The sequence below is a fragment of the Dioscorea cayenensis genome, unplaced genomic scaffold (assembly GCF_009730915.1).
Source record: "Dioscorea cayenensis subsp. rotundata cultivar TDr96_F1 unplaced genomic scaffold, TDr96_F1_v2_PseudoChromosome.rev07_lg8_w22 25.fasta BLBR01000375.1, whole genome shotgun sequence".
In the NCBI taxonomy this organism is placed as follows: Eukaryota; Viridiplantae; Streptophyta; class Magnoliopsida; order Dioscoreales; family Dioscoreaceae; genus Dioscorea; species Dioscorea cayenensis.
Genome location: NW_024086766.1, coordinates 113,785 through 185,218, shown reverse-complemented (window position 1 = coordinate 185,218; position 71,434 = coordinate 113,785). Strand labels below are relative to the sequence as shown.

General features: G+C 36.3%; 8 protein-coding genes, 1 long non-coding RNA gene and 1 pseudogene across 9 annotated transcripts in view; 2 read left to right on the top strand and 8 right to left on the bottom strand.

Moving 5' to 3' along the window:
• The window catches only part of LOC120254190 (elongation factor 1-delta 2-like), a 7,599-nt gene extending 1,307 nt beyond the window's left edge, over nt 1-6,292 (bottom strand). Inside the window, exon 1 of the mRNA XM_039262337.1 lies at nt 6,007-6,292. Within this exon, the coding sequence (XP_039118271.1) occupies nt 6,007-6,292 (286 nt within the window). The remainder of the gene's footprint in view (nt 1-6,006) is intronic.
• Nucleotides 6,293-20,576: 14,284 nt separating this feature from the next.
• On the bottom strand, nt 20,577-21,028 carry LOC120254180. The gene is made up of 3 exons (XR_005534543.1): nt 20,958-21,028; nt 20,806-20,871; nt 20,577-20,626 (listed from the first exon to the last, which is right to left on the bottom strand). It is a non-coding gene; the product is annotated as an uncharacterized LOC120254180 (long non-coding RNA).
• Nucleotides 21,029-26,476: 5,448 nt separating this feature from the next.
• LOC120254189 lies at nt 26,477-27,939 on the bottom strand. Its single transcript, XM_039262336.1, has 2 exons — nt 26,912-27,939; nt 26,477-26,759 (listed from the first exon to the last, which is right to left on the bottom strand). The coding sequence occupies exons 1-2, from the start codon at nt 27,937-27,939 to the stop codon at nt 26,477-26,479; spliced, it is 1,311 nt and encodes a 436-aa protein (XP_039118270.1).
• Nucleotides 27,940-37,957: 10,018 nt separating this feature from the next.
• On the top strand, nt 37,958-41,032 carry LOC120254188. Its single transcript, XM_039262335.1, has 9 exons — nt 37,958-38,094; nt 38,154-38,272; nt 38,611-38,640; nt 38,811-38,906; nt 39,079-39,226; nt 39,506-39,546; nt 39,947-40,260; nt 40,374-40,428; nt 40,733-41,032. Exons 1-9 carry the CDS (start codon nt 38,073-38,075, stop codon nt 40,805-40,807), a joined length of 900 nt encoding a protein of 299 aa, XP_039118269.1. The 5' UTR covers nt 37,958-38,072; the 3' UTR covers nt 40,808-41,032.
• A 167-nt stretch (nt 41,033-41,199) lies between these two features.
• On the bottom strand, nt 41,200-42,334 carry LOC120254181. Its single transcript, XM_039262330.1, has one exon. It carries the CDS (start codon nt 42,087-42,089, stop codon nt 41,505-41,507), a length of 585 nt encoding a protein of 194 aa, XP_039118264.1. The 5' UTR covers nt 42,090-42,334; the 3' UTR covers nt 41,200-41,504.
• Nucleotides 42,335-43,246: 912 nt separating this feature from the next.
• LOC120254194 lies at nt 43,247-45,668 on the bottom strand (annotated as a pseudogene).
• Nucleotides 45,669-53,753: 8,085 nt separating this feature from the next.
• LOC120254187 lies at nt 53,754-54,631 on the bottom strand. Its single transcript, XM_039262334.1, has 2 exons — nt 54,371-54,631; nt 53,754-54,251 (listed from the first exon to the last, which is right to left on the bottom strand). The coding sequence occupies exons 1-2, from the start codon at nt 54,629-54,631 to the stop codon at nt 53,754-53,756; spliced, it is 759 nt and encodes a 252-aa protein (XP_039118268.1).
• A 512-nt stretch (nt 54,632-55,143) lies between these two features.
• LOC120254186 lies at nt 55,144-56,187 on the bottom strand. The gene has a single exon (XM_039262333.1). It carries the CDS (start codon nt 56,185-56,187, stop codon nt 55,144-55,146), a length of 1,044 nt encoding a protein of 347 aa, XP_039118267.1.
• Nucleotides 56,188-58,332: 2,145 nt separating this feature from the next.
• On the top strand, nt 58,333-59,834 carry LOC120254192 (soluble inorganic pyrophosphatase). The gene is made up of 8 exons (XM_039262340.1): nt 58,333-58,537; nt 58,633-58,661; nt 58,742-58,807; nt 58,877-58,984; nt 59,079-59,144; nt 59,231-59,351; nt 59,453-59,534; nt 59,619-59,834. The coding sequence occupies exons 1-8, from the start codon at nt 58,414-58,416 to the stop codon at nt 59,659-59,661; spliced, it is 639 nt and encodes a 212-aa protein (XP_039118274.1). The 5' UTR covers nt 58,333-58,413; the 3' UTR covers nt 59,662-59,834.
• Nucleotides 59,835-59,915: 81 nt separating this feature from the next.
• LOC120254191 (fructose-1,6-bisphosphatase, cytosolic) lies at nt 59,916-63,046 on the bottom strand. The gene is made up of 12 exons (XM_039262338.1): nt 62,581-63,046; nt 62,221-62,268; nt 62,048-62,122; nt 61,859-61,920; nt 61,707-61,773; nt 61,478-61,591; nt 61,279-61,365; nt 61,012-61,082; nt 60,878-60,943; nt 60,478-60,564; nt 60,302-60,377; nt 59,916-60,181 (listed from the first exon to the last, which is right to left on the bottom strand). Exons 1-12 carry the CDS (start codon nt 62,737-62,739, stop codon nt 60,071-60,073), a joined length of 1,023 nt encoding a protein of 340 aa, XP_039118272.1. The 5' UTR covers nt 62,740-63,046; the 3' UTR covers nt 59,916-60,070.
• Nucleotides 63,047-71,434: the final 8,388 nt, after the last annotated feature.

The window sequence follows — 71,434 nt, the reverse complement described above, 5'->3', positions numbered from 1 at the left end:
AAGGAGAAGGTAAGGCAATCGATATAAATGGGGTACCCGGATATTGTTCCGCCTAGGGCAATCGTTTCAAGTGCAAGAACCCTCTATTATACTTTCTAACTGATGCAATAATGAGCCGTGGAGATCCTTAAATACATGGTCCCAAATTTAAGGTCAACCATGCCTAACTCTATACATGTCCCGGAGAAGAAATTGAATAACCTCTCAACCTTGCACTCGTATAGAATTGCAATGAGTTCTAGGGATTCCAAGTGATAAATCCTCTTCCTAGATGTAGACCTAACCCTTTGGTCCAGGTGGAAGGTCCCTAGCCACAATTAAGCCCTAGGTGCTAAAATCACTTTAACGCTTCACTCCGTTGTACCCGCAACTAAGCCCCAGCGGAAGGTCATCCTTTAGCCCATTCACTCTACTATGACCGCAAAGAACTTGAGTAAATAGAGGTAGAATAAATCACACCGGAGTGGAAAGGGAATGCTCGGCTACCTCTCGACTCACTCACAAGGGCTACCAACAAGAACTCTCAACCCTAGTGTCACTCTAAGTGAGTATTCATACAATCAAGCATTCAATATTGGAACTCAAATAAAACATTAATTAATTGAAAGCATAATAAAGAGGTTCAATAAAACGAATACATCATAGGGTTCACAAATACCCAAGTACCCACTAGGGGGTTTAGCTCTCCATGGAGCTAATTACAATCAATGAAATCAAATGTAAAAGCAAAGAATCCATAGAAAACCCCCTCGATAGTCGTGGCGATGGTCTTGTGGAGAGTCCTCTACTCGTCCAAGGGTCCCTTTGTCCGGCCTAGGATACACCTCACCGGATTGGTGCTGACGAAAGCTCTCCCACTAACCTTCTTCCAAATAGAGCGCGATGTCGGAGCCGTAGAACCTCTCCAAATCCCTAGCCAATACCTCTCAAAACCCTAGCCGAAGCCCTCTCTCAAGTTGGGGGATGGAGATCAGCATTATGAAATTGGGGCTGAAATCGGCCTTAAATAGGGCTAGAATCGGGAATCCACACGCCCATGTGGGCGCCCCTGTGGATTTTTATCACGGGCGTGTGGAATTTCCACACGCCCGTGTGAATTCTCTGTTTTACTTCTTCTTCGGCCGGCTGTGAACAGCACCTGCTTCAGTGTTTACTACAGTATCGGCCCGAGACAATCCCGAATCCATGTTTTCATCCTGGTAATGTAAACGGGCACACGTTTACGCCGTAGATCGCTTTGCTTCTTCAATAACGGACATGTTGGTGGAGACCTTGCTTCTTCAATAATGGAATGCTTGAATATGACTGTCCTTGTGTCCCTCCAAATCGTTGTGCTAACTTGAATACGAGGAGGTTGGCACACATTCCCACATTTCAAACCCGACTTATGTCTTCGTGTTTGAACCTTCTCAAGATTTCCTCCAAATGGTGCATTTACGATCCATATTGGCTTCTTTCTCTAATATTCGGCCTCACAACTCTATCTGCATGAAAGTAACATAAATACACACATATTAGCGTTAAAACCCGATAAAAATAATACTCATCATAAGGAAAGAACGCTTCGCATTCTTATCGCACAAGAACTTATCAATATATATATATATATATATATATATATATATATATATTATATCTATTATATTTTTTTATTTTTTTCAATTAATTTTTTTATAAATATTTATATTTTTTTAAAAAAATTATTATTATTTTAAATTATTATTATTAGTTATTTATATTATATTAATTTCTTTAATATTACTATCATATTTTATTTATTTCTTTATTTATTTTTTGATTTTATCTTTATTCGATTTGATTTTGATTTTTATTTTTATTATATTATATTATTTTATATTTATATATACATATATATATGATTTTATTATGTATATATATTGTCTAATTTGATTTTTTTTTTTACTTTATTTTATTTTATTATTATTATGAGATTTGATGATTTTTTTTATTTTTTATTTATTATTTTATTTTATTATCTTATTTTATTTTGTTTTATTTTAATACAATTATTTTATTTGATTTGATTTTATCTTAGTATTATTATATTTTATCTTATTTGATTTGATTGTATTATTTATAATATTTTTTTATCTGATTTGATTTTTTTTATTTTATTATATTATATATATATTTGCCTCGTAATTTGTATTGACAGTTGATCTTGGGATTGAAATCGCCTCGAGATATGTGCTCTCGGATGATCTTCAAATTTAAATATTTAAGATCGCCTCGAGATGTGTGCTCTTGGTTGATCTAGAGATTTTGAATATTTTAGACAGCCTCGAGATTTGTGCTTTCAGTTGATCTTGAGATTTTGATATTTTAGACCGCTAATAACGCCCTTTTGCCTGTGTACCGCAAGTGCACAGGTTTGTCAGTGCAGACTTTTCAAACTGATCCAGCACACTATCTAACTCACAACTCTGCTCTTGAATTCTATCAATGTAATCAACAACCGATCTTTCCACTGGTTGGTTGATGGTGAATTGCTCTTGTAAGGAACAACATGAAGTGGACTGTATTGCAAACAACTAAACTTTATGTTCTATATCTTCAACCATTCCCGTGATTGTGCCAAATAATTCGGGTATGTTGATCATTTTTCCAAAAATCAAAGAAAAAGAAACAAATTAGAACGATGAAAGAATAAGATAGTGTGAAATAGAATAAATGGTGAATAGCTAAAATAGCATAGTACAAAGTGTTTCTAAAACGCCTATTCCCCGGCAACGGGGCCAAAAACTTGACAACGCTCTTTTGTGTGTGTACCGCAAGTGCACAGGTTTGTCGAAGTAATAATACCCTGGTCAGTGGGTAGTCGTATCCACAGGGAATAGTGATCAGAAACACAAGGATTGCTATTTAAGTAAAGTGAAGATGGATCGATAGTGGTGCAAACAATATCAATGAAAATAGAAATAAGAAAAGAAGGAAGCGTAAATAAAAGATAGGAGAGGCAATCGACAGAAAGTGGGGCACCCGAACATTGCTTCCCTTAGGACTATTGCTTCGAGTGCAAAACCAACTATTATGTCTCCTAACTGATGCTTAATGAATCGTAGAAATCCTAAAGCACACGGTCCCAAACCTAAGGTCTACCGTGACTAACCCTATACTATACCCCGGCGGAGAAATCGCTCAGTCTCGATGCCACACACTGCGTAAGGTTGCTTAAAACTCTAGGGACTCCAAGTGATAAATCCTATTCCCTAATATAGATCTAACCCTTTGGTCCGGGCGAAAGACCCCTAGTCACAATTAAGCCCCACCACCAAGTATTACTTCAATGCTTCACTCTATTGCTTTGGGCATTTAAGCCCCAGTGGAGTTTCTCCCTTAGCACTTCACTCTATTGTGACCGCAAAGAACTCTTAGAACACGGAGGTAGAATAAATCTCATTGGAGGGGAAAGGGGACGTTCTGCTACCTCTCGACTCACCTTCTCGACCCTCTCCAATCTTGCTTTGTCTAACCCTCATAGTGTGTCACTCACTCACAAGGATTACCAATGTAGGCTCTCAACCCTAGTGTCACTCTAAGGGAAAACCAATCAACAAGAATTCAAGATTGGAGCTCAATTAAAGACATCAATTAAAGAAACACAATAGAAAGGTCAAAGAAATAATAATATCATAGGGTTTACAAGTCCAAGTAACCACTAGGGGTTTAGCTCTCCATGGAGCAAGATACAATTAATAATGAAATCGAAAGTAAAAACATGCAATCCATAAGTAAAACCCCCTTGGTATTCATGTCGATGGTCTTGTGGAGTAGTCTTGTCTTTTTTAAAGGTTTCCTCGTCAAGCCTAGGGCACACCTCACCGAATTGATGCCGATGAAAGCTCCCCCAATAACTATATTCCGAAGGAACACGGTGCTGAAGGCCATAGAACCAATCCAAAAGTCATGCCAAAGCCTTTCTAAACCCTAGTTGCAAGCGCCTCCAAAGATGAGAAAAAGATGGAAAGAAGGATTCTTAAATCGGCTGAAAACGCGGCTTTAAATAGGCTGGAATCGGGCATCCACACGGGCGTGTGGAATTTCTCACGCCCGTGTGAATCTCCAGGAAATCAATTTTTTGTGGCCTATAAACAGTAACTTCTACAGTAATTTTATGTAGTACTTTGCTATAGTGCTCTGCCAAAATACTCCCGAATCCACACTTTTCATCGAGGCTAAATGAATTGGTACACATCCATGCGGTAGATCGCGTTGCTTCTTCAACAAAATTATATTTGACGACAATCTTGTTAGCTTTGCGGCCCTCCAATTTGCTTGGTCACTCGAGCACAACGGAGGTTGGCACACACTCACATGTCTTTGAGCACAACTTGTGTCTTCACGTTTGTTCACTCCAAGATTTCATCAACAAAGTGCCTCCACGATCTACTTTGGCTACTTTCTTCCATTATTGTCTCCATAACCCTATATGCACAAAAGTAAAACAAATACATATGTATTAGCGATAAGATCTGAGAAAAGTAATGCTCATTGTAAGAAAAGAATACTTGGTATTACTAATACACAAGCACTTATCAAACTCCCCACACTTAAACTTTTGCTTGTTCTCAAGCAAAAATAAAATATTGAAGCATAAAATAATGAAATCTTGAAAGTGCTTGGCCTTAGGTTCACCAAAAGTATGCAAAAGAAGCATTCTACAAGTAAGAAAAATTTCAACACTAAATACGAAAAATCATTGCTCTAGCTAAAAACTCGAATAAAAAAGGATAACAAACTTGAAATCCTGTAAGTGTGTTTAAACTCACTCCAGTTAACCCAACGTATACTCCTCAAAGTTGTAAGTATAAGGGACTTATTTATATACAAAGAGAAAGAAAAAGAAATGGTAGTAGCTTCACACATCCTCTAAGGTAGCCCTTTCCAAAGCGACCGCTAAGGTGGATTTCACACTTTCGAGGTGGTAGCTCTTTCTACCGGGGTAGTAGCTTTCACTCATCCCATGAGATAGCTCTTTCTCTCATTAGGGCAGAACTAGTATCCGACTTATGAGTGTACCTTCATACTTCATAGGTGATAGCTCTTTCCACCCCAATGCACAACCAAAACAAGCATAATTTTTTTAGTAAAATTGACACAACAAAGAGCAACTAAACTAGTCCCTTAAACATCGAACTTGAGTTTCCACAAGGTTTAATGAGCAAGTAGTGCAACAAGTGTCAATCAGGCAAAATTTCCTAAAAATTCAAGTAAAAACTAGAGCATGAGAACATTCAATGTTAAAAATTCTCCTAGACATAAGAATACAACCATTACAACTAAGGTGAACCGCCATTGGCTACGTGAGCATGTATGTTCAGTCAAAACTTGTGTAAAGAACATGCGTAATGTGAACTCCCCCCACACTTAAGATGTACATTGCCCTCAATGTATGCATGCAAGCACAATAGACTATAAATCAATCAAAAACAAATATGGAAGTGAGCAATTGAAATAATACTCCCCTGAACTCATAATGGTACGTTTGATGGAGCTAAATTCCTCGAGAGTTGAGTTCCAATGGGTTGTGGAGCATACACGGCCATGTGCAAAACACATTGACTCGTGCCCATGACTAGTCCTCAATTTTCATACTCACAAGACCATCTGCACATATACACAAGAGGGTTCAGTGAAGCTCAATAAAAACAAAACAAACTCGACTATATAAAGATAAAGTAATAAAATACAACTCAAGACTACAAAAATAGAAGATCCTTTCTGAGTAGTACAAGTCCAAAATACGAAAATGAAATACGAAAAATAAGAACAAAGAAAAGTAAAGACACATCAAAGCGTCGGTGTCACGAGTGGTCGGCTCTACTACTGCTGATGCTAGATCAAATAAATGGTGTCGGTGGATCTGGTGATGGTGGTGCTGGAGATGCCTTAGGAATAGGAGGTCTCATCACAAAGGGAGATGTCACGTTTCACTCAAGGATCTGCTGTAAGATGTCGAGACGCGCCATAACCTCTATGTGGTACGCTGGCCCTGATAGCAGCGAACCTCAGCTAAATCTACTTGTAATACTCCCACAACACTCTCAAGCCTCTTAAATCGATCATGGGCTCGAGTGGGAGAAAACATATGCACGGGTGGTGGCTCCTGTGCTGTAGGAGGTGCCTTTGTCTCCATCTGCTCAGGTTGAGGCTCGGGAACCGGCTGAGAACCCCCTACTGCATTGTCCTCTCCCTTAGCTATCTCGGGAGCACGTGTAGCCAATATATACACTCCAGGTCTTTGTCTGAGTACCAATCCCATTAGTCTCATCGTATCCAGGCCTAGAAAGGGAGGGAATGGTCGTTTTCTCAGCCCTATGGATAGCATCTAACAGGCTCATGCCCATGATGAGTCTGGTAATGTACGGGCCCGAGAAGATCATCCCCCACTCTGGCATACTGGCCCTAGTGGCGCAGATACTCGGATAATATATGGCCCAAATGAATCGGCTATCGCTGTACCGTCGAATACAGATATAATACCTCCTGTCGGCTCAAGACTCCAGTACTGTCACCACGGCCATTTCACTGACATGCTCAAAATGGCGTGAAAGTAACGATATGCAGGTCAGAAAAGACATGTGGCCTTGGACACCCATGGCTTGTATTGTTCCTAGCCGCATAAAGTGATATACGCTCTCTAAGGAGTCAAACTACAAGGATAGTAGGTCGAAAGTCACTCGTACTCTTCAATGGCAGTAAAAGTCTTGTCATATAGTCCCAACCGGATCGAATATAGTGTGTCGTTCATAGTATAGTAATGTCCAAATGCTCTGAACTTTATGGCGTCAACTCTATCAAAACTCGAATACCACCGGTCGAACTCGAATGATGCCAATACCTCTAGTGTCAATACACGGATAATCGGCTCCCTGATCAATAGCAACTGTCGCCAACTACCCACTGACAAAAGCTCCTCAGCCTCATCAGCTAAAATATCTCCCTGCTGTATCTCTCTCAATGCGCCCATGTCTGGGAACCGAGATTACCCGAACTTTAGCTTTGACAATCGCTAAAATCGGACTTGGTGCTCGGGAATAATGAATCCTACACTCCTCGGCTCTAGGGATGACTCACGCGGATGCTTGCCAGCTTGCTTCTTTGTCTTGGGGGTCATATCTGCAAGATTTGGAAAGAAAATCGATCAAAAACACTCACATAATCAATATTGCAGGAATCCACATAGTCGTGTGGAAATTCCACATGCCCGTGTTGATCCACGGGGCGTGAAAACCGCACGGCCACTATGCCAAAATACATCAAAATTTCTCTTTAAAACCACTCTAATGCATGCACCAACCATTTAATTCTTAAAACAGAGCAACATTCACGAGTTTAAACCAAATAAATTAAGATTGGTGGAAATAAAGGAGAAAGAGGGTTTACCGATGAAATGAGAGTGAAAACCTTGAAATCGGCAGGAAAACACCCTAAGATTCCTTCAACTAGACGGCAACAAGGTCAGGAAAACAAACGATGCATTCTCTGAGTGTTTGGGAGTGTGAAAATAAAAAGGTGAATAAGATTTATAAAGAAAAATCACGGCCTTTTAAATTTTGTACATCCACAAGGGGGTGTGGAAATTACCCATGCCCATGTGACGCCATAGGAGAGCTTCACTGGGGTACTCACACGCCCCTGTATGCTCTCGGGATATCACACTTTTCCTATGAACACATCCACACGGGGGTGTGAAAATTCCCCACGCCCATGTGCCAGACCTACACGCCCCTGTGGCTTCTCTGTCCACCTGAGAAATTTCTCTAAGTGCTTCACACGCCTGTGTGAAAATTCCACATGGCTGTGGATCTTCACAAGGGCCACTAACAGGGGCATTCACAGGCCCCTGTGTCTTCTCGGGATAGGGCTCTGAACTCTGTAGAGAAACACGCGCCCGTGTGGAAATTACCCATAGTGTGTGACGTCACGGGTCATTCACAGTGCATTCACGCCCCGTGTCTTCTCGGGGATGGAGAGTTGAGCTCTAAACGAAACTCACGCCCGTATGAAAATTCCACACGGCCATGTGTTTTCTCTGGATGACTTGAAAAAAATTACACACCCTGCAGAAAATTCCACACGCCCTATCCCTGTGTCTTCTCGGGATAGGGCTCTTAACTCTGTAGAAAAACACACGCCCGTGTGGAAATTACCCATGAGTGTGTGACCGTCACAAGGTCATTCACAGTGACATTCACACGCCCCTGTGTCTTCTCAGGATGGAGAAGTTGAGCTCTGAACAGAAACACACGCCCGTATGAAAATTCCACACGGCCATGTGTCTTCTCTGGATGACTTGAAAAAAATTACACACCCTGCAGAAAATTTCTGTACACTTATACACATACAAAGCCTGCATATACCTTGAAAACTGACCTGTGAATCATGAAAATCATGCTCAAACGACCAAGAAACTTGCCAATCACAATTATGCACACGAAAACATCAATGACCCACAAGAAAAACTCAGCAATTGCATGCAAACATCAAGACACCAACACTCAAGCTCTTATTCATGCAAACACTAAACTAAAAACTAGAAAAACAGTAAATACTTGGGTTGACTCCTAAGAAGCGCTTGTTTAACGTCACTAAGCTTGATGTACCTTTTCTTACCTCACTGGGGCTCATAGAGAAAGAATACTTCCTTGTCATCTTTACTAACCTCTCCACCAAAATAAGGTTTTAGCCTATGCCCGTTCACCTTGAATGTTCCTTTCTCTGGGTGAGAAATTTCAATAGCCCCATGGGGTGGCACCTTAGTTACTGTGTTACCATGTCCCGATTTTTGACCTTTGGCCTCTTTTTTAATTTTTGTGCATGCATTAGGGGTAAAATGGTTATTTTGCACTAGTGGCATCCTTGCATTAGTGCACAGTAGGTTGTGTCAAAACCAGCAAAAAACCATGGGCGTAAAGGTCTTTTGGACCCTTTTTCATTCTATTTTCTCTTATAAGGGCATTTTTATAATTTCTTCTTTTAAAAAAAATTTGAAATTTTAAGGGATAAGAAGCAACGTGGGTGCTCTCCCTTTCTCTCATTTTCACTTTTCTTTATTCTTCCTCTTGTTTTCCTTCTTCGGCCGAACAATTGTTTTTGAACAAATAAATTTCGTCGTCGACCTTTTTTGGCGAATCAACGCTTCTATTCTCTTCCTCTCATTCCCCTGAGCTTGGTAAGGCTTCGATTCAAGACTTTCTCCTTTGTATTTTCTTCGTATTTACTCATTTTTGACAATCTTTGAAACCCTAGAAATAAACCTTGGTTTGAGTTGTTTTTGGGCTCAAATCGAAGCCAATGCTGTTGATATTCATTTGTGTGTATGTTTGTCAAGAAATTTTGTGTTTTGGTGATGTAACCGATGAGACACCATTGAAACAAGGCGGTTTCACTGCAGCAAATTTGTAGTTACTGTAGCAAATCCGGAATTACTGTAGCACCAAAAAAATACTTGGCCTTTTCTTATATGTCTTTGGTCCAAATTGAAGCCTTTCTTCCTTGGAATTCATTGGAACTTGTTTTACTTTGATTTGAGATCGTTTGTGTCTAAAATGACATTGTTTTCCCCTAAAATCCTAGAGTTACATGTTCGACATGTAACCTTGCATTCACATGCATTTTAGTATCCATTCTTGTGTTCATTGGTTCTTGGATTCCTTGTTTAACTCTAGGTGGAGAAGCTTCCTCCCAAGGGAAGGAAATTACCGACCTGTGAGCGCGTCTCAAGGCGAGACGATTGGTTCAGTGAGTGGTTTAATTGTAAATAGCATAGAGTATTATAGTATTTTTTTTTATATGTTTTATATCATAAATTTGATGATAAATCGGATTTCGCTTGCTGTATATATATATAGATATTTTGAGCATGAAGTTATTTGGTAAAAATGATTCTATTATACTTATGCGTATTTATTTTGAAAGAAACATGTTTAAATGTAAATGTATTTACATGCAAATAAAATATGGATTGATGTATATTTCCGTATTTACACATCATTTGCTTGATTCCTCGAATTGGAATTGGAAAGATTTGCAGTGTGGCATTTGGATTTTGATGGTGACAGTGGACTTCAGTCCGACACTACAGTGTGGGGTTCCACAGTCCCGCCTAATGGGAGACGGCGTGATCAACCCTGAGTTTACCCTGGTCAAGAGGTGCGCGGAGCCATTGACAGGGTATCTTTTATGTGAGAAACCCGGGGTCACCACACGGGAATCTCAGTGGCCAACACCAAGGAAGACAGTATTGTGAATTTTAAAAGTCTTAAAACACCTTGGTGGTCCCGTAGCCTGTATTGTGAGCAGTGCTCAATGTTTGAAAATGTTACTTACCTGTACCATTTATGAATTATTGTGTTATCTATTCACTTGTTAAATACCTGGATTTACTACTCTGTTATATCTATGTTGTCACCAGTGACTGGGTAACATCTGTTATTCAGTACTCTTTGTTCTTCTTCCTCAGGTTGCGACGTTGGACTGGGTTGTGCTAGGCAGGGAGTAGACTGACCGACCATTTTCTTCTTTTCTAGGTTAACTAGGTTAATTTACAGTATGCATGTAAATTTATGGATCCACTAGACTTGACTTTGATGTACTGTTCTTGTATTTGTATTTTCTGGTTGTATTTGGAACCTTGGCCGGTTCTATAGTAGAGGTTGTCTTCTTCTTCAGTAAGTTGTGATAACGGGTTTGTTTTGAGCCTTACGATGACTAGGAGGTAGGATGCTGTAGGGTGTACTCCTTATTGTCGTGGCGATTGCCACGTGCCCGGCCAGGGTCGGGGCGTGATAGTTATTGTATATGGCCCAAACCATCTGGACTTGAGCTTCCCTGGAAAGAGCCTTAGGCGAGAATTGAATAGTAACACTTAATCGCCGACTTTGAATTCTTTTAGATTTTTGATATGCTTGTCATGCCACTTCCGAATTCTTTCCTTATAAATCCTTGTATTCTTATATGCCTTCATCCTCCACTCATCCAACTCATTGAGATGAAGCATTCTTTGTTCCCCTACTTTGTTCAAGTCATAATTCATGCCCTTGATGGCTCAATAGGCTTTATGCTCGAGCTCCACGGGAAAATGACACGACTTACCATATACCAAATTATAGGGGGTGGTCCCTATCGGTGTTTTATATGCCTGTTCTGTGAGCCCAAAGTGTGTCATCCAAGCGTCCGACCAATCCTGTTTTCCCTGTTCCATAGACTTTGTCAAGATTCTCTTAAGCTCTCTATTCGTGACTTCAACTTGACCACTTGTCTGGGGTGGTAGGAGGTAGCAAGGCGATGATGCACTCCATAGTTCTTCAACACTTTCTCAAGTTGAGTGTTGCAGAAATGAGTTCCTCGATCACTAATGATAATTCATGGTGTTCCAAATCGAGTGAACAACCTCTTTAAAAATTTAACTACGGTTCTAGCATCATTAGAAGGTAGAGCTTAAGCCTCCATCCATTTAGAAACATAGTCCACCGCCACCAAAATATATTGATTACCATTAGGCTTTGGAAATGGTACCATGAAATCAATTCCCCATACATCAAACACCTCACAAAATTGCATCCAGTTCTGAGGTATTTCATCCCGTCGTGATAAGTTTCCATCCCTTTGACAACTGTCACATCGAAGAACATATTGATGTGCGTCCTGGAATAAAGTTGGCTAATAGAACCCGGTAGCCAAGGCTTTTTCAGTAGTTCTACTTGAAGCATAATGCCCCCAACTGGCCCGGAATGACAATGTACTAGGATGTCCCAACCTTCCTCATTTGATACACATCTTCAGACCACATGATTGCATAAATGCGGAACAGGTATGGATCGTCCCAAAAGTAATTCTTCAAATTGCTGAAGAACTTCTTCTTTTGCTGGAATGTGAGGTCCTGCTTAAGTACTTTCCTCGATAAGTAGTTTGCAAAATCTGGAATCATGGAGTGCCCTCTGATTTCGAACTCTGAACTTGCATACAAGTGTTCTTTGGAGAAGAAATCGTTAATTTCTTTGCTTGACGACTCTTGACCTATGCACCCCTCCAACCGAGACAGATGGTATGCAACCACATTTTTCGGGTTTCCTCTCTTATCTTTTATCTCCATGTCGAAAATCTTGCAACAATAAGATCCAACGAATCAACCACGGTTTTACATCAGCTTTGTTCATAAGATAACGGAGTGCCGAGTGATTGGTAAATACGATAACCCTAAATAAGATGAGGTATGGCCTAAACTTGTCAAAAGCAAACACCACTGCTAACAACTTTTTTTCGGTGATTGTATAGTTTTCTTGAGCAGTCATGAGAGTCTTGCTAGCATAAAAGATCGGTTGGAACTGCTTATTTTTCCTCTGACACAAAACTGCTCCTACCTCATAATCACTTATGTCACACATAAGCTCAAAGGGTTCGTTTCAATCCGGTGTGATCAAAATTGGTGCTTGCACTAATTTTTCCTTCAACAAGTTAAAAGCAGTCAAACAATCATCCCCAAAATCAAATGGGGCACCCTTTTCAAGGAGCTTTTGTCAATGGTTGAGTGATCTTCGAAAAATCCTTGATAAACCTCCTGTAGAAGCCCGCGTGCCCCAAGAAACTATGAATTACTTTTACGTTTGTGGGCAGAGGGAGCTTTCCTATGACTTCAATCTTTGCCTTGTCTACCTCCATCCCTACTTGGGAAATCTTATGTCCAAGGACAATGCCCTCTTGGACCATAAAGTGACACTTCTCCCAATTAAGAACCAGATTTGTCTCTTCACATCTAACAAGCACTCTCACTAAATTCTTTAGGCAAATATCAAAGGAATCTCCAAACACCGAAAAGTCATCTATGAACACTTCCATGATGTCTTCCAGGAGATCATCAAAAATGGCAATCATGCATTGCTGAAATGTTGTCGGTGCATTGCACAACCCAAAAGGCATTCTTCTGTAAGCAAAAAGTAACGTAAGGACAAGTAAACGTAGTCTTCTCTTGATCTTCTGTAGCTATGGGAATTTGGAAGTATGTTGACATCCCAACAAGGAAACAATAAAATTGATGCCCTGCCAATCGTTCCAACATCTGATCAATGAAAGGTAATGGGAAATGATCCGTTCGAGTTGTATCATTTAATCTTCTATAGTCAATGCAGACGCACCACCCTGTAACTATCCTGGTTGGAATTAATTCATTCTTTTCATTTCTCACAACGGTCATTCCTCCCTTCTTCAGGACTACTTGAGTTGGGCCCACCCATGCACTGTCGGAGATAGGATAAATGATACCCGCATCCAAAAGTTTTACCACCTCTGCCTTGATAACTTCCTTCATGTTCGGGTTTAATCTTCTTTTGGGTTGAATCACAGATTTGTAATTAACCTCCATTAAGATTTTATAAGTACAAAATGAAGGATTTATGTCTTTTATATCAGAGATCTTCCAAGCAATGGCAGATTTATGTCTCTTCAACATGTTCACAAAGCCTGTCCTTCTGATCTGTAGAGAGGTTTGAAGCCACAATAATAGGAAGCTTTGATCCTTCCATCAGAAAAGTATATTACAAATGTGACGGCAAAGTTTTGAGCTCTAACTCGGGTGGTTCCTCAATCGATGGTCGCAATCTGCTTTCCTTCAATCTATCAATTTCCTCAAAATTTATTGACCCTTATTTAAGATCATTCTCCACCTCTTCCGCTTGTGCATGTGCATCTGAATGGCCTTCAACAGCAACCAAATCCTCTATCTCACAAATTTCTGTACTAAAGTTGAAATGCCCAATGAGAAAAGTTCATGTCTTTGTTTATGGTAGGATGAGTCGAATTGAGCAAGGACCCTCGCCAAGCTTTCTTCCAAATGATCGCTCACAGATGCCAGTGCATACTTTTCAAACTGATCCAACACACTATCTAACTCACAACTCTGCTCCTAAATTCAATCAATGTAATCAACAATCGATCTTTCCACTAGGTGGTTGATGGTGAATTGCTCTTGTAAGGAACAACATGAAGTGGACTGTATTGCAAACAATTGAACTTTTTGTTCTATATCTTCAACCATTCCCGTGATTGTGTCAAATAATTCCGGTATGTTGATCATTTTTCCTAAAATTAAAGAAAAAGAAACAAATTAGAACGATGAAAGAATAAGAAAGTGTGAAATAGAATAAATGGTGAATAACTAAAATAGAAAAGTGCAAAGTGTTTCTAAAACGCCTATTCCCCGGCAACGGGGTCAAAAACTTTGACAACGCCCTTTTATATGTGTACCGCAAGTGCACAGGTTTGTCCAAGTAATAATACCCTAGTGAGTGGGTAGTCGTATCCGCAGGGAATAGTGATCAGAAACACAAGGATTGTTATTTAACTAAAGTGAAGATGGATCGATAGTGGTACGAACAATATCAATGAAAATAGAAATAAGAAAAAAAAAAGGAGGCGTAAATAAAAGATAGGAGAGGCAATCGACAGAAAGTGGGCACCCGGACATTGCTCCCCCTAGGACTATTGATTCAAGTGCAAAACCAACTATTATGTCTTCTAACTGATGCTTAATGAGTCGTGAAAATCCTAAAACACACGGTCCCAAACCTAAGGTCAACCGTGACTAACCCTATACTATGCCCCGCCGGAGAAATCGCTCAGTCTCGACGCTTCACACTGCATAAGGTTGCTTAAAGCTCTAGGGACTCCAAGTGATAAATCCTATTCCCTAATATATATATCTAACACTTTGGTCCAGGCGAAAGACCCCTAGTCACAATTAAGGCCCAGCACCAAGGATTACTTCAACGCTTCACTCTATTGCTTGTGCAACTAAGCCCCAGCAGAGTTCCTCTCTTAGCACTTCACTTTATTGTGACCGCAAAGAACTCTTGGAATATGGAGGTAGAATAAATCTCATCGGAGGGGAAAGGGGACGTTCTGCTACCTCTCGACTCACCTTCTCGACCCTCTCCAATCTTGCTTTGTCTAACCCTCATAGTGTGTCACTCACTCACAAGGATTACCAATGTAGGCTCTCAACCCTAGTGTCACTCTAAGGGAAAACCAATCAACAAGAATTCAAGATTGGAGCTCAATTAAAGACATCAATTAAAGAAACACAATAGAAAGGTCAAAGAAATAATAATATCATAGGGTTTACAAGTCCAAGTAACCCACTAGGGGTTTAGCTCTCCATGGAGCAAGATACAATTAATAATGAAATCGAAAGTAAAAAGCATGCAATCCATAAGTAAAACCCCATTGGTATTCATGTCAATGGTCTTGTGGAGTAGCCTCGTCTTTTTTAAAGGTTCTCTCGTCAAGCCTAGGGCACACCTCGCTGAATCGATGCTGACAAAAGCTCTCATAATAACTATCTTCCGAATCGATTCCCTCGTCAAGCCTAGGGCCACGCTTTCGAGATCTGTACTCTAGGTTGATCCTGAGATTTGAGTATTTTAAACCGCCTTGAGATTTGTGTTCTCGACTGGTCTTGATATTTGGATATTTTGGATCACCTTGAGATCTGTGCTCTCGACTGGTCTTGAGATTTGGATATTTTGGATCACCTCGAGATATGTACTATCAGCTAATCCTGAGATTTGGATATTTTGTAATTTTTTATTTAAATTAGAAGATGCATTTAATTTATTTATTATTGTTATTTTTTTATATGAACAAATACCCCCTTCATACTTCTCTCACGAAAAACTTTAGTGAGATTGAGTGAGAGAAGTAGGAAAACTAAAATTTTTTAGACATCATGACCAAACATGTTATTAATTCATGAAATAAAACTTTGAGATAACATGTGATACATTTCATCATAGACAAATGTACATAAAAGTCAATGTTTGCCTCAAGAATTACCTTCAATCTTACATGACCGGTCTACCTTTTTTATAAGGGACCAAACTTTCCGTCATAGACAAACATTCTACACAATGCATAGTATTTCTTTAGAAAGCGACCATTAATAGGTGGCATGGGTCTTTCTCCTTTTTCATCAATGAGTTGGTATGCACCTCCTTCATAAACGATCTCCACGATGTATGGACCTTCCCAATTTGCTTTGAATTTGCCCCCAGCCCGCTTGTTGGTGATGATAGGTCTTCTGAGGACAAGAAGCATTTCTCTTTTTATAAATGTACGAAATATAGCCAACTTATTATAAGCTTAGGACATCTTTGCCTTGTAAACTTCAAGATTTTGCTGTACCTCTATCCTTTTTCATTAAGAGAATCTAACTCATCTAAGCGATGTTGAACATTATCTTCATTAGATATTTCATTATACAATACCATTCTTAATGAAGGTATTTAAATTTCAAGGGGTAGGATTGCTTCAATTCTAAACACTAAAGAGTATGGTGTGTATTGTGTTGGAGTCCTATACGTGGTATAATAGACCCATAGCATTTTTGGGAGTCTATTATGCCAATCTTTTTTTATTTTTTTGGACATAGCTTTCTTTAGCAATTTTGACAAAGTTTTGTTAAATTCTTCTGCCAACCCATTTGCTCTTGCATTATAGATGGAGATATACCTCCAGTCTATTTTGTTATGTTGTGCAAATCTCCCAATTTTAAAGCTTCTGAAAACGGGGCCATTATCTAAGATCATTCTTCTTGGAGTTCCAAATCTGTATAGGATATTTTCTCTGAAGAATTTTATAATGTTCTCAGTCTTTACTTTTCTTAAAGGAATAGCCTCTGCCCATCTGGAGAAATAATATGTTGTAGCCAATATGAATCGATGTCCAGAAGATGATGGAGGCTCAATGGGACCGATCACATTTGTTCCGTATATCTCAAAAGGCCATGAAGAGAGTGTGGGATGCAAGGGATTCGAATGTTGATGAATAAATCCCCCATGAATTTGACATAGATGGCATTTTTTTGGCATATTCAATGCAATCTCTGACCATGGTTGGCAGAATAATATCCCATGTGCTTAATCTTAAGTCGCATCTTGGGTCCTGATTGGTGTGCACCACATATCCCAGAATGTACATCATGCATGACTTCTTTTGCTTCTTCATATGAAAGACATCGCATGAGTAGTTGATCATATGACCTGTGGTACAATGTGTTATTAATGAGAGTGAATCTTAGAGCTCTTCATTTTATTTGAAGGCTTTCTAATTTGTCCTTTGTCAATTTATCATATTTCAAATATTCCATGAATGGATGCCTCCAATCTTCCTCTGGCATCCCGAGGGTGAAGATTTCCATGTTGCTTTCGGTATTTTCTTCTTCAACATCACTAAGGATTGTACTTATGGGTCTTCTGTTCCTTATAGTGATTTGAATTTCATCATGATTTAGATTTGCTAATTCCTTCGCTATTCTTGCCAAAGAATCAGCTTCTCCATTTTCTAATCTTGAAACCCTACTCAGCTGTACTTGGGGAATTTTCTTTATTAACATTTTGACCTTCTTATAGTATTTATGAAGCTCAGCTTTGTATATTTTGTATTCTCCTTCGACTTGTTTGATGATGAGTTGTGAGTCTCCAAATATATAGATATGCTGAATTTCCATTTTCGATTGCCAATTCCAAACCAGCTATAAGAGCTTCATATTCTGCTTCGAAAATAATGTGTGAGGTTGGCATGGACCTTTTTGTAAATAAGCCCTTCTAACCTTGTCTCTCTCATTAGGGTGATAGTCCGAAATTTTTTTCGCAATCCAGGATCTGAAGGAAGATTGTCTAAATTTAATTCAACATGATATTTCTTTGCACAAGGTTGAGAGTCACCAGTGTTGACACCAGATGATTCCACCAAAATTGTCTTCCTTTTGATAAGATATTTGTCCATATCTAATTCCAATAAATAGTTTAATTCAGTTTAAATAATTTCTAAATAATAATAAAATATATCCAAACATGATTATAAAATTATTTATTTTAGGTTCTAACACTACAAGAAATCATGTTTTTTGGGGCGGTTTTAAAATCATTTAGCGGCGGTTATAACCGCCGCTAAATGAAACCAATGCCAGTTGCAACGCTGCCGCGTATATGAATGTCGGGAGCGTAATTCATGGAGGTTTTATAGAACGGCCGGAACAATGGCCGTGAAATGCGTACGAGAATTCTCGGCGGTTATATAACGGCCGTTAAATTATTAAGAGATCGAGACAGAGGAACTCGAAGAAAGTGGCGGCAGTTCATGCGTAAACCGCCGTGGGTTTGATTTTTTTAAAATTCTTTTTTATTTTTTATTTGATATTTTGACTATTTTATATATATATATATATATATGAATCCTGTGCATTGAACTCATTCAATTAATATTTAAAAATTATAAAAAATTTATTTATAACTCATTAATAATTAAGTCAAATTTACAAATTTGTTTTCTCTCTAAGCTGCAAACATATTATAATAATCACAAGCTAGACAATTGTTTATAAACAAATTTGAGAACAAGACTCATCAATCATAAATTGAAGGGTGTGTTGTGTTTGGCCGCAGTCTCTGTCCATGAACAAAGGAAGCAAATAGTTGCAGTGCTCTTTCAGGCTGTGCATAAGTAACCATAGCACCCTCTCACAGTAGAAAATGTCTTAATTACCATATTCAGTCACCCAACCACCAACCTTCCAAAAAAACACACACACACACACACACACAATATGGCATGGAATTATGGAAAATCCAACAAAACAAAATTTCCACACTCTAGAATTGATGATGTGAATAGCAGAATAGACCCTACACATGTGATTCTAGACAAGTAGAAGTTGTGTTTACAAGGAAAATGAATTGATAAAGATATACCTCCATTTCTTCATCATCCGAAGTAAGGTTAAGAGGTGAATGACTCCCTTCGTTGTCAGAACCAGATAATCCATCCTTAGAATCTGAAGCTTTGGGACTACTGGACTTCTCAAGAGCCTAAGTCAGCCAGAAAATTATCCAAGCGTTAAGTACAAGACAAAATATATTACTTGGAGGCACAATAAACAAGAAGGTCCTTATTGTTTTATTTAGATAAGAAACATCATATAAATATGCAGAAATAACCACTCACAGAATATGTAAAGAGAGTTTCCAATAGCAGGTTAGCATCATCTTCACCTGAGTTCAAGAAAACATGCATGTTGATCAATAATCAAGAATAAATAGTTGAAATAAGTGCATACATATTAAAAAGTGGAACACATCCACAAGGATTGCATATATGCTTACCATGTTCCTTGATTACTTTATCAACAAGGGATGGTGAAAATCCCATTCCAACAAAATATGATTTCAAATGACCACTTGATGAACTTGAATGAATTATCTACAATAAAAAAAACTGAAATAAGTAATTAAGCAGAAGATAGATATAGCATGCATTTGAAGTGGGCCTGCTAAAAAACAAATCTTAGTTTTGCCAAGCATGGGCATGAGCATTTGTGCTAGAGTAGACTAATTCATTTATTTGACTTCTGTACATCAAACAGACAAACCAAAATGCACCAAGTAATTATGAAGAGAATGATATACACCAGCTGATAAAGGAATTAAACATACCTGTAGTCATATAATGATGAATATATGGTCAAGAAAAACCTAGGCTAAACTGCAGCAGCAAGGTAAATTGTTCAACATAGATCACATCAACCATTTGATTCACACACAAATTCACCAATGCATTCTATAACTGATAATCAATAATCAATCATCCTTAACTTGACTAAAAGCAAAGCAAAGCAGTCAAATTTGACAGAAGGAAGTGATACATCACATGACAATTGTGATGCATGAAAATAATCAGTTGGAAAACTAGCCATCTATGAGGAGACTATAACAGTGGAGCATTACAGCTAACCTAACTTGTAAACCAAATATTTTATTTTTCGCTTAATCAACAAGTCATACATTTTGTTTTATAAGATGTCATGTTTTAAACCACACTGGCAACACAAAACCATCACTAGCATCATTAAAAAAGTTGTACCTATGTATACTTATTGCACAAAGAATGATACCGACTAGCGTTTTAAGTAAAAGTATGAAATGCAAACTTAAACTAAGGCCTTCACCTCTGTTTCCAGAGCTGGCTTCAAATCCAATAGCTCATCCTTAATCAAATTTTGATTGATCGCTTCGGCATTTGAACATACATTGCTATCAGAGCAATTTTCTTCTTTGACCTATTCAGGAAACAAGCGGTAATAATACAATAACCATAAAGGAGGCATATAAGGCTCTTTCAATTCGACAATAGATAAAAACAATACCATTTTCAAACAGTAGACGAGGTCTCCCAAGAATTTATCCAAAGCAAGCATGTATCACATCCTACAAACACAAAATCGATCATAAGGGAGACATTCTCTGGCATTCATAAAAATCAAAGTTTGCAAATTTAACCAAAATTGATTTTTTCTTTTTCATTTCTACTTATCCCCTAAAAATCACTTGAAAGAAAGAAATCCACGAACCAGTATCAAACACTGAAACCCTAGAATAAGCAATGCAGAACGAAACAACGCATAAACAGTATATATAACAAGAAAATGGAGAGGATGACCACCTAGAACAAGAACCAATCACTACACAAAGCTCGAAGCTAAAGCTGTATATATAATATACTCACCATCTCCGCAAACAACAACAAATCTTCCATTGGGATTATGCTTTAAGCTCTGAACATTAAAAACAAATATACCAATTATTGTTCATAATGAAAACAGAACAGTGGAATTGCAAGAACCATTAAACTTCAAAGGAAAAAAAAAATTTAAGGTGGCAGCATCCAAAACAAAAGGAAACAATGGATTAATAAAGGATCTATTCATTATACATCCTTAACATATAAACATACTTGTGGATAAAGATCGTAACTTCCCAACTCTTTCACAGCCAAAGGCAATCTTTCACCGTCTGTGACCTGACAAAAATGGAAAATTCAAAATTTCATTTCAACTCCAACATAAAATAAATGAACTTTCCTAGTGATGTTTTAGCATAAACAACCTCAAAATCAGCACCAACTGTCTTAATATTCACTGCTTGGATTTCATTATGCTTTGCCCGTATGATTTTTCCACTGCTGTCCATACTAGCAACAGGTACTTCACGACCAAGTTTTATTAGGACAATCCCTTCATCATATCCAATTACAACTCTATGGAGTACAATTGTCACCAAAGTTGAGCATTACAAAAAATTTTCTACAAGTACTAGATTTTAATTCAGGTCTGAATTATGGAAGACATAGATATGCCCATAAACTTAAAGAGATCAAGAATCTCATTTTGTCGAGTAATTAACAACCATGGCATGCAACATATTAATAATTCTATATTTACAAGCAAGACGAGACAAAGAAAGTAAATAACCTATGCTACATTTCACCTTCCTGAGCCTTTCATGTATCCCAAAGCCCAAACTCGTTCAATATAATAACATGAATAATACTAACAAGTATGGGCATTGCCCTGAACTACTAACAAAACCAAGGCAAATTGAAAACTTAATATATTAATCTATCAACCGGTGTTTATGGTGGAGTATAATAGTTGTTTAATGCAATTTTCTTACCAATAACAGACCCATACTGCCCTGAATCATAGCATCAAAAAAGCTTTATCAAAATAGCATATCCTGCAAGAAAAAACATGAAATTCAACTCAATAGAACACAAAGGCTGAAAAGATTCCACCTTGATATGTAAGCTGCTAGTAAAACATGAAACAAAATGGAAAAGCTTTAAAACCAACAGCATCACAAGTCACAACACTGAACTAGGAAAAGAACAAAGAAATGCTCACCTTGGACAACTCCAAGTTTTTGACATCCTTCTGCCCATATTTGTTATCTTACATAGTTTTCAGATGGGAGATGAAACAAGGATAGAAACTAATGTAAAATTCTGAGTCTTAATTAACCATTTGAAAAAGCATAAGAAATGCAAAACATAAAATAAATCAGTACTACATATATAGTCTACAACTAACATGAGCAATCCACAAAAAAGATAAACAACTGGCATCACAAGGAATTAAAATTTGAAAGCCAAAGATTAACAAAAGATAGTGTAAAAACTGCAAATCAGCTTTAAATTCAGTGGGTTGATCATGGCATCACATCATTCAATGATGTCCTATTTTTGCTTTGGCCTGAAAACACAGACAACAAAACTTGCAAACCAAAAATTAAATTAATAAATAGCAAAACACCAACTGGACTCAATGATTGATCAAGAACTCACCGAATTGAAAGCCGGGTCAAACCCTCTTATGTGGATCCCAAACTGAATTCATATGATTGATTATTAAATACAGTGAACTTTCATACTTCAAATATAAAAATAGATAATGAGGACTTACTTAACTTACTGTCGCATATGTCCTATGTAGATTCATCTGAAATTTGGTTGCAATGTACCGTGTGACTACCCTGTGATGAACGTCTTCCAATAATTGGCGACCCCAAATTTTCCTATGTCAAAGAAATTTAAACAAAACCTGATTGGTTGCTATGTTTTGATTTTAGTTGGCCAATTGTTGGGTAAGAATTGATAATTGTTGCTGAAATCGTTGTTCATTTTCTTGCACTTGTTGCCTTAAGAGTTGCATAGTGTCCCTGAGCTCATTGATTTCAGCTTGTGTGCCCCCACTCGCTTCATTTCTTCTACTCGAGCTAGAAGATGATCCATATATTTGAGTTGGGACAACTCCAAGTCCCATACCCCGAACATACCCTAGGTGTTCTTTCCCAAAAACACTAGTAAATGCTTCATTTTCAGATGAGCCTTGACTTCGAATAATTAGATCTTCCTGTAAATTAAAGCAATATAGTTTTCCATAAAAACATATGTCACAAAAGCAGGAAACATGTCATATGTTTCAATGTTAAACTTACATGATTATGCCTCGCTTCTTCATTTACAAAAGACCCATTGGATGTTGTATGGCTTGCCTGAAATAATTCAGCTCTAGTGACAGAGCGACCAAGTTGCTTTTCCTACCAGGAATGCAAGTTGTTTAAAATGTAAGTAATGTTGCAACATGATTAATAAACATAATTAAAACTACTCAAAAGAAAAGAAAGTAATAACCATCTCATTTTCCAGTTGAGCAATGACTTAGAACCTAATGTGTGAGGCATTGTCTGGTGGGTGCTATTTATTGTATTTTGTTCAGCTTTTGCCTGCAAAGTGTAATTTAAACATTTAAAAGAGAAACAATAATACAACTGTTAATTTTTTTGAAGGATATCACCTTCGTGTCAGGTCGAGCTCTATAATCCACAAATGCAACCCATTGCTCCAAAGGGATCTCTGGAGGTTTCCTTACCATGTTGGCTTCACGAGGACCATCGGGATCACATTTAATCAAGTTATATAAGTTATATCAATTGTCTCAGCCATTTTGCTAAGCTTTTGAAAAATATATACGCTTATGTCCATCATCATTTTACCTCCGGTTTTTGACTACAAATAAATAAATACATTAGTATAAAAGCGATCGAGATGTAACAATAAAAAATATAACCCATAACATGGCAATTATAAAGAACATTAGATACCTTTATAATATTCTTCCAGACATGATCTTTATAGCTCTATGGGATCTTTTGCCACTTTTCATATCCGATAGGAAAATTCTGACAATTACTTGCAATGTGGCCTAGAAATTGAGCGAGCATACCCCATGGAAGAGAGTATACGTCAATGGCTCACATTTCACAACAACTTTCTCTCCCGGTGGAAGAGAGTATACGTCAATGGCTCACATTTTTTACCGCTTCAATTCCCCATTTCCATTTGTCATTTAAATAAAATGAAAACACATCTTATATATGAGATTATTGTTCATAGCATGTAACCTAATATGTAACCTCGATACCACATGCAATATATGAAGTTCAAATAAATTATATATATAAGATGCTATATGGATTAATTACCTCTAATTTGCACATCCCATGTTCTTTGTACTCCTTTTGCAATCCCTAAAAAGCTGAGGTTCATCTCTTTCTACTGCTAATTGATGCACATGACCACCTTCTTGAACTTGTGCATTAATTTGAGGATCACCTTCTTGAACTTGTGCATTTAATTTGAGGATCACCTTCTTGAACTTGTGCATTAATTTGAGGACCAACTTCTTGAACTTGTGCATTAATCTGTGGTGTTGGCATAGATGTACCTAGATCCATAGAATGAGTTGGATCCACTGTAGAATTTGCTGAATTACTTGTCGTGATATGTCTTTTTGTCCTCGGCATACTGCAAATAACTCACATAATAAATTCATTAGGTTGATAAGATGTAAAAGGAAAAGAAAAAATAATCAATTATTTACCTCACATAATCAATTATTTAACTATAATTTTCAGTTTCAAATTGTTCCCCAGTATTTGAGAATTGCAAATTATGAAGATCATCTACATCATCTCGACTCAAAGGTAAATGTATATCTTCATCGGGAAATAAACTTTCCAAATTTTGTGATGGATAAGCTTCAATATTGGCCATGCCATCTAAATTTTCCTCACCCATATCGTACAAATCTCTAGGTTTCAAGTGTATTGGTATGCACCACCCACCTTCTTTTTGATCATCAACATAAAATACCATTTGTGCCTCAGAAGCTTTAATGTATGGCTCCTCATCTTTAGTCACCCCAGTATGTATAGATCTTGCAAAATTGATTGAAGTAAAACCTAATTTATCAGTTTTTAAATCTTTAGGGTGAGTTCTGTTGGCCCACTCACACTTGAACAAAGTCATCGTAAACAATCCATTGTAATTAATATTAATGATGTCAACTAATTTTCCATAATACGGCACACCTCCATACCGCATGTTAACATCACTATTTCTAGAATAACTCCTCGTTCCAAATGTGCCAAAAACATCACTATTCTGTGTGTTTAATCCTCTGTCACGTTCCAAAGTACGAAACTTGTATCCATTGACATTGAATGTCGTGTATCTTTCTGCTTGTTTAATTGGTCATTGCGCAAGAGCTTTGAGCAAACTCTTATCAAAATCTGGGAGCACCTCATGATCTCGGTTGATCTAAAGACAAATGAAAATAATTTAGACTTATGGCACATAAAATTCAATGTATATGTCTAGAGAAATACTTACTCGATTTGTGAACCGCTGACTAAACTCTCTATGAACCATCTTGTCTACCTCAATAGGGTTTCTACTTCGGTTCCGTAATTGTCTTCTTGCAATAATCCTGAATTGTCTATCATGTTCAAAGTAATATTTTAATAACAACATCCACTTTAATAGTGCATAAACACACAAGCAATAATACTCACTGAATATAAGAATCAATTGCTTGACAATTGATTAGCACATGACGATGCGCTTGTAGTTGTCTCAATGAATGATAAAGTAAACCACGTAAAACCGCCTACTGGTTTCCCAACATATGAAAAATAATTCCGCAATTTGAGCATTTGGGTGTTAGGGAAGTATGATTCATCATCAACTTCGCTTAGGTCGATTCCATAATGTCTCAATATCATCTAGATATCGAGAACAAAATGTAATAGCCTCTTGTGCAATATAGCACTGCTGATAGATCCCTCCGGTCTTGCTTTGTTGCTGAACATATGATTTTAATAGTCCCAAATACCTAAAACATCACACAACTCATAGTTATATAACATAGATTTGATCCTATTATTAATTATAAATAAAGTTATTAACAATTAGATACCTTTCTATTGGATACATCCAACGGTAATAGACTGGACCTCCAAGTTTTGCTTCATCAACCAAATGGACAATCAAGTGTATCATCAATGTGAAAAATGAAGGGGGGAAAAGCATTTCCATGTCGCACAATGTTAGTACAATTTGGTTTTGTAGATTATCCAATTCCATAGCATTCAATGTTTTGCCACATATTTGTCTGAAAAATGAACATAACTCAAGTAGTACCGTAGATACTTTATCATCAACCCCTGCACGCATAGCGAGTGGAAGCAACTATTGTAATAGTATGTGACTATCATGACTTTTTAATGTCCCAACTATTTTAAGATTAGTAGCATCGATGCACCGAGAAATATTGCTTGCATAGCTATCTGGCACAGAGATATTATTCAAAGTATTTAGAAATAGCTTCTTCCCTTGTTTACTCATTGTGTAAACTGCTGGAGCAAACTTTCCATTTTCATCTGGCCACAAGTCCGGTTTACAACCAATATCTCTTAGATCCTTACGAGCATTGAGATGATCTATAGAGCGAGAACTATCATTCAACAGTGTGAAAAGAATATTATCGCACACATTCTTCTCTATATGCATCACGTCTAAATTATGACACAATAAATTTTGTTTCCAATATGGGAGCTCAAAGAAAATGCTTTTCTTCCTCCATTGTTGTCGCTTATCTGTAGAAGTACTTGCACCACGTCTTCTTTTCCCCCTGAGTTGACTTTAACTTGCTCAAAAATTTCTTCACCTGATAATAATTTTGAAGGAGTTCGTAACTCTTGCTCTCCATTAAATTTGATCTTGTTCATTTTGAATTTATGACCACCATGAAGAAAGTGCTGATGGCCCATGAAACACCATTTCCTACTATGAGGCAAGTGACAAGGAGCAGAGGCATAATTGCAATGTATACAAGCATGTCCAGTATAGACATCCACCCAGATAAATTTCCCAAACCAGGGTAGTGACTGATTGTCCACATCAAAGCAGCATGCAGCTTGAACATTTCATTTGCATAAGAATCATATGTATTAGCGCCATCATACCACACTTCTTTCAACTCCCTTATTAGAATTGTAAGTAAACATCTATATCATTTCCTGGCATATGTTTACCAGGAATTATAGTTGAAATGATAAAAGATGTATGTTTCATACACACCCACGGTGGCATATTGTATGATATGAGAATAATCGGCCAAATGCTATAACTTTGGCTCAAATTTCCATGGGGATTAAACCTATCAGTATCTAGTGAAAGACGCACATTCCGAGGGTTTGCTGCAAACCAACTATTTGTTGAATCAAATCTTTTCCATGCTTCAGAATCTCTTTGATGTCTTAGTAGCCCATCGTTGTTGCCATCCAAGCTGTGCCATCTCATATCCTTTGCTGTCTTTGAAGATAAAAACAACCTTTGTAAACGAGGTCTCAATGGAAAATATCTGACCACTTTTGCAGTAATCTTCCTTCTAGCTTTATTACCATTGGATAAGGAATCTGATCCACCCTTCCTTTCCTTCCACCTAGAAGTATTACAAATCTTGCAATTTTGTCTATCTTCATCTTCTTCATTACCCCAATAAAGCATGCAATTATTTGGGCATGCATGTATTTTTTCATAGTTCAATCCAAGCTTTGTGATGGTTTTCTTCGCATCATAGAAAGAGCTTGGAATTTTTATATGCGGAAATGCATCATGTAGCAACTCCAATATCATCGTCATTGCCTTATCGCTCATTCCACATAGACACTTGATGTGGTACAATTTCAATATAAATAATAGTTTTGAATAATTTGCACACCCTTCATACAGAGGTTGTTGACCATCATTAGATAACTCATGAAGCTCGTTTGTTGCATTCCTAATTTGGTTCACATTTGGTATGTCATCATCTATTTGTCTGACCACTTCATCTACTGTTTGAAAGCCTTCCTCAGAAATAGGTTCATGTACTCCAAAAGCATCATTTACCATATCAATAATTGGATCTTGAACAACAACATTTCTTTGTGAAGCAATTTCGATGTTTACTGGAGCATTAGTTGTTTCTCGTGGATGGGACTCTCCATGAAGGTACCAAATTGTATAACCTTTTGGAAATTGTTTGCAAATTAGATGATCGTATACCTCGTCACGATTTAGATGCTTACTAAATACACACATAGGACATGGACAGAGTATCATATCATTAATTGAACCATGCCAGAAAGCAAATTCAATAAAATTCTTAACACCTTGGTCATATGCAAATGAATTTCGCGGCATTGTAATCCATGATTTGTACATGTTTAGTTAAAACTGTCTAAAAATAAACAACACAAAATTTATTTATTAATATAAATTGTTCAAATTAAGCCTAGACAAATGAATTAGTAAATACCATAAATTAAAACACTTACCAATATTTATAGTGTTATATTTGTCTGTTTACATTGTACAAGTTGTTCATATTATTAGTGTAATTTGTTATCTAAAATGGTCCTCTCACATGTTGCATCTATTTCCTAATTGCTTTAGTTAGAATTTATCCATATTAACATCATAGCAATAATAATTTTGCTAAACAAGTTTAAATATCATTAACAAATGGTACCTTAATTGATGGAGACGACCACCACCACCAATAGTAAGAAAATATCAATCCAGGAAAAAAATTCTGCACAGTGACCAAGAAAACCCTACAAAAGAGGGAGAACGCTTTAGTAAAGAAGTATACAAAGAAATGTAGTGATTCCTTTCATTTAAACATGCCATCAGTGTGCAAATTATATATAGTACTCTTGAAGAATACAAACTCTGAACAAGAAACAACTATTTCTTTTGTAAAGCCTTGTAAATGTTGCTAAGTAGGGCAAGAGACAAACAAACAAGAAAACCAAGGGTTAAGGAGGTGCAAAGTCTGGTTTTTATAAATTTAATCATCTGTCTTGCAACACTATCTATTCTAAACAAAACAAAAACCTTAGTTCTAACATTATAGGCACAAATTTAAGCTATCAAAAAAAGCTACCAAAATAAATAAATCATAATTCATTAATAAAAATTAACATAGTACAAGCAGTTCTGAGTATAAAATCAACTCTTCGAGGCAATTTTAAAAAAAAATCCACAATTTAAGACAATACTCCATGCATATCAATTTATGAATATACAAGGTAATTTTGAATATAAAACATCAGAGATAAATCCCAGTTTTGTGGCATAGATATATATATATATATATATATATATATATATATATATGAATCTAAGCTTCAGCAAGTGCTTTCAAATATTAGGCAAAAAAAAAAACATAAACACAAATAAAGCTCAGAAGCATCCCACAAAACTGCGTACCTGCAATAACCCTAATAATCACAGCCCAGGAAGTGAATGAAATATCAATCCTTGAAAGTTGTTCCAGTTTCAATGGAGACAACGCGCAGGAATGTATCAAACTCAATACCAATACCACCAGTTAAAGGCAGCAACAAGAACAAGAACCCAGGACTGATGAGAGCTTTATTTAAAGCCAAGATTACCAGGGTTGTCAACACGGATCTGAGATGAATCAGGCTAACAAGTAAACTTTTCTTGTTTACTAGTAAACATTGATTTGTGAAGTGATATGTCTACTATGTTTTCATTTCTACAAATTTAATCCATAATGTCACATTTTGACAAAAAAAAAAATCACGCTTAGCACACAAAGAACTCTTCAACTATATGTATAATTCATCAATCACATGGATTGAGCATAGCAAGGATGGATCAAAACTGAAACAAAACAAACCTCTAAATCCCCAACAGATGCCAAAACCACAGCCAATGCCAAAACCTGCAACAACAAAAGAACTAGAGCATAACTGCATAAGCATGGCTATCAACTAACACATTGGGCATACGCAAACAATGGAGAAGAATTGATGCGTGAAAATAAGATACATTAAAACATCGTTAATGAATTGATGAGAAAAGAGATCAACTAATAAACATTAGGACAAAATAAGAATTGAGGAAAAAAATAGGAATCAATTAAAACCTTCGTAAAAACCACAAGAAAGCAACCTGATCATCAATTGATGGCTTGAAAAAACAAGATCACCAATAATGTTTTAAAATGATATGATTTACCGTGGAGATGAGTGAAAAGCCAAGATTGAATGAAACAAGAGGTTGATGGCTTGTTGGTTAACGATCAAAGGCAGCAAACTCGGATGGATCGATGGATTGATGGCAGGGAAGAGGAGAGAGATGGCCGGGAAGAGGAGAGAGAGGGAAAAGGGAAAGTGGAAAAACCCTAACAAGAGAAGCGGCTAGGCTGGGGGTGAGAGAAAAGAAAGGAGTCATTGTCGTCCAACGGGAAAATAATAACGTTCTTGGTGGTTTGTTACACAACTGTCGCCTATTACACAGCATCCTCGGCTGTTCAGATGTAACTGCCACCAATACCACAGAATTCACGGCCGTTTTAACCAAAAACTGCCACCAAATGAAAAATATCACCGGCCGTTCATTTAACTACCGTGTAAACCGCCCCAATGTGCAACACTAGCTTCCGTTTAGGTCAAACTGCCGGGAAATGAGTGCCGCGAAATCACTGATTTCTTGTAGTGTAACTAATATTTATTTGTTACATTCAAATTCAAGAAATTTCAAGTAGAATATAAGAAAGTTAGATTGTATTGTTTGATTCACATTGTAGTCTTGTAGAGTTTTCAAAAAAATAAGTATTCCAAACTCCAAAGGGATTATTCATAGAAACATTAGACTAAAAAAATAAACTAAATTGAAACATGGAGGCATTTGAATGAAATATTTCAATAAATCACAAGAATTCAATCCACAAAACATTCATTCTAGTGTAACAGTCAACATTCAACACAAATACAACAACAATTGAACACAATCAACATTCAATCCAAAGTAACAAAATTGACTCAAAAACTTAAAAATAAAAAAATTGAAAGAACTCCACTCTAGCCTTACCAAAGAATGAGATTCTGAGAATAAGAACTTGCCGGCATCGTGTCATCATCAACCTGCTCACAGCTCATTGGTGGAGGAGTGTTGAAGACTCGAAGACCTGAAGATGACCGGATGGTCCTTGGTCCATATCTAATCACCAACTCACCAAGATGAATGAATATAGAGACTGATAGAAGAGAAACCAAGAAAGGAAAGACTATGAAAGGAGAGACGAGAGACACGCTTGGAGGGAGAAAGGAGAAACGCTCAGAGTCTCAGACGGAGAAGAATCAGAAGATAGGGTTAGGATTTGGGAACTTGGGATTCTTAGTTGGGAATGGGAAAATTGAATTAAAAATTAAGGTTTATTAAATAAAAATCTTCATATAACTATTCATAAAAATTTATAATTATTTTCATATATGTTTTATTTCTGGGTTTTTGAGGGGGTTAATTGCAAAAATGAAAGAAAATTACATAACTATCCTTGAATTTTATGAAATTCAGTGGGGAAAATTGTCCCCACTGCCCCCACTATACATCTGCTCGTGCTAAGGCAGGTATTACTGAGGAACAATCTATTAGTTTCTGTTTGTCTAGATTGCATGATGTGTTGCAGATGCTTGTTAGAATGTTAAAACCCAAGACTCTAGCCAAAGCTTAGTCTCTAGTAAGATTGCAAGAGATATATGTGGCATCATTGCAGCAAAAGCCAAAACCTATTTATAAATAGGTTGAGAATTCAATAGCTATTTCAAATGTTAAGCCTTCCACAATTACTGCTTCGACTAGGGCACCAGAAAAAGACTATAACCCACCAAAATCTAGAAAAATTCCAATAATAAAACCTGGTTTACTTACTAGTAAAGAAATAGATGAAAAGAGGGACCAAGAACTTATGCTATTGTTGTGATGAAAGGTATACTCCACGACACAAGTGTAAGAAAAAGGCAGGTGTATATTTTGACAGATCAAAGAAGTTATTGATGAGCAAGAAAATAATGATGTTGAAGAAGATGAGATAGAAGTTTGTGATACAATTCAGGATGACCAATTATCTCTGAATGCTATGTGGGGAACTAGAAGTAACCAAACTATGATGATTAAAGGTAATTGTGGGAAAAAGAAATTACACATTTTGATTGATACTGGCAGTACTCATAACTTCCTTAGTGTGAGGTTGGCTAAATAGATGAAGTGTGTAGTGGTGAAGGTTCCTGGAAATTTTGGTGGAAGTTGCTAATGGTTAGGAATAATTAAAATGTGAAGCTATGTGTCATGGATTCCAATGGACTATGCAATAGCAAGACTTTAGCACAAATGTGTATTTGTTGCCTCTAGAAAGCTATGACTTAATTTTGGGAATTCAGTGGCTCAAGACTTTGGGTATAATTACTTGGAATTTTACTGAGTTGACTATGAATTTTGAGCTATTAGGGAAAACTATATTTATTTCAAGTAGATTAGTTTGGGCATGGACAGGCTCTTAATGTAATAAATATTAAGGAACTTGATGGATTTCAGTGCAAGGAAGGAGTGAAATCTCTGAATGATGAAGTCCTGAATCAGCATGAATGGCTACATTAACTGAATTAATGTTGCAGTATGCAGATGTATTTCAAGATCCAAAGAATTTACCACCCTGCTGGAAATTTGATCACATAATTATATTAAAACATGTCTCCCAACCAGTTAATGCTAATACCTATAGATATGCTTTAGTACAAAAGAATGTGATTAAAGATATGATCAAAGAAATGCTGAGTTCAGGAGTAATCAGAAATAGTACCACTCCATTTTCTAGCCCAGTGTTTTGTGGTGAAGAAAAAAGATCAAACTTGAAGAATGTGTGTGGACTATAGGGCTCTAAATAAAATAACTGTCAAAGATAAGTTTCCAATTCCCTCGATTAAGAAATTATTTGAGGAGCTAGGGGGAACTACTATTTTTTTCCAAAAATAGACTTAAGGCTTGGTTATTGGCAAGTTATAATAAATGAAGAAATTCATAAGACAACATTCAAGACTCATGAGGAAAATTATGAGTTTGTGGTGATGCCCTTTAGCTTAACCAATGCCTCTACAACTTTTCAGTCATTGATGAATTCGGGTTTTAAGACTCTATTGAGGAAATTTGTCATTGTATTCTTTGATGATATTCTAGTGTACAGTTAATATGAAAGTGAGCATTTGCAACACTTGCAACAAGTGTTACTGATTAATGAGGAAGCAACAGCTATTTGCAAAGGGCAGTAAATGTCAATTTGGAGTTGGAAGTATAGAGTATTTGGGACATAAAATTTTTGCATAAGGAATTCAAACATATCCAAAGAAGATAATAGCATTTCAAAGTTGGCTAACACCCTAGAATGTTAAACAATTAGAGAGTTTTTTGGGCCTAACAGGTTATTACAGAAGATTGGTGTAAGGGTATAAAAAGATAGAAAAACCATTAAATGGATTACTCAATAAAGGAGATTATATTTGGATAGAAGGAACTCAAAAAGCTTTTAAAGAATTGAAGCAGGCAATGGTATCTGCACATGTATTAGTTTTACTAGATTTTTCCAAGACTTTTATTCTAGAAACAGAGGCATCAAGAAATGGTATAGGGTCGTTTCTAATGCAGAGAATTACTTTTATTAGCAAGGCATTATCAAATAAAAAGCAATTGGCTTTAACATATGAAAAGAAATTGTTAGCAATTATGCTTGCAATTAATCATTGGGAGCATTATCTGATAATTGTACATTTTATTATCAGAACTGATCACATTAATTTAAAAAATATTTTGGAGGAAAAGTTAACCACATCTACTCTGCAAGCTGAGTTAACAGAAATGCAACTAAAATTTTGAAATTCAATACAAGAAGGGAGTGGAGAATCAAGCAGCAAATGCTCTTCCTAGATCAATTGGAATTTCAGTTTCAACAATTGTTGCATATATCATTCCTCATCAACTTATGGCAGTAGTTAATAGAGAGTGGGAAGAAGATACAATTTTGAAGAAAATTATTTTGGATGCACAGAGTGATCCAAATTTACATCCAAGCTATAGTTGGCAAAATGGTGAGCTAAGAAGAAAAGGTAAACTGGTGGTGGGTAATTTAGAAAATTTAAAGAGCAAATTCTTAGAACTTTACCATGATTCAGCTATTGGGGGTCATTCAGGAGTGTCAGTTACAGGGAGGAGGCTGGCTTCAGTAGTATAGATTTATGAGGGAGTACATAAGGAGTTGTGCTGTAATACCCTGTATTGATTTTTGACCTCATGCCTTTTTAGATTCTTGTGCATGCATTAAAGGTTAAATGGTCATTTAACACTATTGGCATCCTTGCATGATTTCACAGTTGGTTGTATGTGAAAACCAGCCAAAAACCAAGGGCAAAACGTTCTTTGGACTCTTTTCTTTCTATTTTCTATTATTAAGGGCATTCTGGTAATTTTCCTTATTTCAAAAAAAAAATTGAAAATTTAAATGAGAGGATAAGAAGCCAATGTGGCTTCCTTCCTTTCTCTCATTCTTTTTTCTTCTTCTTCTTCTTCTTTTCTTTCTTCCATTCTACCGAATACCCAAGTTTTAAAAAAAAAAAAAGAAATCGCCGTCGAGTTTTCCCAATGAATCAACACTCCTATTTACTTCCTCTCATTCTCCTAAGCTTGTTAATCATTTTTGAAAATCTTTGAAACCCTAGAAATAAACCTTGGTTTGAGTAGTTTTTAGGCTCAAATCGAAGCTAGTGTCGTGGTTATTCGTTTGTGTGTATGTTTGTAAAGAAATTTCGTGTTTTGGTATTGTAAATCGGCAAGAAACCATAGTTTAAAGGCTGGTATTACTGTAGCAACACTATAGCAACCTAGAGTTACATGTTCGACATAAAACCTTACATTTGCATGCATTTTAGTTTCCATTCATGTGTTCATTTGTTCTTGGATTCACTGCTTGATTCTAGGTGGCGAAGCATCCTCTATGGGGAAGGAAATTGCCAACCAGTGAGCGCGTCTCGAGGCGAGACGACTGGTTCTGTGATTGGTTAAATTCGTAATCGCATAGATTTAATAAGAGTATTATAGTATTTCTTTCTGTGTTTTATGACCTAAATTTGATGATATGCCAAGTTTCATTTGATATGTATATATATATATATATGGATATTTTGAGCATGGAGTTATTTGGCAAAGATGATTCTAGTATACTAATACATATTTATTTTGAAAGAAGCATGTTTACATGTATACATGGAATATGATTTGATGTATATATATTTATTTGGACATTTGGATGTTGGATTCCTCGAGTTGGAATTGGAAAGAATTATATTGTGGCATTTGATTTTGATGGTGACTACGGACTTTAGTCCGACACTGCAGTGTGGAGTTCCATGGTCCGGATTGATGGGAGGCGGCGTGGTCAATCTTGAGTTTACCCGGGTCAAGAAGTGCGTGGAGCCATTGATAGGGGGTTCTTATATGTGAGAAACCCGGGGTCACCACACGGGGATCTCAGTGGTCAACACCAAGGAAAGCAGCATATTGAATTTTAAAAATCTTAAAACACCTTAGTGGTCCTGTAGCTAGTCGCGGCCACGATTAGCTTGGGAATTGTTTGAGGCCAACCTATATTTTGAGCGGTGCTCAATGTGTTGGAAAATGTTACTTACTTGTACTATTTATAAATCATTGTGTTATCTGTTAATCTGTTGAATACTTAGAACTCCTTTTATATGTTATTACTATTATGATTACTACTAATTGAAGTACTTTATTACTTTGTTACACCTATACTGTCACTACTCACTGGGTAACACCTGTTACTCACTACTCTCTTTTCCCCTTTCTTAGACTGCAATGTTGGACTAGGTTGTGCTGGGCAAGTAGTAGAGTGACCTACCTTTTTCCCTTGTTTAGGTTAGTGTGTAGTGTGCATGTAAACTTTATGGATCCACTAGACTTGAGTTTTGTGTACTATTCTTGTATTTGTACTTTTTGGTTGTATTTGGAACCCTGGCTGGTTCTGTTGTGGATTTTGTCTCTTTCTTTAGTAAGTTGTGTTGGTAGGGTTGTTTTGAGCCTTACGGTGACTAGGAGGTGGGACGCTATAGGGTCCACTCCTTGTTGTCGTGGTGATTGCCACGTGCCCGACTAGGGTCAGGGCGTAACATGTGCAGTTTGTCAACAAAACAAATATGAGGTACTTTACAGCCATTGAAACCACCACAAGGAGTTTTTACTAAAATTATAGTCAATTTTATAGAAGGATTACCCAAATCTCAGGGCAAGTCAATGATTATGGTTATAGTGGACATGCTAACTAAATTTATACACTTCATTGATCTTGCTCATCCATATACAGCTAATGTTGTTGCTCAAGCTTTTCTGGATCATGTGTATAAGTTGCATGGGCTGCCAGGTACAATGATCACAGGTCACAAATAGAGACACAAACAGAACACAGTTTTTACTAAAAAATTGTGATGTAAAAATAAAATTTCAAAAATTAAATGGGGGAATTGCTCCCACTGTCCCAAGCTAAATCCATCCATGCTAGGAAAGCTCCTCGTTCACGGATCAACTATCGATCCGAAGTTAATCTAGTCATGAATATATATAGATATATAATTCTAATTGCATATGAATATATAAGATATGCACTATAAATTACTAATAATTTGAAAAGCAATGATACAAGGGTAAAATAAACAAATAGTTTTTTTTATAATTTATAAATATCAACTTAACATCATAAATAAAATCCAACAAACATGTCATAATAGTCTAATATAATTTAAAATACAAATTTAAACAAATAATAATATGATACATAAAAAGTAATACAATACAAACTTTTAACAAAAAGATTAACATAAATATTAAAGTAGTAATTTGGACATACCCGGTGACCTAGCTTTGAGTTAGTTGGGTCACTTGGTAACAAATTGGGTCATCTTGATCAAATCCTAGTTTAAGTGTTGTGGTTTTGTCTAAGATTCAACTTAGTGATATGGTTGGGTCCTGGTTGAACCATGTTAAACTAATCAAGTCAGCTCGAGTTTTAAAACATTGTTTAGAACTTTAAAGAAAGATAGATCGGGCATAGCTTATAAAACCGAAAAAAGTTCTTGAATCTTATGTTCCAATAAATAATTCATAAATGTGACCAAAATTTTTTTTGTGTTAAAATTTTAAAATAACACTTTCATATTAAAAAAAATTTTAAAATTCTCATATAAATTATGAGTACACATAAATTATTTTTTAAAATTTTCATTTTAATTAATCTTAACAACGTTTTAATTGTTTAGCCCAAAAAGACAAAATCGATCCGTAGAAATCAATGGTAACTTAAAGAAAAAAATTATAATTCATTATTTATTTTTGTGAATTCTTAAATTGACGTGACTATTAAATGATGTTGAAAATAAATTGATATTTTTATTACCATCATATATATATATATATGATAATAATAAAAACATCAATTTATTTTCAACATCATTTAATAGTCACGTCAATTTAAGGATTCACATCATTTAATAGTCACGTCAATTTAAGGATTCACATCATATATATATATATATATATATATATAAGTTTTTAATTTAAGTGAAGATAATGTCGGAATCCGTTGGTTTTTTTCTATAATTAATTAGTTAATTAATTTTTTTATTGCTTCTTATTCAGTTACTATTAAAAAATATATTAACATTATAATGGCCTGCAAAACGAGAGAGAACAAAAGCTATGTTTCTCTGACCTCTCCAAATTGTTAAATCTCTCCAAATACATCTTGCACTGTATTGTGCCTCGCAGTCATCTCTTCCGGCAATCAACTCTCCTCTCTTCAGCTACCGCCCACCTCCTCTTCACATCCGACCATCTAAACTTTTTTTTTCAATAATAATTTCTCTCATCTTGCTCTCTTTGTCTTTATGTCCATCTTTTTTATTAAATTAATAATTTTTTTAATTTTTACAGAAATACAATTTGCTATCTCATCAATTTTGATTTTGATTTTAGTTTTTAGGATCTAACACTAATTTCAATTTTCTTGTTTAGCTTGGATTATTATAATTTTTTTGGGGTTTTCTTTGCAGGGATCTTCTACCAATGCGTATTAAGAAATAGTTTCCCGTTTTAATAAAAATTTAATCATTTTCCTTTATCGGATCTGGATCGTACTGGGAGATGCCGGTGTTGAAGACGGATCTGCAAATTATCGGATCCGGATGGAATTGCATGTAAAACGGGCATGACGAGGGATCCGCATATTATCGGATCCGGGTGGCATCAGATAAAAAAAGACGGATCCGATATTCGGATCCATTATGAGCCGCTCGACTTCTCCCTTCTCTTTCTCTCGTTTCTCACACCCTAGCCCGATGCCGAAGCTGGTGGCGGTTTCATGGCTGGAATCACAATGAATCCCTAATTTTTCTCCCAATCCCCCTTATATGAATGCTTCTTTCGAATACAGTAGTGAATTTAAATTTTTTTTTGGAGAATTTGGTGATATTTTGATCCGGAAATGCAAGCATTTGGATGGAAGAGGGGAATTCCTTTGAGAAATTTAACGCCGATCCAGTGTACGCTTGCGGCGTTTCATTCAACTCCTCTTTCGCTCTCCAAATGGAAGACCAAGTGGAAGAATCAGGTTAGCTTGTAAATCACTTTTGTAGTCATTGTTTTGCATTTTACTGATGATGCGAGGCACTGGGCTTGATTTCCTCATTTAATTTGATGAAAGAAATTGCCTGGATTGGAAAACAAAAAAAAATTTCTTTATGTATGAATGTTGTTGGTGTCGTCAAGCCAAAATGCTATCTTGAGAGGTAAACTGCTGTTTATGATCAGTAGAAATATGGGCAGGGTTGGACATAAGTTCATTTTACTATCTGTATTATTTTATGGTGCCATATGTTATTAATATGTAGATTCTTATCTCTTGTTCAATTGTAGGTCCTGATGTTATTTGTTATATGTATGTTTCAGGATGAAGAAGGTAGCCAAAAACCATCTAAGGTATGGGAAATGAGAAACTTTTATTATTTGAATTGTTGTGGTTTAGGACTTTGTTTATCATCCAGAAATGGTGGGTTTATTATCTGCAGTTTCTGGAATAAATTTTTTGGTGCTTGATTTTGGTGTTAAATGTCCAACTTGGTCATCTGATACAGCCTAATTCTGAACAGACTTATGCCAGGTATGCTGTTCGGCTAAAGCGCGCTGATACAAAGAAAGCTCTTAAAGATTTTCTTCTCTATGGAAAGCCCTCAAACATGATTCAGGTGGATTCATATTGCCTGTCTTTCAATAATCATAAGCTTATATCTTTCTCTTGCTTGCTTTTCACACAAGGGTTATGTTAAAAATGCTTTGATTATTAAGAGTTTCTGTATTTACGTAAGTCATTTCTAGTAATTGTGTGCAACTTGTCAAATTTCATGTTCTTCCTACTAGGATGAAGACTCAACACAGAGCAGAAGGAGCAAAGCTGAAAGCAGATTGTATGAATTTAATAATTGTCTGCGATCAAAAGGTTCTGGGAGGTCTAAGCCCTCATCAAATTCTTCAGAATGTGGCAAGGAAAAACGGCGCAAGGGGAAGCGTGAGTTCTATTTAAGATTTTCCAGAAAATTAGAGCTCTCAATCAAATGATGCAGCTTATAATATCACTATAATTGAGCTGTGCTTCATTTTTGTTAAGTAAATTCGTTCCTTTGATATCATTTTTATTTAACATTAATATCGATTAATGGACATCATTGTTGTTGGTGCTGCTGTCTTCTAGCCTACTTGCCCTGATAGCCGGGAAACCTTATCCTGATGTACTGCTTCCCCTAACTTTCTGATTTTCCATCATTTGACATTTTTATTCTTATATCAGCCTACATCTCTATGATTTATAAATGTCAGATTCTTTTCCAAGTGTGCTAAAACAATTCATTTGCGTATGGATATGCATATATTTGTGGGCGCTTCTATGTTTAAGCACTGCCGTAATGTTGCCTTTTGACTAAATTTGCATTGCGGGTATTTCTGGATGCTACTTGACTACCATAGGTATCTCAGTAATGCCATCATGAATTATAGTAAACCATTTTTAGTTTCTCTGTTCGTCGTTTTCTTATGTCTGAGAATTTTTTACCCAAAATATTCTTTATGTGTGTTGGAGTTACACTAAAGTGTCTCTTCTTGGGCATCTTTTAGCATGCTAGTATATACCCACAAGTTATTTGTTCTGAGAAAGACATTGTGTGGTTTTCACTTTGTTTGGTAAGTCAAAAGACCATTCTTTAAACAGACCACATTTCAACTTCTTGCTCAGGTTGCAATGATAAATGGGGATATGGTTATTATGATGATGATTTTGGGCACCATGAAGCGAATTTTCAAGCTTCATTTGGTGGACACAAAACATTCAACTGGTCATTTTCCATCATGGGAGAAGTATAGATTCGAAAATTCAACATCTGGTTTTGAATGGAGAGATGAAGCAAAATGGGAGAAGATCAAGAAGAAGTTCTTGAATGAAAGTGATATTGAGGAGGAAGAACCAAGTGACGTAGGAACACATACTGACAGAGTTGCTCTTGGCTTACCCGCTACAGGCCCCTTAAAACTAGATGATGTTAAAACAGCGTAAGTATCCAAAAGAATGTTTATATGTATATACACATACACATATCTTCTTGTTCATAAAAATGTTTATGTTATCCATGTTGTTTTTATATCAACTTCTTACATAACTGCAGTTTCCGAACATCTGCTTTAAAGTGGCATCCTGACAAGCATCAAGGACCTTCACAGGTAGCTCCACTAAATCCTTTAATTTAAGTTGATTTCTTTGCAAGCCAAGCCACTAAAAGGACTTCATATAACATTATTTGCTTTACTTGCTTAAAGTGGTATGCCCTGTCTGTGATCATTCTGATCTTATTATCTTGGTTAGTCAAATATAAACAAGTGTTATATCATTGTAAAGTTAAAGTATTTATATTTCCCATACATTTAAGAGAATTTAGTGTTAGCTAGCGCCACGCTTTATTTATTCATGCGATCAAGATGTTGAGAATCACTGGTTTTTCTTAATCTATAATCATTCTAATTGCAGGCAGTGGCAGCTGAAAAATTCAAGAGATGTGTTGATGCATACAACTCCTTGTGCAATGCCCTGAAGAACAATTAACTTATACGGTCTTCATTTACATTATTTTATTTTATTTTTTCTTCTCATTTGTGTATCATCAACCAGTAGTCAGAGTATAAGGGCATTAGCTCCCATGCTTTTTTGTATCCTAAATCAAGTGATTGGCTTGTAGCCTGTGCTCGCCTTTTGTAGTTTTGTTTATCATTAACAGATGAAAAGTGTTGTTTTTTCAAAATAATTGATGAGGCTCATTCTTTCGCTGAATGCGTGCAGAGTCTTGATATTTACTGTGCCTGTGATAATTAACCAGTAATGAAATAAGTGAGTTAGCAATCGGTGCACTGGTCGAGCAGTTAAGTTTGAAAACTGTATAAGGCTCGTTTTCCTATCGCTAATCATATTATTTGCACTCTAAATTTAATAAATATACAAAAAGAGAAATACTTGTGTTGGGTAATTGCTAATATACTAACCGGCACACCATACCCTTGCATTTGCTGGGTTTAACAATGGGTAGTATAATAGATAGCAAATCATACATACATCGGTTGATGGGCATCCAAACTAGAAAAAGAAACCACAGAAATTACCAAGGGGTTCATACAAATGATCCTGCGGAACATCCCAAACATAGAAAACAAACAAAAATCACAAATCCCCAATCCATCATCCCCATCGTTCCTGAGCATCATCAATCAGTGAAAACTTACACCATCCCTGAAGCTTCTACAAGGTTCTAGAAGCAGAGAAGAACAACAGAGGCAGAAGCCATGAATCCAAAGGTACAAAGCAAGAAGGCAAAGTGCATAGCCCAGCTACGCTTAAACTTAGCCAAGTAACTCTCTGGTGGCTCCTGGTACTGCACCTCAAACTCCTCCGCAGGTACAGCAACCCCAGCGCTACCACCGACCCCATAACCCCTCATCTTTACGTGCTTGAGCCGTTCCGTTGCGAGCGCAAGCGTGAGCTTGTGGCACCTTCTCTGGTACCTGAACCCGTTTATGGCCCGGAGAGTCTGGGCCACGGCTACGTAGAATGCTAGGTGTGCCAGGGCGAGAAGGCCCACCGGGGCCCACAAGTGCCGGCACTGAAGCCGGCCCGGTGGTGACTGCGCCTGGGCTGAGAGCACCAGAGCTAAGAAGAGGAAGAAGAGCTGGAATAGTCGCCACATCTCTTTCCTTCTGCCGTCGATGGCGCGCTTCTTTTCTAGGGTCTTCTCGAAGTGGAGCTGGATTATGGAGTTGAGTGCTTGGATTGCTGAGTCTCTTCCCATTCCTATCATTTGGTGCTCCTCCTCCTCACTGTACATAGCATCAGCCATGGCCAGATATCTATGTATGCATAGAGATGTTTGTTTGTTTGTTTGATCTGGGTTTTCCTATTATTTTTCTCTGTTTCAGGATTCTTGGTCTAGGGTGACTACTAGTTGGGGTGCATTGGATCCTGGGAAGGGCTGGTGGAGACCTATTGATTAAGGCCTTGGTTGTCAGAGTCTTGTCTCTTTCTGCACTCTCTGTTCTCGTCTACATCTGTCACCATATTAATAGTCACATCAACACTTGTACAACAATCATAGCTGGGAAGCTCAAGTCTTCTCAAGATAGCCCTAGTTTTTTAATAATGACCTAAATGATAATGGACATTTTATTTGTTAAAATAACCTGAGTTATCACGTCCATATACAGTCAGCATATAGATGCTGACCGGACATTTTTATAAGCGAAAAATTATTACATTTTTTCACTTTCATTTTTTTTTATAATTATCAAAGTATTTTTTTCTTTTTTTCAACCTTAATTTTTTTAAAAGTTTTTTTTAATTTTCTTATACAATATATATATAATATTAGTGTTTGGTTAGTTTTTTTATTTAGTTTTTTTTTTAATTTTTTTTAAACAATTTGTATCTCGTAGCGTAAGTACTGAATTTCATCCTAGTTTTCTTTTATATGTCTCAGAATATTTTCACTATTATGAATAACCGTTGAAATCATAGATACCTTTTGTAATAGCATAGCAGTTTGTACTATAGTAATTATTTAATTTTTAAAAATAGATGTTAGTATTGTAGCAACCGTCCATATCTCACCGTATCAATTGTTAGTATAAACTATTGAATTAAATTAATGCTTACTGTCTATTCATTTGGTGAAAGGTTATAAATACTCTTTTATTTTTTTATAACAATAGAATGATATAAGACAAAGAAAATTTATATTTATGTTTATGTCAAGAATATATTATTAGTTGTATTTAGAGACGATTTTTGTAAATATCAAATTCAGATTAGAGAAATTAATGTAGATGATTTGGGTAATCACTGAATCTAATATATTTTTTAAGGTAATCAATAGAGGAATGCAAAATACAAAGCATGGAAGATTAAAAGTTTTACCAAAAACAAATCAGAAGAACTTCAAAGGGGAAAAATGCTAGTACAAAACCTTGTAAGGGCTTGCTTGTTTGCTGTCTCTAGCTCTCACTTGAGAAGCTTAACCTTCTCCCATGTGAAATCCGGGTCATCACGGCCAAAATGGCCATAAGCAATAGTCTTCTGATACCTAAAATTGGCAACTCTCTTCAAATCCAAATTAATAGCAATCATTGCAGGCCTAAAATCAAAATTCTTCTTGATCAAACTCAGTATATCCTTATCAGGTATCTTCCCAGTCTTATAAGTATCAACAAACTGTTGGGTTTCAGCCCATTTGATGGGCTACCAACAAAGAAAAATAATGCTTGGGCTTGGCCCAAGATAAAAATGAAAAAGAAAAAAATGAAGCTATGTCAATAATGAAGAAGTGGAGGGCAACAAGGTATTTTCACAGGCTAAATTATCTCATTCTTGGTAGAGGGGGGCAAGGTGCAACATGTGAGAGAGAGAGAGAGGAAGCTACCACCAAGAAACCAAGAGAGGAGAAAGGGAAGAGGGAGCCGAGGGCAGGGAGATCGGACGGCCAAACATCGCTCGGATCTCACTCAAACTCCGGGAGGAGATTCCTTTGCAAGAAGCTCAACCTATTGATTAGGGTTTTGATCCTTCCTTCACCTCTACTTGTTGTTTGTTATCCATCCTTGTTGATGATGATGGTGGTAATGTCATACAAATCCTTTCTTATGAATGTTGTTGCCCTCATGCATGTAAACCTCTAGTTAGCTAGAAAGGAACAAAAGTAACCCATTGTTGACATAGTGGATGCATGTTTAAGAGGCTCTAAGGAGTTCCGTGGTTTTTCCCTCGATTCGTAGGGTTTTCCACGCTAAAATTGTGTCTTTGCATTGTTGTTCATCCCATTCTAACGAGAATTGAGGGGTTTGGTAGTGTTTTTATGCTTTGTTTTGAAGCATTGAAGGGTTGTAGAAGACTTGGGAAGACATTTGAAGCCTTAAGGAAGCTCTACAAGGTTTTTTGCAGCTTATGCGGGCCGCATACGGGCCGCACAAGGTCGCCAGCGAAGTTCACGGGTGTTTTGCGGTCGCATGAGACCCGCACATGAACAGTGATTTTGTTACAGCATCGATGAACAAGACTGTGAACGATGCATTGCTACAGTCCCCAGAGACAGCAAGGCTCATGGGTAAGCTTGCGCCCGCATAGGTTCGCCAGTGAGATTCACGGGCAAGTGTGCACCCGCATACCAGTCGCATGTGAACAGTCAGTGCTACAGTGTTAATAAACAGTAACATTACTACAGTACTTCCGCAGATTTTCACTGTTCCAAAAATCGGATAAACCCCAACACAAACACAGACAATGGTTCAGGCACACTAATAGCAAAGGACACCGGAACAAGGCACCTCCTTGCAAGCCCTGATGCCACAACACTCTTTGTTGCCTGCTTAACAATATATGCACCACTCTTGTCAACCTTGGTCGGATCTTTCCCTAACAATGCACCACCTCCATGTGCACCCCATCCACAATAAGTATTAATGATGATCTTCCTTCCGGTGAGACCTGCATCACCGTGCGGTCCTCCGATCACAAACCGGCCAGACGGATGAAAATGAAAGATAGTTCCTTGGTCTAAGTACTTGGCAGGGATGATTGGTTTAATAATATGCTCTTTCAAATCCTCAGTATCTGTTCATTAGTAACAGTCTCATCATGTTGAGTAGAGATAAGCACTGTGTGAACTCTTATAGGAACTATGGCACCACCTTCATTCTTATACTCAACTGTAACTTGAGTCTTGCCATCAGGACGAAGCCATGGACATGTCTTGTTCTTACATACTTTAGTGAGCTTAGCACCAAGCTTGGTTGCAAGAACATGAGTCAATGGCATGAGTTCAGGTGTCTCATCATTTCCATAGCCAAACATGTGTCCTTGATCACCAGCACCAATTTCCTCAGGTTTCTTGGTGAGATGGCCATGAACACCTTGAGCAATGTCAGGGCTTTGTTGTTGAACATTGATGAGGACCTTGCAGTTGTCAGCATCAAGGCCAACATCTGCTGAGATGAAGCCAATGTTCCGGCAAGTGTCACGGACGAGCTTCTCGTAATCCACTTGAGCTTTGGTTGTGATTTCACCAATCACCATGACCATGTTAGTCTTGGTGCAGGTCTCACATGCTACTTTGCTTTCAGGATCTTGTTAAAGACAAGCATCTAGGACTGCATCAGAGATTTGGTCACAGAGCTTGTCTGGGTGGCCTTCATTGACAGATTCAGAGGTGAAGAGGAAGGTTTCCATTGATGAATGATAATGATGAGAAAGAAAAAAGTAGAATGACTCAAAGAAAAAATGTTGAAGATATAGTTGGGATGAGAGGCAGGAGAGGGGGTGAATTTGCTGGTGATGCGGCATCTAACTCGCTCTCGTTCTTCTTTTTGTTCAACCGTTTTCTCAACTGCTTCTGGTCTTCTGGGCTTCGTGCCCAAATGGTATTCATTTACCTAGATCACAATTTGAGGTGTTATGCTTTTGTGTGTGTGTGTGTGTGTGTTTGTCTAATGAAAGATGATTTATATTATATTTCGAATGCTGTACTTAAATAGTTAAGCCTCAAATTTAATTATATCATTGAATTTTATATTTTTATTCTATCGTAGACACTTTATGCAATTTACCATCTGATTGATTTTATATGTGATAATATACACTAATAACACATTATCACTTGTGATTTATTATTATTATTATTATTATTATTATTATTATTATTATTATTATTATTATTATTTTTGGGACAAATGTGACAAGTGACACTCCATAAAGACGTTAAATGGACAAGCAACTATCTCTTACCCCTTGTTTGGTTGAGGGGATTTTTAGAGGGGTAGCAAGGGGTGGGGAGAAGTGGCGGTTATTTGGTTGGGGGAGTAAGGAGGAGGAGTTTGGAGAGGTGTTTTACTCCGACAAACCCCTCACATCCCACCTCTCCAAATCGGGGTCTTTTTAGAGGGGTGAAAATATTTAACAAAATTTTAAACTTTAAATGTCTATGAAAATGCCAAATTGCCCTTTATTAATTTGAGAAATTACTATAATTTTTTTTAAAACCTAATTTCATCTCTCATATTATTCTTGTTCTTTCATTCTTTCTAATGTGTGAATTTAATATTAATAAAAAAATTTATATATAATAATAATATTAAAAATATAGAAATATATATAAAAAATGAGTGATTATAGTATTAGTTTAATAATAATAATATTATTATTATTATACAAATAGTATTATTACTAATATTAATATTAATATTAATAAAGTTGGTACAAAATAATACTAGGTATGTATAAAAAAATTATTATGATCAATTTAATATAAAAAGAAAAATTGGTAAAATATACATCACACTTCTCCTCTCCTCCTTGCTCCCCCCTCTTCCCCCTTTTGAACCAAACAAAGGGCTAGAGATTTACTTTGTGGAGTGAGCTAACACCTGGGGCAATGACGTCTTGTCATGTAATAAAATTGACATAGATAATTGATGTACCCAAATAAAAAATACACAAATAAGATCTGGTTAAAAATGTAGAAAACCAGTAACTTTTTTAAAAATATTGATTGAAGAAGAATTAGTAAAACCACCTAAATATAGATTAAGGTTTTCTAGAAATGAAACACTTACCTTGAAGCCATTGAATAATATAAGGCAAAACTTGTAAAAATAAAATATTTTCCTACAGAGAAAGAATTAAATCCACACAATGTAAAATATAAAATAACATATCAAAAGTGCTTATGGCTTGATGAAGTAGAAGATTATTTAGCAAAAAAATAAGAATATTAGAAAATGGATCAGAAGAAGATAGATAGTTGTTAAAAAATTGGAAAATAAAATTATCACAATAATTTGATAAAATAGAGGCAAAATATGTCTAGAGAAAACAAAGAAAATACAGAATATAAGGTTGTAGTAAAAAAACATAGCTTCATAATAGTTTTTCAAAACATACAGATTTCATAACGAATCAATATCAGAGTGAAAATAATTATCAAATATAAGTCTCTAAACCAAAATAATTCAACAAAAGGTACAAATTCTTAACGTCACAGTTTTCCCAAGGTTATATGTCACCCAAACTTACTATGGCCATTTGATTTACCTCGGTGGCACCTAAGTCAAAATATTGGAGTTAATGTTTTATCTTGGTGGCTTGAGTTAGAAATATCAAAATCCATTTATTTTACTTCACTGTCCAGAGTCAAATGCTGTTATTGTTTCACTGAAGCCCAGGAACGAAACTATAGTCTCTATTCACATAATTTATGTCGACATGGTCAATGTTAACCCTTTTGATTGGGTTGGTGCATTACTTATTTGAAAACTGATATTCCCAACAAGTTTTTTTTTTGTATAAAAGTGATGTTTGTTTTCTTAGTGTGTAAAAAGGAATCGATGTTTGGTTTTTTTCTTAGTATGTAAAATAGGCTTGTAAACAATGCAAGTCCTTGTACACTATAGATAGTGAAGAATATATGTCCTCTCTATCATATCAGTTAAGTCTGTGTTGGCACTAAGTTGCTTCCTTCCGAAGCAATCTTGAGCCTTATCCAGGTCCCCTCCTTGTTGTCTATATAAGGGGACTTAATGTGTTTGTAAAGCCTCATGAATACTCAGTGAGATCCTAAAGTTTTTTGAGTAATAAATCATCAAGTTTTATAATTTCCACACTTCCAAACTTAACCTTTACTTCACTTTATTCTCTTGACTCTCCTTCATCACTTGAAGTTCAAAGTAAGTTGAAAGACATTACCAACCCCATAGTGGTATCAAAGGCAAAGTTTCAATACTCAAGGACAAGGTAATCTTCAGCATGCAGAGAAAAACTCTTAACAGGGCCCCTAACATGTAGATGGTAAGATTTAGCTAGGTTATATAACTTTTATTGATCCATAATTTTAAAAAAGAATTCAAAATGATCTGTAAAATAGAGAAGAGCTGATACACCAGTTTTTGAAAGTCCATAATTTCAAGTACCAGATGTTAATATTTATTAACAATAATATTGCTAAGTTATTAAAAAAAGAATACTATAACAAAATTTATAATATCAAACTCTTCCAAAGTATATAATCAAATAATTGCATGATACCACATTTATATTGAAACTAAGCCAATTGTTTCAAGATAAAAAAAATGGATAAATAAATAAATAAATTTTTAAAATAAAAATAATTGATAATTTATGTGGATTACTTACCCAGATGTCTTCAAACTCTAACTCACACTTGAAGATAAGATCAATCCTTCCTTAACAGTCCTAAAAACATAAAAGCAATTCTAATTGCTTAGAATTTTCTACCAACTAACAATGAAAACCAATCTAAGGAGTGGTAATTTGTAAAAGCATCATGTGTCAAGATTTGAGGCTTCTAATGATTTACTTAAGCTTTCAATGAATAAAGTAACAGTGAGGATTCAACTACTAAACACAACCATTAATAAGTAGGGATAAATTTAAATAATAAGGGAGTCTAAGGAAAAGATAATCAAAATATCTTAAGTTCTAACAAAGGGCCATGAAATGTTTAACCTACCAAGCTAAAAATAAGGTTAAATTTCAATAATGCACAACTAAACAAACCAATAGTTTTAAAAAGCCCAAGCAAAGGAAGTAACAACAAAAAAATATAACCAACAAGAAATCAAGATTTTTGCACAAAACCAATTTACATGAAAGGATTAAAAAAATGTGCCTTTTATAGTTCACCTACTATTCCAATGCTTTCAACCACCACAAGGAGAAGCAACAAATCACTTAGTACGAGCAATCATGTTAAGCTTCAAACCACACATGCAAAGTTTCAAACTACTCATCCAACCACAAGATCAATTAGCCATACAAAGGGCATAAAACAAGTTTCAAGGGCAATGGCATTTCAAGAAACATCTTGTGGGCATGACCAAAACTAAGCAATTAGGCAACTAGGCAAATAAAACACATGCTATCAATACAAACCTTTATCCCTTGCTAGCAACGCAAAGAAGAACTAATAAGATGTGAAACAAAATAAAATAAAATGAAATGAAAAACATAAAAATAAAAATAAAAAATAACAAGCTAGCATCATATCATAATACCCACAAGCTTGGCAACATAAATTACAGGAACAAGAAGAATTCTCCAAATAAAAGGCTTACATGGCTAGATGTCACAAATTATCCAACAACAAGCCTTGAAGCCACTCTTAGCTCCATAGCATGCAAGGGAAAGTGTCTAAGGTTTTCACTAACTCACCAAACTAGCTAGGGCACCACTAAGGAAGGTAGATGTTGGGATGTAAAAAAACCCATTTTTTGCTCCAAAGAGCTATTGAGCCGGTGTGGTATGGCATGGTTTATGGATAGAGAAAGCATGGCTTTAGGTGGGAGAAGGTGAAAAATTAAAGAAAGGGGCAAAAATTGCTCATGGGTACTAATAAAAAATGAAAACTAAAAGGGTGTGGTGGTGGTGGGGTCCATAAAGCTCGTTGTGGAGATCCATCTACACTTTCCAAGTCAGCTTTATCTTAATTTATAGATAAATCTAAATAGGAAGTAGAGTCAAAGAAGCCATGTAAAAAGCATGAACCATAAGCATTCAAATAAGAGCGTGTGTATATATAGAGAAATCTGCACAAGAAGTGTTATTTTTTTTAGTTGTATGATCGACTTTTGAATAGTAACACATGAATTGGAGCTGTTGGGTAATAAATTAGTAAAGATTAGAGTTAGACCTTACTTAGAAATCATAAGTAGTAAGGTATGTGATTGCACTGATAAGAGGCGATGACATCCTTGAACAATGAAGATAGTAGTGAAAGCGGAACAATAAAAATTTCAATTGCTTTGAAATATATAAACTTTCTATTAGCTTATGACTGAGTATGTTTCATTGAAAAAGGAGAAAGAAAGTAAACTCTTAGCACACAAATCTAATTAGTAAGGTGATTGCATGCGAGTATCTATGTATGCTATTTTTGATTATTGAGGGTAACAATATTGGCAGGCTAATACAAATTGCATTTGCTTAAAACTCATTGAAAATTCAGTTGCACATCTTACCAAGAGATATGTCAATTCTAGTTAAGTATTAGGAAACCACATTCACATCTATTAGTTTTATAAAGGACTATTGCACTAATGTTGAAAGTAACCTTCTGTGCAACAACAAATACACAGTGCAATACCCATCTTCCTATTCCATGCATGTTGATTAGCAATTTCTCCATTTTTAACTCATCACTAAATGTGATGACTCAATAGAAGAGAAAATGTTTAATTCAGGAGTGTTTGGGCTTTGGCTTTACTCCGAGAAAGAGAAGAATGTTGTATCAGATGTACAAGAACCTGAAAAGGTAGACATGTCTTAAAGGGTGAGGAGCATGCCTTACCATTTGGTCTCTATGAGGCCCAACATAATGATTATGTGGCAATTGCATTCATATGAATCAAAGCACTTGAGTTTAAAAACCTAAGAATTAATAGGACTATCTATTAGATCCGGTGGGTGTATTGTGGGTTAGATTTCACTTAATATCTCATGCAAACACTTACACAATCACACACAAATCAAAGAGAAATGAGGCACATGAAATTGATAACCCTGTTTCGTACAACACTGGTTTATATCTGGGATGTCAAGCCCGAAGATAAAAATCCACTAAAAGATGTGAATATAAATGAATACAACTCTTACACTCATCCTTGTAAAAGTAAACAAGAACCCTCTTTAGATTGCTCAATACTCACTCTCTCTCACCCACACACTTGGGGTTTTTTGATGGCTCCTCCTAAATCTCAGAGCCGGGTCTCTTATTTAGATGTATCCATATCCTAATTATTGCACCTCCCTCTTTTCGAATCTCTACGGCTCCTAATTTGCACACCTTTCAAACTTAGACGTTGCAACTCCTGTTATAACTGAGCTTGCGATGCAATCCACCTACTGAGCTTGAATAAGTCATAGCTTTCATTACAACACGACCTATAGACACCTCCAATCTTCATGACTGTGTCCAAGTCTGAGTTGATGTAGTCGAATCCTCCCGATTTCGACCTACTAGCAACCAGCTCGCCTCTTAATGTCCTTATCAACAGTACTCTCACAAGGGTCGCACCCCATGGTGCGTCTCCATCATAGCAAATATACTCTTTAATTAATGATATTCAAATCTTTCACTAAACCTAATCTCCAAGTCATTCAAGTTCAGCCTTCATGATCTTCCAAACTTGATCTTTATTCATCTAAGTTTGTTTCTTCAATCTTTATATTTCTAAGTTTGGTCTTCATTCATCCAAGTTTGGTCTTCACAATCTTCTTTATATTAGCTAGTGTCTTCAAGTAGACCCTCCCCCCATAAATAGCTTCTTTCTAATTTAGAGATTATTGAGTCTTCATTTGGCTTTGCCCTTTACATGGTCATTCCTTGCACTTCAAATTACAACCCACTTGCCTTATATAGCTTCTCCAAATATAGCTTTGATCTCACAAAAATCCTCTTCATGTCCTGCATGCCAAGTCATCTTGCCATGCCACCAAGCTTGCCACATCACCTTGATTCACCACATCCTCGTTGTTGCCACATCATCTTGACTTGGTGTCAAATGATGCCAACTAACTTGCTTTTGCACTAACACTATCAATAGATAATAGTAAACCATCTAGTACCTTCTCATTTACCACATTGGTGTTGTTCTTATTATCATCCTTTTTAGTGATAGACAATTCCTCATATTTATTCTTCTTCCTTTCCTTGACTTGGACCTTCTGTGTTATTGATTAGAATTTTTCTCACCTCTCTTACCCTTATTCTCGAGATTTAAATCAGAATTCAGTGATGATCTTTTAGCCTAATTCATCTTTTGAACTTTCAGCAAGAACCATGTTCTTGACATCATTGAATCGTAGGTTTAGCTTTCCTTTTATTGATAGAATTTAACCACTACTGGCATTTGTAGTGATGTGAGGCTAGTAGAAGAAACAAAGGTTAAGAGAGGATAGCAAGAACAATGTAGGATAATATTAGCTGAAGACTTTCATTCATCTTACTTGCATACATAACATACTTGGTAGTTATAACTACTCAACAAAATCTGGCCAATCACAGCCATCATAACAACCGAATCTTAGCCATTCAAATTCCTACACCTAAGACACAAAACACACCATAAAGAAGCGGCCAACGGCGCCGACCAATGATGGCTTATCAATGTGGTCCAACTTCACGGTATTCTAATCCTAGCTCAGCACCAGCTTCTCCAACGTGGAAAGTCTTCATCCTACTCAGCAAGTCAACGTCTTCTATTTGGGTTGATTGCGCAAATCTAACACCCTCTCCTTGCTCAGTTATCCCAAGATTAGTTCTCAATATTTCATGCTTCTGTACCATGAGAGACTTTGTAAAAATGTCTGCTTTCTCGTGAATCCCGCAGTGAATCAATTGATGGATTCCTTTGCAACTAGGTCGCGGATGAAATGGAATTGAATGTCGACATGCTTGGTCTCCCATATTGCGCGGGATGTTTAGCAAGCAATATTGCAGACTTGTTGTCACAGTATATGGTGGTCGCTTGCTCCTGCTTTTGATCAAGATCTTCCAAGATCCTCCGCAGCCAAACAGCCTAGCATGCAATAGAACCGGCAGTCATGCACTCAGCTTTGGTGCTGGATAAGGCCACAACATCCTGCTTCTTCGAACTCCAGGATACAACCGCTGAACCCAAGTGAAAGACCCAACCTATTGTGCTCTTCCTATCATCTAAACTCCCCCAAAGTCACTGTTTTTGTACCCACTCAGCTTGAACTCTGGCACTTGCTTGTAACTTAGTCCCAAGCTTAAGGAGCCTGATATGTAATGCATAATTTGCTTCACTGCACCCATGTGATGCTCAGTTGGACTTCGAGTGAATCTGGCCATGACTCTAACTGTGAATTGTATGTCCGGACGTGTGTGTGAGGTACAAGAGTCCACCTACCATTCTTCTATACCTCTCCGCATTTGCAGGAGCTATACCGTCCTCTTGCTGGAGTTTTTCACTTACATTCAGAGGAGTAGGCGGGCCCCTACATTGGAATATCCCACAATCCTTTAATAGAGTCTCAGTATACCTTCTTTAACAAACCTTGATCTCCTTCTTCAGCTGTGATACTTCGAGACCTAGAAAATATGTAAGAAGTCCTAGATCGGTCGTTTTGAATGCCTTCATCATCTCCACTTTGAACTTGAGCAGCATATCCTGAGAATTGCTTAGATATATTATATCATCAACATATATGAATAGAATAAGAACTCCTTGACCTTCAAGCCTCTGTTTCAAGAAAGTGGGCTCATTGCTGCTTCTCTCAAACAGCATCTTGAGGAAATGAAGATGTATCTTCGAATACCAAGCTCTCGTGGTGCTTGTTTCAAGCCATACAATGCTTTCTTGAGTTTGTATACTTTTTCCTCGCTCCCTGCAATAGTGAACCCTTCAAGTTGTTGGACAAAAACCTCCTTATAGAGCTCACCATTGAGGAATGCCGACTTGACATCAAGTTGGTGAATCTCCTATCCTTGTTGTGCTCCCAAAGCCAGAATAATTCTTATGGTCTCCAATCTAGCAACAGGAGAGTATACCTCTGTGAAGTCCACCCCCTTTACTTGAGAGTATCCTTTGGCTACAAGTCTAGCCTTTCTCTTGTTCAGGGTCCCATCTGCATTATATTTGGATTTGAAGACCCACTTGAGGCAAACAGCTTGCTTTCGTTTGGGTAGAGTGGTGAGCTCCCAAGTATTATTCTTTATAATGAAATGAATTTCTTCTTTCATGGCTTGATCCCACTCCTTGAATTTGCTTGCCGTCGCATAGTTGGTAGGATCACTAGCTGCAAATGCAAAAAAACACTCTTCATTCACATTAGTTAACAACCTGTACCTCTTACAATAAGTGTCGCTTTCAGGTCCTATTGTCTCCTTTTTCTTCACTTGCTGAGTTAGCAATAGTTCAATTAGTGGGTATTGACCCCTTCTGTCAGGATGCTGTGCTGCTGTCTTCATTGACTTCAACTGTAGAATCTTGGATGGAATCTTTGACAGTATTCCAATTCCCACTTGGTTGTTTCACAAAATGAAACCTGTGCACTAATAGTGATTTTTCCTGTGGAGGGATGCAAAAGTCGATATGCCTTGGACTTAAAGCTGTAGCCTAGAAGCACGCACCGATCTGCATTTGCTTTAAACTTTCCCCGAGGTTGAGAGTCTATGAGCATGTATGCCACACAGTCAAAGACACTAAGGTGGTCTACAACCAGTTTTTCTCTAGTAAGCTTCTCATATGGAGTGCAATCTTCTATTGCACTGGTGAAACTCCGATTCAGCACATAAACGGCAGCAGCCACAGCTTCGGCCCAGTTTTGGTGGGCTAGTTCATCTCCAGCAACATGCATCGGCTCATCTCAATGACCGTCTAATTCTTTCGCTCAACTACCCCATTCTGTTGGGGTGTGTATGGAGTTGTGAATTGTCTAGCTATACCATGGTCTTTGCAATAGGCTTTGAACTCCTTCGAAAGAAATTCACCACCTCTGTCGGTTCTAAAAGCTTTAACTTGCAAAGACAACTACTTTTCCACTAATGTGTTGAATTGTTTGAAGTACTTCAATGCTTCTCCCTTCAAGTTAATAAAGTAGGCCCAGCTAAACCTAGAAAAGTCATCAGTGAGTAAAAATAGATACCTATTGCCTCCTGCTGATTGTGCTTGCATTGGACCGACTAGATCTCCATGAATGAGTTCAAGTGCAGCCTTTGCTCTTCATGCTAGGCCCTTTGGAAATGAATGCTTGGTGAGCTTTCCTTCCAAGCACCGTTCACATTTATCCGTTGTAGTTATGGGAGGCATACCGAGCACCATCTTCATTTTAACCATCCTATGAAGACTCCCACAGTTGAGATAACCAAATCATTTGTGCCATAATGAAGTGGATGATGACTGTTGTCTTGTAACATGTGCTGCACCTATGTCTTCAACTTCAAGGGAGAAAAGCCTATGAGTACCCATAGGAACTTTAACGAGCACAGTGTCTCCCTCTTGATCAAAAATGGTGCACTCCTTGTTTAACAAGGTTACAGTGTAGCCCGTGAGAATGAGTTGACCCACACTAAGCAAATTGTGGGCTAATTGTGGGACAAATTGAACTTCTTTTAAGTACTTTATTTTCCCATTGTTTGTTTGAAACTTAACAGTTCCAACACCTTCAACCTTGATGGTCTTCCCATCTCCAAGCCTCACCACTTGCTGAATATTCTCATCAAGATCATGGAAATGCTCTCTTATGCCACTCATATGATTGGAGCACCCACTGTTGATGAGCCACACCCACGATACTTCAACACATCCTCCTCCACTGGCCATGAACTGCTTTTGCTCTTCAACAACCGGTTCCTTCTCAGTCACGTTGGTGTCACTCTCTCTATACCAACATTGTGCCTTCACATTCCCATATTTCTTGCATATGTGACACTGAAGATAGGCTCGATCAGTACTTCTACCTTGTCCTCTTCCTTTGAAGTGACCTCTGAAGGAAGCTCTCCCTTTGCCTCGTCCTCCTGAGTTGCTATTTTCACCGGCCCAGGATGGTGTAGCTTCAGCCTGCAGGGCTTTAACTTTTTCATCAGTTGTTGATAATGCAAGAATAGCTTCATGGCTCTTCAAGGACCCACTCAGTTTCTCCACTGTTAGTGTTTTGATATCATTCCCTTTCAGGATGGATGATACCACATAGCAACAGTATGGGGTGAGGGTTCTCATGATTTTGAAAACAACCTCTTGTTCAACCAGAGTTTCTCCAAGAACCCTGATTTTGTATACGATATCAAGAACACGGCTGATGTATTCTTGAACTTTCTCCCTATTCTTCGTCTTTACCTCATCAAAATCTGTCTTTAAGCCATAAAGATTCACCGTAGCTATCTTTTCATCACCTTGATACTTAATTTGTATCATTCTCCATGCTTGCTAAGCAGTGTTTGCTTCAGCAATTCGAATAAAAATCTTGGCATCCAGGGAGCTTTGAAGTAGGTAGAGCGCGTGAGCGTCAAGCTTGCGTCTCTCCTCCAGCTCCTCTTCATCTTCCTCCATCTTCTTCTTCTTCTTCTTCTTCTTCTTCTTATCGTCTACCTCACCAATGTCTTTCTACTATACCCCACAGGCTTTAAACCTGAATAAGGTTTTCATTTGAAGGCTCCATAAGGAGTACCCGTCACCTCTGAAAACTGGGACTGAAGTGGAGGTGTTTTCAATAACATTACAACTTTCAACCATTTGTATAGAAGGATAAGCAACAGTCTTTGAGGGACAACATCTCCGGTGTGCAGTCGGACGGGCAACCGACCTCCGGGCTCTGATACCACTGTAGTGATGTGAGACTGGTAGAAGAAACAAAGGTTAAGAGAGGGTAGCAAGAAACATAAGATAATATTAGCTGAAGACTTTCATTCATCTTACTTGCATACATAACATACTTGGTAGTTATAACTACTCAACAAAATCTGGCCAATCACAGCCATCATAACAACCGAATCTTAGCCATTCAAATTCCTACACCTAAGACACAAAACACGCCATAAAGAAGTTGCCAACGGCTCCGACCAATGATGGCTCATCAATGTGGTCCAGCTTCACGGTAGTCCAATCCTAGCTCAGCACCAACTTCTCTAATGTGGACAGTCTTCATCCTACTCAGCAAGTCAGCGTCTTCTGCTTAGGTTAACTGCGCAAATCCAATAGCATTGGCTTTCGCCCAAGCATTTGGTAAGGATGTCAAAAGGGTAAGCATGAAATTTTTATCATTAAAATTTATAAATGTCAACCGATATTAATTGTGAAACAACCGTATTGAACTCATTGATATGCGCCGCCACTGAAGCACCATCTCCAAGTTAAACAACTTCTTTATGAGAAGTATTTCATTGTTTGTTTACAATTTTTATACAAATCTAATAGAATAGATATCATCTCCAACGTACACGTTTTTCACCTCTATGATGTTATTCTTCTGCATGTTTTTCATTAGTGTCAAATGAATTATGTCTCTAGCTATCGATCAACAAGGCTCTATTCCTCGTCCTCCATCTTCTCTTGTTTCTTTCTTAATAGAGTTTGACACAATTTCTCGCTATACAGATCATCTTTTACTTTGTAATTGCCAAAATGAGAAATCAAAACTAATGAACTTGTTAATTCCAAGTCCAATTTGTCTTCTAGGCACATAGCTTTGTACTTCTAGCTTGAATCCAACTGCTAATTAAGAAAAATTCCTAGATGGAATGGTAGGGATCACATGACTTCACATGAACAACCAACCTCCTTCGACAAAATTTTCTTAGGCCCCACTAGTCTCTATTTTGGATAATTTGGAAACCACAAAGTTTTTAAAATTTTTTTCTATAATTAAAGGGTTTTTTCTTAAATTGATTTTAAAAATAACAATTGAAGAGAGGTTTATAGAAGGTGTAAAAAAAAAAAATTAAGCAATTAAAGTTGGTCTTTAAAATCTCCCTCATTTTTTGGATCACTATATATTAATGTTGTATCGGATAAAAGTTGAAAATTCTCAATTCTTATCTTGTATAATTGGGGAACCATATGGTTTTTTTCTTTTTAATTTTTTCTAAAACTAATTAAAGGGTTTTTTAATTGGTCCTAAAAGATAACAATTGAAGTGAGGTTTGTTGAAGGTGCCAAAATTTTTTTTTTTAACATTTTAAGTTAGTATTTAAAATCTCCCTATTTTTTGGATCGCTATATATATTTTAATGTTGTATCCGATTCTATATTAATTCAATGGATATGATGTATATAAAAAAATTTAATTATTATTAAAAAATCAATAAAATATAAAATATGGGTTTGTATAATGGAGTATGACGCCTGCCTGAGTCAGCATGAACAACAAGGCAAGCTATGAACTCGGTCTTTAGACAGGAAAGAGTTTCATGCACGTTGCTTCTTTTCCGCCGGCTCCTATGGCCATGGTCAGCATGCAACGTGCCATGTTCTCCTCCTCCGCGTACCCACCTAACCTTAACCAAACCCCTTTATATACATCCAATTTCACCTGTTCTCCTCTCCTCTCTGGTCTCTCTCTCTCTCTCCAAAGAAAAGAACTATTCTTTGTTTTTGTTATTGTTGTGTTTATTGATCTTTGTTTGGATTTCTAGTTTTATAAACATGAGTGAAGAGAATGAGAATGCTGTAGTTGAGAAACGTCGAGTTCCTAAGCTTAATGAAAGGATTCTCTCATCCTTGTCTAGGAGATCAGTTGCTGCTCATCCTTGGCATGATCTAGAAATTGGTATTTCACTTTACTTAAATAACTTGCCATTTTATTCTCAGTTTCACAAAACTCAATCTTATACTTGCTTTAATTTCTTTATTTGTTTCTTGTAGGCCCAGGTGCTCCTGCAGTATTTAATGTTGTAAGTTGTCTTGTGCATAATGCTTCAAAAATTTGATAAATTTTTGCCTTTCTTTTAAATCTTTAATCCATTTGCTACAGGTTGTGGAAATTACCAAAGGAAGCAAAGTCAAGTATGAGCTTGATAAGAAAACAGGACTAATAAAGGTTGATTTCAACTTTCATTCTGTTAATTTTATTATTGAGATTATTCAATATTTGTTGCAATGCTTCCAGGTTGATAGGATTTTATACTCCTCTGTTGTTTATCCTCACAATTATGGTTTTATTCCTCGCACTCTTTGTGAAGACAATGATCCAATGGATGTCTTGGTTCTTATGCAGGTAATTAATTACTATAAATTTTTATCAGTCATTTTAATTTCTAATTCTTTTTATATGAATGCTAAGTTTAATATGACTGAATTCCTTTGATCAGGAACCAGTTCTGCCAGGTTGTTTTCTCCGAGCTAGAGCCATTGGGCTAATGCCCATGATTGATCAGGTATACATATACTGCAATCTTTTATCAATCTTAAAAAAAAAAAAACAAAAAAACAAAAAAACTCTTATTAATCATTCTGAAAACAGGGAGAAAAAGATGATAAAATCATAGCAGTATGTGCTGATGATCCTGAGTTTCGTCACTACAATAACCTGAGTGAACTCTCGCCTCATCGCCTTGCTGAAATACGGCGCTTCTTTGAAGACTGTATCCTTGTTTATACCTTTAAAATCATTGCATATACTTTGAATGGTAATATCTTGTTGTTTTTGAGGTTTACATTGGAATCTTTGACGGATAAAATTTAGATAAGAAGAATGAGAACAAAGAGGTTGCTGTAAATGAGTTCTTGCCTGCAGAAACTGCTGTTAATGCCATACAGTACTCAATGTAAGCATTGTTTCTCAAAAAACAATATAATTTTCCATCATTTTTTTTTTAACTGATTATGTAAATTAATGTGGCTCTTTTCAGGGATCTTTATGCTCAGTATATATTGCAGACCTTGAGAAGATAAAAGAGTGATGTTCCTTCGCATGCCAAATAATTTGGTTTCATTTGCTCCCAGATATTCAACCCGGGAGAAAAGAATTCATTGTCCCTTTTGATTATATTCATGGTTGTGCATTTATTTGTTCATCAACAGTTTGATTGTCATAAAGTGTGATTTTCTTTTTCTGAATGTGTTACTACATTAACAAATTATTTCAGTTTATTACAAAAAGGTTGATTGCGATTTTTTTTTTGTATGCTTGGAATTCAACAGAATAATTAAGAAAGAAACAGATCTTGTTAAGGGGAGAATGTTTCTGCAGATTTTAATAGAATGCAGTCAGACATTACAGAGCTTACATGAAAGGAAAAAAACAAACAAATAACTGGCATTTCAAAAGAAATCCAGCAATTTGAGAGGGTGTTTGATGTGATCATGCTTTGATTTCGTCAGCATAGAGTGCTTTGATTTCTTCAACATCATCGTAGCTGCCAAGAAATATCGGAGATCGTTCATGGATCTTGGAAGGTACCAAATCCAGAGCCTGCAGCAAAAATGGCAATGTGGCCACAATCGCCGCAAAAAATATTGAAAAGTTATTAGGATAAGTAATTAAAAATTAAAGGATATTAAATGAAATAAGAGGTTTTCTAATTGAACATACCCTTTCCTTGCCTGTGAAGGCCTGTCCACCAGCTTGTTCCATTAAGAATGACATTGGAAACACTTCATACAGAACACTGTTTTCATACCAAGGGCAATGATCTAAGTTATTTTGAAAGAATAGATAAGGATCATATATTTGTTGGTGAGGTAATCGAATGCAAACAAAATTCTTACCGTAGTTTTCCATTTGGACTCTTCTTGTCTGCGGGATACAAAAATATGCCTCCATAGAGCAGAGTCCGATGAACATCAGCAACCATGCTGCAGAAATTAGAGAAACCGAATTCATAATGAGAAGAAAAGGAACTCATCTAACATCTTTCATATTGACATATCAGTTTACAAATTGAAAGATTAAATCTATTGCCATTAAATTTAGTGTCAACTCCTTAACAAGACGCTGATACTGAATTCATCAACTAAACAATCACAGCGCGCAGGCATTTCTCATTATAAGGTAATCTACGAATAGACACATATTGATCTGGCAGTGGCACATCTCTCAGAGCGCATTATAGAAATCTCTGGTTAGTAAGCTTTACCAATCAGAATAGTATCCACAAAACATAGCTACCTTCCGACATATCGCAAAGACTTTGATGGTGATCCATCTTTCGGGAACTTACACTTCTCCACATACCTATGAGGCAGTAAATGGTATGAAATTTGGGATAAATTACCATCATAGTTTAATTCAATCACACATACTTTTCTGTAGGTCCATCCCAGTTTTTGGCATTCCCTTCATTAACCGAATATATCTTTCCTTTCTTCGGTATCTGAATTATAAAATAAACAAAGACAGGAGAACCAGTAAGAGTGCAACATGTGAAGGCATATTCTTCTTATATATGATGGAATATCCCACTAAAGTGGCCAAAAGCACAAAAGTTTATTGAGTATAGATACCAAAGCGAAAGGAATAATAAGCTGTATGTACAATTATTCTAAAGAATTCACGCCAGTTGCACTAACTTTGATATCTGGGTGAGTCAGTATGAACTCCCCAAGAGACGGATCGAGAGTGAATCCGTTAACACCATTGCCTGTACTCAATACAAACTGAAGAATTGCAAGTAGTGAGTTACTGTCTGGTTATTTCCAGTCACCATGAGGCTACATGCTATGTAAGGAATGCCAAAGATAAGAAGACTGGAGTTTTTAATCGCTTTACCGCACAGGAACTCCCATACATGCAATATCCAGCTGCTAACATGTTCTTTCCTGGTTGCAGGACGTCATCAAGAGATGCCTTATCTTTATCTTGTGCCATGTAAATGCCGAATATCTAAAGATGGAACACTCTAGTCATAGAAAAGAGGGAAACTAGAAACTTTCCTGAGCTTATATGAGCAGAAACTAAACTAAATTCAATTGGATTTCAAAGAAATGAAAATTCATACCGTTCCAATGGAAACACCACAATCGATGTTAGAAGAACCATCAAGAGGATCAAAAACAACACAGTACCTGCGCTAACACAAAAAATCAACCAGCCTGTTGGCAAACACAATAAACATCACAAATCAAGTACAACAAGCAATTAAACAAACACCTTCCACGCAGAGTTGGATCCACAAAAGTTGCCTCCTCATCCTCTTCAGACACAAGAATGCACTAAAGAAAGTGACCCAACAAATTCACATTCCTCAATAAAGTTCCCAACTTTTCAATGAACCAAGTTTGAATGCAAACTACAAAACTAATCAAAAGAAAGAAAGAAAGGAAAAACGTGTAGTCTTACAGTCCGGCCACTGCTAACCAAAGCCTTGACGAAGACCTCATTGGAGAGCACATCCAGCTTCTTCTGCTCTTCTCCCTGAGTTTGAAACAGGAATCACGATATTTATATATGACTCCATTGCTGTTCAATCAAAGAAGAGCTTGTTGACTGGAGACCATATAACAAGAACTCGCCTGGATATTTGTCTCCCCTGCAAGCCCTATGAGCTTCGCGAGCCCAGCCTGTTCCCAATAAAAAACTAATACAATCAACCATGAATCCATTCAACAAAGACAATTAGAAAAACCCCACTTTTAGAACTAGAAAAACAGAGACAAGCAAAGACGAATCCAGAAACACAGGAAAAAAAACACATATTTGATCCAGATATAGAGAGAGGAACGCAAATGAATCGATAAACACATTAAAAAAACACCTCTTTGATCCAGAGCAAGAGAGAGAAAACACATTAAAAAACACATCTTTAAATCCATTAAAGCCTTGAATTAAAAGACAAAAACAATACTTCGAATCAAATAGGTCATGAAAAAGACCTTATTAACAGCGGAGCAAACAAACTTGCAACCGAGGACGATGTGGCTGAGGAGGATGGAGAAGTCGCCGCGGGACTCAGGGTGGCGAGATTGCTCGTTGAGGACGTACCTCGTGATGGTCATCAGATCAGTACGGTGAGCATCGGCCGCATGATCCATGATCAAAGGCTTTGATCTCTCTCTCTCTCTCTCTCTCTCTCTCTCTCTCTCTCTCCCCTGTGGGTCTCTCTCGCTGCACCAATGGTCCTCAATTGGGAATGAGATGGATGTCTTTAGCTATTGGCAGCAAAGATGAATGACTATTTATCTAAAAAGCTCCAGCTTATCCTTGCGTTTTGCGAAGCTTCGGAGGAGACACGTGTCACACCGCCGGGGAAGCACGGGCTGGTGGACGAGGCGAGGATAACGTTCCGAGCCGTGTGTGCATCGGATTCATTGTAACCGTTGCATCTCGTTTATCACTCTCCCTTAAAACTTGCCACCATTTATGTACATACGAATTTATTACGCTGTGTGCGCTCTGTGTGTGGATTGTGATGAAAGAAAAGAACAAAAAGAGAGAAAATGAAAAGCAAGTTGGGCCGCAGGGTCATTGTTTACTAACACAAGCTATTGGTGAAGATAATAATCTTTGGGAAAAGTCAGAGGTTTTGCATCACAAGCTTTTTCCATTTGCCTTGATTCCTGGCTTAGCTATTGCTACTTTTGTTTGGGAAAAAGTGTGAGTTTTTTAGTATAAGATATTAGTGAATGGGGAGCATGGAGGACGAGAGCAACAACGGCATCTAGAAACATGGGCGTATTCTTTTTGCGGCCAGTTGCTTGTGGTCTTGCCGATCTTCTTGGAAAGTGAGAATTGATGTTGATGTCAAATATTGGAGAAAAAAATAGTAGTGGTCACGGGTATCACTGATCCAGATTATAAAAATCGGGATCAATCAGGGTGTTCCCGGGACCGATTGACGGGTCAATCGTCTGATGTTTAAATTTTTATAATATTTAATAATTTATTATTATTTTCTCATTAGAAAGCTACAAAATCGTGTATATTTATTAATATTAATTTATAATTTATAATCGATAAATAGAATTCATATATATATCATAAACAGTCCAATAAAAATTAACATTTAAAAAAATAAAAATATATTAATGTGTTATGTAAATACTTTTCTAAAAAAATTTAATTTATTAAGAAAAATAAAAACAATAAATGAGTGTAATTTTTATTATAAAAAAATATAAAAATTAAAAGTATTCTAATTAAATAAAAAAATATAAGAAAAATTTAAAAACAAAATAAAAAAACTCAATTGAGATATAAAAAAATTAGTGAATTAAATTTCTTATTTATTTTAACAAAAATCAAAATAAATAAATAAATAAATAAATAACACCGAGAGAGTTTGATAATTATATATTAATATATTAAATTTGTAAATATTAAAAATAATGTAAAAAAATAAATGACATAATTAGAAAAACTCACTCTGTTTATAAGATCGATTATCAATTTAAATATCAAAGTTTGAGTAGGTTTTTTATAATATAATTATGGGTTTAATATTATATTTGCTCATTATTAATTATTATAATATTTTTTTATATTTAATTATTGACCCGGTTTAACCCAGTTTTAGACAGTTAGAACCCATTGATCTACACATGGGCTTAGTCAGTCTTTCGATGATTCGACAACCTGATCATTTCGGCTTCTCATTTTTGTATCTTTCATTTGTTTTTTTTACTATTTGTACCTTTTTTCAACAAATTTAAGTTTAAATTATCAAATTTTCCAACTCAACAACTAACAGTAGTTTTTTTTAAAAGGTGGATGAATCACATTTATTTCATTAACGGGAAAAAGTAACAAAAAGAGCCAAGGCTCTACAAAAACACCACCAGAAGTGGTAAGAGAAGAAATACAAAAAGCCCAACAGAGGGAGGCAGAAAAAGAGAAACTTAAAGGAGGAGGAGTTCCTTTAGGGATACATGGCAGTAAGAACTAGATCTCACCCGGGGAAAGAGGTCTCGACGGCGGGGCAGCCTGCACCGCATCATTGGGCTCAGGAACTCCAGGCTTCTCTTGATCTTAGACACAAGATCATCGAGTTTCGCCTTTTTAGACTCAGACGCTGCATTGAACCAAGAAATTAACATGCGGTCAATCTTCAAGATAATGGAAACAAACAAGACACAATTGGCATTGAAAATGCATACATTTCTTTCAAGCCAGATATTCCAATTAATGGCTCTCACAAGCAAATCCCAAAAAAGGGAATAAGGGTTTGGGTATCTTTCCCCTCCAATCCCCCTAGAGGTCCTCGAGAGACCTAGGTGATTGACAAACCCCGAAGAGTTGGCCAAAGTAGTTCCAGACAAGTGGTTCTGGTATAAATATGTTTATCACTGTATAGTGTGGCTCTTATCAAATATATTTTCAATATGATTAAAAAACCATGAATAAAAAAAATTATTAATTCAACTAATTAAGCAACTCATGGGAGTGGGGAAAAAAGATTATTGATGCAATAAATTAAGAAGGGCATCTCTTAGGGTCTGTTCATTTGGATTGAAGTGAGCAAAAGTGAGGGGAAGTGATCTGACTTACTCCTACTTATGGTGTTCATTGTCCTAAAGTGAGGAAATGGCACTTCCCCTACTTCCATCTAAAGTGGATTTTGACCTAAACTCAATTTAGCACTTTTTCTACCAAAATGAAGGAAATGAGCCAATTTATAAAAAGTCACTTCCCCCACTTCCAAAGGCTTTTTTAAATTCATAGAATTCCGCACAACACCTAAATTCTCCAGTTATATTCTCACTTTTTGACAAATGAACATTAGAAGTATTGGAATTGATATCATTTCCCCCACTTCAGGGAAGTGCCACTTCTCCCCACTTCCTCCCACTTTCTCGAAAGTGAATAAGCCCTTATAAGATGTGAGCCTTTATCATAAAAAAAACATTTGTTTTAGGCTTTATTCTAAACCTAGTTAGACAAACCTAGGGGTTTAAGCCCATATGTGGTTTATCTTATCCATAGTTTAAAAAAGTATAAGTAAGATTTATTTGTATTTTAATAGACATAAATCTATTATTTGAAGGCGTCTTTTCACCTTTAGCTAAGCTAATTAATGCTTATTTCTTCCCGAATGTATGTTTTTTTTTAATTAAATAAACCACCAAATTATATTGATAAGAAAAAAAAGGTAGAATTAGAAAACAAAGTATGAAGCAAACAAATAAGGTACAATAATTTACATCCAATACAAGTAATTAATAGGGAAGCACCCAAACAAAGGAGCAATAAGAGAAGAAGTGAGAAATCTGGGAGAACGAGGTAGAACTTCCAAGAGATAACTGTAGGTAGGGCCCATTCATCTAAAGTCGCTTTATTGGATATGGGAATAACATCTTTAACTATGGCTTGTAATTGATAGGGGCTAGCACCAGTACTATATGTGATGCACCAAATCAAAGAAAGATTAACTGTTGACAACAATTCTTTTAACATGAGCTGTAGCACTGAATTAGATAATTTCTGAGAATTTTAGGGTAAGGGGTTGCAAAGAAGAAGAAGGGAAAGAAGGAGAAAGATAAGAAGAGAGAAGGAAGTAGAGAAAAGCGATTTCAGGCCAAAGACATCTTTCTCCATTCATCATTAATCTGTTATATAGAATCATTACAATTCTAACAAACTTTTCCACTATGGCATTTTAACGAGCACCTTCTATGCCAGGATAGCTAGCCATGTAATCATAGCCATTGTAATTATTCTTACTCTAATTACATCAATATGTAAACCATAACTACCATCATTATATTGCATTTCACTATATTATGTAATCCTTAAATTCGGAGTCGTGGCTTTCCATGATTCCGACGAGTACTCCTTCGAACCGCTATTCCCACCTCCCTTGATGAGTCTTTTGTAACCAGTTCCTGTGCAGCAATTGCCCCACTACAAGAAATAGAGCATTTAGTGGCGGTTTTTAGGTCATTTCGCGGCAGTTATAACCGCCACTAGATGTAACCGGTGGCAGCTACAAACCCGCCACGAGTGCTAGCGCTCGGTGAGCAAATTCATGACAGTTTGAATCAACATCCGGAATAACTAACACTAAGATTCGCGGCGGTTTATAAAACGGCCTTCAAATGCAGCTAATTAAGGCAGTTTGCAAGCCACAAATGCATATATATACCTCATGGTGGCGGTTCACTCTTGAACCGCCTTGTATCATTTTTTAAATAATTAATTTTTATTTTTATTTGTTTTATTTAACAATTATATATATATATATATATATATATTTTCTGAATCTTTGTAGTCACATAATAAAAATTTACAAATATATATACTGATCACCATTCAATAAAAATTTAAAAATTATAATAATTTATTGATAACTCATGAATAATTACAAGAAGTCAAATTTACAAATTTGTTTTGATCTTCCGAAATGAAAACACATTAATCTTAAAAAACAAAAAACTGGTAAGGAGCAAAAATATGCCTATTCTTCAAAATTCAATGAGTCTTGAAAAACCTCCTAGCCTAAGCAACTATGAACAACCTTCATATACATTCAGGTTTCTTGGAACCTAGGGTTGAACTCAATGTCATCTTGGAATCCTTTTGGAAGCTACCTTGTTTTACTAGAATAGTTTCAATCTCTGAAATGAAACCCATGGATGAACTCAATGTCTTCAATATTTACTAGAATATTTAGTCATATATAAACAAACCAACTATCTTGTTTTGCTTTGTTTCTGATTGTTTTTAATGACTTCATAAGCCTCCCCTTCATTCTACAGTTCAAAGAATTGGTTGAAAAAATTGTAATATGAACAAGATGATTGAATACTGATGATATATGCGTTAAGAGATAGTGTATTTTTATAAATCATACTTGTCCATAAATATTTGATTCCTTGTTGTTGAAGCTTTGTCCGAGGACATTATTTCTCAAGATTCACATCTTTTCCATCTCCAACATCCAACCTTCATTATCATCCAACAGTAAAAAAACAAGGACATCAAGTTTAATGAAAGCAATCAATTATACATGTCATCGAAAACATTTACATCTTCAAGCCAGTGCCGAAAAGCTAGCTTTTGAGCCTTATCATTTTTGGACAAACCTTTACCAACCTATGAACATGGAAATTAATCATAAGTTTAGTTATACGATTAAAAACTGTAACTATTATGATATGAAAGGAATGTTGGATCTATCTTAGCTACTCTTGTGCGAGCTCTTGCCCAGTGTGAGATTGCTGTCTCTTGTTTCTCAACATTGAAAAATGATATCAATCTATGCTTCAAAGATGCAAAGTCTAATTTAAAATGAAAGAGAACAAAGGAAAATAGAAAAAAAATTCATTATGAAGGACCTGTAGAGAAAGAAAGAAAGAAAGAGAATTAATATACCTTCCAAAATTGTGAGACCTACTACTGCAAAGCTGGCACTCTTTTCCAAAACTTATCATTCTTACCCAATCACCATAAGAAGGAGGCTCTGCAAATGTAATTCTTACCATTTTTTAAGCTAACTATTAAAGCACAAAATGTAAACGAAAGCACAAAATGTGAGACAAATTTGTGAGCCAAATGCAATGGCCGATCTCAAGGTATCAAAACAAAAGTCACAAAATGACAAGTACTAAATACAATACTAATCATATCATCAAGCACATTGAAATTCCTTCTTTATTCTCCTGTTAAGGCACTTTTCACGAGTAGAATTAACCTTAACAACAAAGAACATCCAAGTTTTAGCATTACACAAGCCTCTAGTTTACATGCGATAATATATTGTCTCATGATGGTAGCCTGCAAAATCCAATGATAGTTATAGTTAACTATAATAGGCAGATAAATATATGAAAGTAAATAAAATGCAACATGAAGATATATATATATATATATATATACATACATACATATATACAAGATTAATCATCAAAATTACAATAATGGACCACTAAGTCAACAACCTTATCAGCACATTTAGTTTAGAATATGAATTATAATAACGCTTATGAATTCCACCAAAACATCAAATAGTTTAAGGACCAATAATCATAAATAATCAAAAAGAAAGTATCAAAGACGTACTTAACTTAAAGCCGCATCTTACCTACGTAGTATGGTCTGAATTTTCTTCACATTGAGCCATGCGACTACCTTGTGATGAACGTCTTCCAATAATTGGTGACCCAAAATATTTCATATTGCAAAGAATTTAATGTCATATATGAACAAAAGAATGAATTCCTATAAATGTAACCAAGAACACTAACCTAATTAGCACAATTTTAGCAGACAATAACTCTAAAACCATAAATTTAAACAAAACCTAATTAAGTGCCATGTTTTGGTTTTGATTTGCTAATTGTTGGGTTAGAAATGCTATTTGTTGCTGAAATTGCTGTTCGTTTTCTATCACTTGTTATTTTAATTGTTGCACAGTTTCCCTGATGTCATCAATGTCAGTTTGTTTGCCCCCACTAGCTTCATTTCTCTTACTCGAACTACAAGATGATCTATAAACTTGGGTTGGAACAACTCCAAGTCCCATACCTCGAACATACCCTGGGTGTTCTTTTCCAAAAACACCAGTAAATGCTTCATGTTCATATGAGCTTTGACTTTGAATTATTAGATCTTTTTTGTAAATTAAGGAAATAGATTTTTTCATATAAACGCATGCCATACAAGCATCAAACACATCATATGTATCAATATTAAACGTACATGATTATGCCTCGCTTCTTCATTTACAAAAGACCCATTGGATGTTGTATGACTAGCTTGAAATAATTTAGCTTTGCTAATAGATTGACCAAGTTGATTTTCCTACCAAGAATTAAAGTTGCTAATATATATGTAATGTTGTCACATGATTAATTGACATAATTAAGACTACACATTAGGTGAAAGTAATAACTATCTCATTTTGTAGCCGTGCAAAAGACTTTGAGCCTAATGTGTGAGGCATTATTAGTTTGGTGTGATTTCTAGTATTTTATTTTGCTTTTGCCTGCAGAGTTCAATTTAAACATTAAAAGCCTTCTCAATATTAAAATGATTAATTTTTATTTATGCATATCACCTTCGTGTCAGGCCGAGCTCTATAATCCACGAAAGCAACCCATTGCTCCAAACGAATCTCTGGAGGTTGCCTTGCAATGTTAGCTTCACGGGGACCATTGGGATCACATTTCATTGAGTTATATAAGTTGTATCGATTGTCTCACCATTTCTTCACTAAGCTTTTCATTATGTATCTCTTATGTCCATCATCATTAACCTCCAATTTTGGCTACAAATAAATAAATATATATATTAGTACATATTTTGAAAGTGTACTAAAATATAACCCATAAGATGCCAATTATAAATATAACTTTGAACCTTTATAATATTGTTCCACACATGATCTTTATAGCACTCTGGAATCTTTTGCAACTTATCATATCCGATAAGAAATTTTTGACAATTGCTTGCAATGTGGCCTAGAAATTGAGCAAGCATATCCCCTGATAATTCAATAAGCTGATTTAGGTTATTCCATTCCACAACAACTTTCTCTCCTGGTGGAAGTGAGTATATGTCAATTGCTCGCATTTTTTGACACTTCACCTCCCCATTTCGGTATGCCATTAAGAGAAAAGGAAACTGCAACATATATATGTGATTATTGTTTAGTTATATGTAACAACCTATAACTTTGAGAACCATTCATTATATAAAAATCAAATGAATTATATATATATACATATACATAGATTAATCACCTCTAACTTACACATCCCATGTTCTTGTACTCCTTTTACAGCCCCTGCTTTCATCTTTTGACTGATGCACAGGGCCCTCTTCCTGCTCTTGTGCCTTAATCTGTGGTGTTGGCATAGTTGTACCTGGATCTATAGAATGGTGAGGGTCCCTGATTGAATTCCCTGAATGACTAGTCATGATATGTCTTTTTGTCCTTGGTGTACTGTAAACAATTCACGTAAGTAATTAGTTTGACAACATTTAAAGGAAAATAAAACATAAGAATAAGTACAAATAGAAGCTAATAATTACCAAGTAGTGTCAAATAATTATTTAGTTATTGTTTTCAGCTTCAAAATGTTTACCAACATTTGATTCATGCAAATTATGGGGATCATCTATATCATATTGACTCAAAGGTAAATGTATATCTTCATCAGGAAATAAACTATCCAAATTTTGTGATGGATAAGCTTCAATATTGGCCATGGTATCTAAATCATCCTCACCCATATCATACAAGTCTCGAGGTTTTACATGTATTAGAGTACACCACCCATCTTCCTTTTGATCATCAACATAAAATTCCATATGTGCCTTAGAAGCTTTAATGTATGGCTCATCATCTTCATTTACCCCTGTATGTATAGGTCTTGAAAAATTGATTGAGGTAAAACCTAATTTATCAGTTTTTAAACCTCTAGGGTGAGTTATGTTGGGCTACTCACATTTGAACAAAGTCACCGTAAATAATCCATTGTAATTAATCTCAATGATGTCAACTAATTTTCCATAATATGGCTATCATGCCCCGACCCTAGCCGGTCATGTGGCAATCGCCACAACAACAAGGAGTGGGCCCTACAATGTCCAACCTCCTAATCACTGTAAGGCTCAAACAGACCTATTATTGCAACTCAGTGAAGAAGGAGACAAACTCCACTACAAAACAAGTCAGGGTTCCAAATACAACCAAAAAGGTACAAATACAAAGTATAGGAACATTACGCAAAACTCAAGTCTAGTAGATCCATAAAGTTTACATGTACACAACATACTAACCTATACAAG

Excerpts from the sequence above, each read along its gene's own strand:
- LOC120254189 (XM_039262336.1), bottom strand. The coding sequence starts at position 27,939 with ATGCCGCGAAATTCATTTGCATATGACCAAGGTGTTAAGAATTTTATT. Across the intron at positions 26,760-26,911 it reads CTTTCACTAGATACTGATAG|ATGTTTACTTACAATTCTAA; the intron begins GTTTAATCCCCA and ends GAAATGATATAG.
- LOC120254188 (XM_039262335.1), top strand. The coding sequence starts at position 38,073 with ATGAATGCTTCTTTCGAATACA. Across the intron at positions 39,227-39,505 it reads AAAACGGCGCAAGGGGAAGC|CCTACATCTCTATGATTTAT; the intron begins GTGAGTTCTATT and ends TTCTTATATCAG. Across the intron at positions 39,547-39,946 it reads AATGTCAGATTCTTTTCCAA|GTTGCAATGATAAATGGGGA; the intron begins GTGTGCTAAAAC and ends CTTCTTGCTCAG.
- LOC120254181 (XM_039262330.1), bottom strand. The coding sequence starts at position 42,089 with ATGGCTGATGCTATGTACAGTGAGGAGGAGGAGCACCAAATGATAGGA.
- LOC120254187 (XM_039262334.1), bottom strand. The coding sequence starts at position 54,631 with ATGCATGTTGCTGGAGATGAACTAGCCCACCAAAACTGGGCCGAAGCT. Across the intron at positions 54,252-54,370 it reads GCTACAGCTTTAAGTCCAAG|TTGAAGTCAATGAAGACAGC; the intron begins GCATATCGACTT and ends AAGATTCTACAG.
- LOC120254186 (XM_039262333.1), bottom strand. The coding sequence starts at position 56,187 with ATGATACAAATTAAGTATCAAGGTGATGAAAAGATAGCTACGGTGAAT.
- LOC120254192 (XM_039262340.1), top strand. The coding sequence starts at position 58,414 with ATGAGTGAAGAGAATGAGAATGCTGTAGTTGAGAAACGTCGAGTTCCT. Across the intron at positions 58,985-59,078 it reads ATGTCTTGGTTCTTATGCAG|GAACCAGTTCTGCCAGGTTG; the intron begins GTAATTAATTAC and ends TCCTTTGATCAG. Across the intron at positions 59,145-59,230 it reads TAATGCCCATGATTGATCAG|GGAGAAAAAGATGATAAAAT; the intron begins GTATACATATAC and ends TTCTGAAAACAG.
- LOC120254191 (XM_039262338.1), bottom strand. The coding sequence starts at position 62,739 with ATGGATCATGCGGCCGATGCTCACCGTACTGATCTGATGACCATCACG. Across the intron at positions 62,123-62,220 it reads CAGGGGAGACAAATATCCAG|GGAGAAGAGCAGAAGAAGCT; the intron begins GCGAGTTCTTGT and ends TTTCAAACTCAG. Across the intron at positions 61,774-61,858 it reads GATCCAACTCTGCGTGGAAG|GTACTGTGTTGTTTTTGATC; the intron begins GTGTTTGTTTAA and ends GTGTTAGCGCAG.